The sequence below is a fragment of the Solanum verrucosum genome, unplaced genomic scaffold (genome assembly GCF_900185275.1).
Source record: "Solanum verrucosum unplaced genomic scaffold, falcon-dt-bn FXZP01000281.1, whole genome shotgun sequence".
Lineage (NCBI taxonomy): Eukaryota > Viridiplantae > Streptophyta > Magnoliopsida > Solanales > Solanaceae > Solanum > Solanum verrucosum.
The window spans coordinates 1,044,391-1,098,368 of record NW_026020554.1 but is presented as its reverse complement, the minus strand read 5'-3'; the positions used below and the strand labels follow the sequence as shown (position 1 = coordinate 1,098,368).

Below are 53,978 nucleotides of genomic sequence, written 5' to 3'. Positions count from 1 at the left end.
TACATTTTCAGTCTACCTCTACCTCTTATGAAACTATTCATAGCTAGCCTCTCACACCTCTGCATTATGACATTCGTATATCTCCTTTTCACATTTCTGAACTATTTCAGTCTCCATCGAAACCATTTCCACCTTCTTCCCAATATTCTCATTTCTAATTTTATCTCTTTTAATATGCTCACACATCTATATCAACATCCTCATTTCTACAACTTTTATTTTCTCAATGCAAGAGTTTTTGACTGACCAACACTCCACCTGATGTAAAATAGTCGATCTAACTATCACTTGTAGAACTTGTCTGTAAGTTTTGGTGACACCTTTTTATCATACAAAACTTTGGATGCGAGCCACCATTTCATTCACCCTTTTCCCAATGCGGTAAGTGACATCCTCGTCAATCTCTCTATTTCCTTGGATAATAGACCTAAAATGTTTGAAATTTCTTTTCTTTTTTTCGGATGACTTGCATATCAAGCCTCACTTTCATATATGTCTCGTGTTACGTTACTGAACTTGCACTACAAGCATATGTCTTTGTTCTGTTCACCCTAAACTTTTTCGACTCAAGGGTCTGTCTTCAGATCTCCAACTTAACATTAACTTTATCGAGAGTCTCATCAATCAAAACAACGTCATCTACAAATAACATACTTTGTGACAGCTCACTTTGAACTTATTGCGTCAATGTATTCATCTCTAACACAAATAAAAATGATCTATAAGTTGATCCCTGGCATAACCCCATTAAAATTGAAAAGTGTTTTGGTGTAAGTCCTTATTCCTCTCATTATATTGCTCCACCAGTCTCCTTACCTTGTGAATAATTTATGTAGTTGCGCGTCCCGTTATGAATCTTAACTGATTTACGAAAATTTTCATTCTCTTCCTTGCCCTCATCTCTGCCATCCCTTCTCAAACTTTCACAGTGTGGTTTAACAACTTGATACTCCTATAGCTGTTGCAATTTTGAATGTAAACTCTTGTTCTTATACAACAGAATCATTGTACTCCACCTTTAATTTTCGGACATTGTTATCGTCCTAAAAATGACATTAAACAATCCATTTAGCCATGTGCTCTTCCAAATTCCAAATGAATCTCATCCAACCTAATTTCTCTTCCATTATGTATCTTACGAATAACACCCTCAATCTTCTCTACCCTTATACGCCTATAACATTCAAGATTATGACGCTTTTTGAGTACCTCTAGATCCCAAGCACAATACGTCTGTCTTCTTCTTCATTAAAAGGTTTATGGAAGTATGACTATCATCTTTGTCTAATAAATTCCTCCTCCACCAGAATATTATCGTCCTTTTCCTTGATGCACTTCACTTAATCTAGGACACAAGCTCTTCTTTCTCCACCTTGACTAGTCCGTACAATTTTCATCCCCACCCTTGTCCTCTAATTCAATACAAGTATATTCAAATATTTTTCAAGAAATCAATCTAATGCATACTCAAATTTATTTTTAAAAATTGAATTATTATTTTTGATGTCTAAACAAGCCTAGCCTAGATATAATGATATGAGTGCAACTTGCCATGGATGAAAACATATGTGACACACGCTTGGACCCTATTGCATATAAGAGTCTTGATAAAAGGTCGAACCTATTATTCATATTGAGTTTCTATATATGTATCACAAACCATTATAAAAAATCAAACATCAAAAAATATATATATGATAAATTAAAGATAAAAGCACGTTAATATTAAATATCACAAGATTATGCAAAATATCTCATATCATGATATTATTGTTTTAGTGCATATGGATGAAAATATTTTATAATTCTTTTATATTTGATTGATCAAAATATTCTTTTTCAGGAAAAACAAGTTCATTGAAAAATGAGGAAAATAATTTTCAGTAGAGAACAAATTTCATAAATGTCATTTCAAATTTATTATCTCCTCTTCACCTACCCAACACCCCCACGCTATCCTACCCTCAAAGTGTTTTGCTAGACTACATAGAAATATTTTTTTAATAATATAATTTACTTACTTACTTCCTAAATAAAATAAATAAACTCACTTCTTTTTCAATAGAAATAGTTTTTAATCAAAAACTTTTTCCTTCATTCCAAACACACCTTTAGACAAAGCAACCTTATTTTTTCTTAATCACATAAGGGGGAGGGAATCATAGGAAGAATAATTCAAATGCAAAGATTACACAAATAATTAATTGAGAAAAATAATCCGGCCAGGAATCATTGTGAACAAACCTTAGTCATAACGTAAGAAAGAAATTAAAATACTATATGCTAAAATATTCGCGATAAATAAAATAGGCGCCACGCCACGGATGAGACATTTTTTCTCTCTTTTTCATATGAAGGGGAAGGTGACAAGGTTAAAGATAACAATGCTACTGCTGCTGCTTCTTGTTCTTCTTTTTACCTTTCCTCTTATCTCTCTTATTCTGTGGCTTGGGTCGAGATCTCTTTTTTGCAGATTTCTTGAATGGTTTCTTCTTACTTACCGGAATGTTTTGTTTGCTGTTTTTAGTTTCTATAGCATGTTGAACTATTGATGATGGTGGTGGCACTTGAGCTCGGGATTCTTCTTCTTCACGAGAGATCTCACTTGTTGTCACGATGACTTGCACATCGCCATTGTCATATGTTGTAGTACCTTTTTAACAAGAAACAATAATCAATCCACAGGTTAAGTTACACAACTGCTGCTAAACAAATCCCAACTATCAAGTAAAGGGGCAGATGTAGCTTAGTGTTACCGGCTTCATCTGAACCCAACCTGGTACCTTTGACGTGAAACACAAATTTATGAGTAAAAATTGACTAAAATTGCAACAAATAGTAGATATCAACGCATAATGCTAAAGAACATTAAAGGTTGAACCCATGAAAACTTAAATCTAGGATTCACCTCTGATTAAGTATTAAGTTGACTTTATCTTGTGCCACAAGGGCAAAGCCCACCTAACACCATTTTCATGTTTCTATGTTAAGTCTAGAGAAAAAGTAACTAATACTGTGTGTCAACCACCAGCATTAATATTTATGAAATAAGAAAGGAAGATCCGAGCATATGGAAGCAAAACTAAAAGAAATTATTGAAGCAAAACTAATTCAGGGAAGTTTGAGAAGCTTAATCGTCTCAGATACCATCAGTCACTTGGCTATAGTGCGAATAAAACATCTACATAAGCTTATACGTCAATAATGATAATACAGAATTTGCATTTTTGGCATAGAGGGAACTGAAGCAGCTAAGAAAATTATTCGATCATATGGTGTGATAAAGTGAAAAGAGCCAGTCAAGGGTGCCCTAAGTTTCTAAACCTTCCCTAGCCTCAGTTAAGTGTAATTCTACATTTGAACTCTATGGATATATTCCCTCTCCCTTGCACAACATAATAACGTGTTTACAAGTATGCTGATAACTATCAAAAGATATTACACATAGGAATTCTCAGCTTTTCCAACGAGGACCAGACCATTCTCAGTGAGATCTCTGGATAGACTTCAGCACTAAACAAGTTTCCACTAATGTCATTAGGGAATACCTGAGACTGTTGCATTAGGCTCATTTTCCTCTTCAACGTCAAGGTCCTCATCGGGTTCATCAGTTACAGCAGCTGAATCAGGCGCTGCTCCACCAAAGATGGCAAATTCTCTCTCCTCCTTTCTCTGTAAAAGCAAGTGAAAGAGTAAGATACCCCACCATGACAAGTTTGATTACATCAAGGTTGCAATTAGTAATAAAAGTAACAAATATTTGAATGATCGTACTAACTGCACTGCTAAACTGGAAGCAAATTTGACGCAATTGACGCGCAACCAGGCAGACGAAAATGCGTTAAGGCACTTCAGCCATAATCATAAAAGTAACAGTTATTAGAATGATTACCACTACGAAAGAAGCAAATTCAAGACAATTACTGAGACAGCAAGGAACTTCAAAGCCATGAAGGTATTTAACGATAACCTGGATTGTGCTAATCTCCGTAAGAAAAAGTAGAAAAATAAGTCAAATTTTAAAATGCTTTTGCTCACTGGTCCCCATTGTTTGTTTATAGATAGGCTTCGCATTAAGACCGGTAGAATTTGTATACATGTCTATTTAGTTGAGGGGTAATTGTCATGCACATAAATAAAATATAACAAGGACCTCATTTAACAAGCCATGAGGCATGACGCCACACTTATAACCTTGGCTATAAAATCACTTTGCTAAGGAGGGTAAAGGGAGAAATAAGGACTTGTTCCATCGTGGTTAGTATACATGCATCTGTTATTTGACGGAATCAGAGAACAGTTTGGGAAGGAAATCAACCTTTCTGTTCTGTGAGTTTACCCCCTAACAAATGTTGACTGGAAAAAGATTGTACTTTGTAGGAGGGCTGTTACAATAAATAATTACTCAGTTACCATAGGAAAAAGTGTTTTCAAATAGCAATCCATAAGACTTGGAGTAAACGAATGATTCAAGCTCCTTACAGAAGGAAGTTCAGCTTGATAACTCGATAAGCTGTATTGACAGAGCAAAACCACTCTTTCAAAGGTGGGATCAATCCCAACCTATTCATCTTAGCCTAACAGTCTATTCATGGAAGTAAATTATCCAAAAAGTCTCCTTACTAGACCTAACATCGTGTCATCACTTTCAGCTACAAGGAAGTTGGACTAGTTATTAGAAGCCTGTGACAGAGAAAAATAGCAGTAGACAACATGTAGCTTGAACAGCCACGGTTCCGTTTAGTATAAAAATGATGCAATAGTTGAGCTGGTCAACCTCACTCTTTCTTAATTCAAGACTTGGAAGTCACCAAATGAAGAAAGTGGTTTGAGTTACAATATCAACAATATAAATAACTAAACATGAGTACATTCAATGATTCCAGTAATGCAATAGAGAGAATAGAGTATACGCAGACCTTTACAGGTGTCTCCGAATGACCCTCAACTCAAAACATTGAAGAAAACATAGCAACTAACAACAAAATAACACTATTAAGCTAAAGTTGGAACCTTTTTACGAGCCTCAATACGTTTTCTCCGTAGGGCTTGTTCCAATTGAACTTGGGCATCTTTTCTTCTCTTCTTCTTTCTCTTATGAAACCCAGTAACAAAATCCCTAAAAATCAAATTCAAAACAATCAGTTCAAAAAACCAAAAAAAAAAAAACAAAAATCAAGAATCGTATATATAGCAAAAGAAAGGGAAATACTTGAGGTCTTTTTCATCGAAAGAAACAGTTAGGGCTTTGTTCTTGAGGGCTCTTTTCTTGATATGTCTACCTCGTATCCTCGGATTTTGTACTCCATCTCCCAATACAGCTTCAGCTTCTTCCATGGCAGCTCTGTAAAACCTAAAACCCTGAAATTGGAACTAATGCTTCATGGAGTTGTATCTTTAGCTTCACAAATTTCCTACTATCTTTACTAAACTTTTTAATTTCATATTAACTTACTTATTCACGGCAATAAAATACAGTAAAACCTCACTAAATAAATATTCGGTAAATTAATAATCTCTTTAAGATAATATTTTCTTTCGGTCTCAATTTGGGTCAATGGAAAAAAACACTTATTTCGATAAATAATAAGATAATATATTTCAGAAGATCCCTATATAAATATATGGTCCTATTAATATTATAAATTAATACTCCCTTCGTCCCATTTTATGTGACACTTTTCGGATTTCGAGATTCAAACAAGTTTATTTTTTACCGTAAGTTTTTCATAGATCTTTTAAACATTCTGAATTTTCAATTATTGTGACTGATAGTATTTTTTACGTAGTTTACAAATATATAAATTTCATTTCAAAAAAATTGAAGATTTTATGCGCAAATATCCGGTCAAACTTAAACTGTTTGACTCTCGAAAAATGAAAAGTGCCACATAAATTGGGACAGGGGGAATAATTATTTTAAAGTACAAATATATCTAAGATAATTTAATGAAATGTGATTCTATTCTATTTTATTTTTTGTTAATATTTAAATCTAGTTAAAACTCATATCTAATTTTTCGTATTGCATTCAAAAGTTCTGATGTTACCATGACTGCAAACCTTTTTGAGTAAATGTAGAATGATTTCTTTTGTGTATTTGATCTGTCATTGCTATTTTTTAATGCCTTTTAAATGAGAAGTCATTTTTAGGTATGGTTTCAAGAAATTTCCTATGGAGTAGTTTATTTCTTTCAGCATCATGCATTGAATGTTTTTAGTAAAGATACAATGAATAATATTTGATTATTAAAAAACAATGAACATTATGTATAATGAATTTATTATTACTATGAATCATTGAATTCTTGAATTTATTTTTACAGTGAATCATTTAACAAAAATAAATATTACAATGAGGCATACATGTACATTGTACGGTATATATAATGAATTTATTTTTTTATATGAATTCAATAAATATGAGCCATAATTTAGTAAGATACAATGATTTGATATATTCATTATACTTTATGTATAATAAATTTATTTTTTATGTGAATTCAATAAATATGATACATAAATTAGTATGATTATTTTCAGTAATCAAAATTAACCTTCATTGTATCTCAAAATATTCTTTAAATTAATAAATATTAATTCATCGATTAAATAATACCTCTACAAAATAATAATATTTTATGATCCACCTATATTAATTTAGTGAGGTTTTGCTTTAATAAGGGTTGCTCAAATAATTTTAAAAAAAATATTTATGCCTATACTGCTATACATAAATAATAATTAAAAAAAAAGAAGATAAAAGCTGGGTTTTTTAAAAAATAAAATAAAAAATGTTTATACATTATCTTGGTGTAAAAAATCATAAAAATATATGTTTTTCATATAAAAATAATAGAAGTATGTATAAAATTGCTAAGTTATTAATTTCTCAAATATCATTCGTTTTGATTATTATATAAATTAACATGAATTTTATATATATATATATAATAAATAAAAAAGTTGTAATTGCATAGTTTTGACAAGGGACAAATGATGCAGTTCACAATCTCTTGTAGTAAACTGGTCTTTGGTCATACAAGACATAGCTGAAAATCATAAATATTTAAAATTTCGCCGCTTCAAATTTAATGTCAAACCTTTGAAATTAAAGTTACAATTTGATATGAATTTGAAACGTATAGGTCTAAAATTGGACTTGTTTAGGTATAACTTCAGATATATAAATTTGAAGTTGACATATTGATTTGTACGATTCGAACTTTAAACATGTGATTTTTGAAAATGAGAATCGAAAATGAAGTGTTTCTTTACTAGCCAAGTTGACAAGAAACAAAACATACAAAGTTGTCTTGGTGATGGACTGTTGACAAAGCCAAGTTACGCGCAATGGCATCAAGCTAGGCTTGATTCCGAAGTGGCAAGTGAGGACCAAGGACTTGAGGAAAAGGCAACTTGGTAAGGACTTGACAAGGTACAGGCTATACAATGGCACGTGGGTGTGGCATTGATATTCAAAAACATGACAAGGGCAAACAAACGACAAAGCTAAGACAACAATGCAAAGGGCATTGATGCTAACGTGAGATAAGAGAATGCCACAGATTTGGACATTGGCATGACAACATTGAGCGGGAGCAATGCAAGGCTAAAAAGTCTAAGTTAGGATGTGGCATGCACATGAGCAGCTCAACCAGCAGACAAGCTAAGGCAAATCTGCCCGGCAGTTACACAACACATGTCAAGCACATGACAGTCGGTTATAAAACGTGCAACCTTATCCTATTTCAGCTTTGACTAAGTTTTGGCATCTTGTTTGAATTAATTTGAATATCTCAAACAATTGTGGGTTGTCAACTGCATAGGATAGGATCAAGCTAAGGAAGTCAAGTATTTCTATCCTTGTAAGACACTTGTCGGCAGATTGGCTGTCACATGATTTATAAATGTGCAGGCTGCCTTAGTGTTAATTTCGGGTTGTGTATTCTAAGTATTAGGGAATACTAAAATAGAGTGCAGAATCTAAGTATAAGGTCTAGGGTGATCTTATAGTGTCAGGGTGGTACGATTTGAGTGCTCTTGTATTCACTATAATCAATATAAGTTGAAAATTAAGTATTCTGTTAAGTTATTTGTCTTGTTCTCTTTTCTATAATTCGTTTGGCTTTCATATAGTGTTTCTTACTACGTTGATCCTAAGTCTTAAACATTGTTGCCTAAATTCAAGTCGAGTTAGGCCAAAACAGTCCTAAATTTGAGTAAGTGTTGGAAAGACTGAAGTCATCATAGATGTTGACTGCCGCACAGAGTTAAATCAGTGAACAAATTAGTATTCAAAGTTCACCCCGTTGCACATTGTATCTAACCTCCTTTGTCCCCAAGGGCGTATTTGACGTCATATAACCACATAGATTTTGGCTTAGATTATGTATATGTGTTTTAAATAATAATTCACCAATTAAATATATATAAATTATAGATCTTGAACCCAGTAAATTTAAAGAAAGTGACAAAACAATTAGTTTGAACCCATAAAGTTCAAATATCTAGATCCACCTCAGTTACTTTCATGGACAAAACTTTAAGTTTAATAAAATTTGATATTTGACTTTCAAGGTTTGCCAATAAAATAAGCGGGGATCAAACATATAGATCTGAAGTTAAACTTATCACACCCTAACTTCAAATATGTATATCTGACATTGACATATCAATTAGGTGGAATGATCTAATGCACCCCTATACTTATACGAGTTTGTATTATGAATCCTTCTACTTAATCTTTTACCAATTGAATCATTAAACTCAATTAAAAGAAGATTTTTAAACTCCACCTACCATGTATATATGTAGTTCACTCTCCCTTAAATAAATGACATGTCAAATTCATATTACATAAATTAATAACATGGCATATCTTCATTAACTATTTTTTAAATTATTAACCAAAAATATTAGTAAATAAAAGGTAAAATAATAAAATTTTAATTTATTCTTTAAAGTAAATTTGGGACTTCACATAGCCGCACCTCTATGCCAAATCGTTGCCGCCACCACTTCTCTTGCTGACGAAACCACCTATACTCTCTCCCTCACCCATCTCCATTTCTGTCGCACACCCTCATCATTTTCCTTTCCTCCTTCTCCAACCTTCGATAAACTAGCAACCCTAAGCCACTACACCACCAACTTTCGACAAACATCTTTGTCGTCGTGACCAACTTCTCGCACCCTCACTGGCCTCGTTCTCCTCTCCATTATCATCTTCCTTTCTCCACACCATCAACAACCCCTCTGCGAACCACTAAGGACCGCTTCTCCTCTCCATCCTCACCGGCGTATCAACATACCACCAACAAATCCCTTCGTCACCTCCCATTTTGGTGAAAAAAGGATTAACATCGCCTCTTTCTCACTCCACTACAAATCAAATATGATATTTACTTGCCTCAATGCGCGTGTAGCCACACTCTCTCGCTAATTCAATCATTTTAATGCCACATAGGTCTGGTCAATAGTCAATGATCAGAGGGGTTTGATATATTGTATTTTATTGAGTTTAAGAGTTCAGTTGGTAAAAGATTAAATAGAATGATGCATAATATAAATTCGTACAAGTATTGAGTCCATTAGACCTATCAATTATGCAATTGAAACTTCAAACTTCAAATATCAGACATGCATGTGACTTTTTAAAAAGTGATCTAAATTAAATATGAAGTGCTTCTTTATGAGCCAAGTCGACAAATTGACCCTAGCTATATCTGAACCTATTATTGACATTGTCATATCTTTGCACATTCATGAAAGTATCATAATCAAAATTCAAAAGGTCAAACAAGTAATAAATGTTTTTGAGAAAAAAGTCAGCATCACATTCACAACTAAAAATAGTGAAACAGTTGGAGCCAGATACATAAAAGTAGTGACATTAAATAGGATGGTCCTTAAGTCCATGGTCGGCCCTGCTCTTTTATTAATAATGAATTTCATGCACTGACCAGAGTTGTAGTAGAGTAGTAAATACTTTTTTAGGTTTAATCAGAGGTTTTCTGTTCGAAATCCCCTTAGGTAAGGAATCATCTTTGTTAGGTAGTGTTTTACCTCCTAATATGGGATTTTCCAACGCGAATATAAATTTAATTGAGGTTCAATATAAATATCTGACACCGAATAAAGAGAAACATGATGAATGTCAATATGCTTATATGTACTAGTTGGCTACTTGGTGATTTGGTGTTTCCTTGTGTCAACCTTGAAAAGGAAATTAAAGAAGCAAAGAAATCTAAATTTGATCATGTACTATATAAAATCGTATTTGTTACGTGTTTGGTATATTCATCTCTTGTTTTTAGTAAATTATTTCGAAAGAAAGTCGAATTTTGATCCTTTAACTTTTGAGTATGGTTTAAAAACTATAAACTTATGTTGGACTCACTTCCTGACTAGGGACTGAGCCAGTATTAGGAGCTTGGAAGTTCTAAATTTTCTTCTCCTTCCTTATCATTGAACTGTCAATCTGTTTTGTTATGGGTTCACAAGTTATTATTTAATTTTTTATTACAAATATAGGGTCTACGAAAAAGTTATTGGGTTCGTTCGAACCCACAAACCCCCACCTAGCTCTGCCCCTGTGACCCTAACACTCCAGACTTGTGGTTAAGAATAAAGGAGTACTTATCACTCCACTACGAGCTTTGTTGGTGGTCTATTCATAGCTGATTGTTAGTAAATTATCTTGTAATGCCCTTTTCTCTAATAAAGCTCCGACAATTTTTTTTTGTTTATAATAGTTAATATATTAGGGCGTACCTTTTGAAGGTCCAAATTACACCCCATGAGTAACTTGTATCGGGTTATCAAATTAACAATTTTTTTAAAAAAATAAAATTTTATAAATAACGAGGTATTGGTTTAGAAATGAGTTATCTATTTTTATATCAAATAAATTAATAATCTATTAACCCATTTTATTCGTGTGTCCACCACCACAACTATTAATATTATATTACTTCACTCTAAATCCTTTTGCCACAAAACATTTGTTTGCATTCACCGCTTAGGATACATTGATTAGTCGATAATTTGATTGATAACTTATGGAAATCGTTAACCCTTGGTCCGATGTGTTGGCTAATAATGGATTTTTATAAAATTATACTCTTTTTGTTCACTTTTATTTGTCACATTTAAATTTGAGAAAATTGTATAAAATAACAAACTATTAATTCAAAATAAATGTTATAACCACAGTTTCATTTAATTCTAATCCGTAGCAAACACTTTGCCATTCTCCTCTCTCCCCAAAAATTTCGTTCGCCACTCTCCCTAATCTCGCTTGCCACTATCCCTCGCCTCTTCCACTTTATACAAACACAAATGTATAAATTATATTTGTGTTTGTATAAAGCGAGAGAAAACTGTATATACAAATACAAATATACATATCTCTTCGTCCTATACACTTATAATTATACAATATAAATTTTCCCCTTTGCATTTCTCTCTTTCTCGCTTTATACAAACACGAATTATACAAAATACAATGTATAATTTGTGTTGTATAAAGCGAGAGAGATATTTAATATACGAATGTTTTAATTTGATTCAATTTTATACAAATTCAAATTTTATGTAGATATACAAACACAACCATTGATACATATACATAGTAGTTACATATATACAATTATCTAACCGATATACACATACATCACTGCACTTTTAATACAAATGAGATGCCTGTCTGCGATTTATACAAATGAGATGCGCGCAAGTAGCAAAATTGTACGTAGTTTATAGAGCGCTATTATAATTTTTATATTTGCTAAACCTAAAATTATCTCTTTAAATTTGGCAGTCCCATTAAGAGAACAATGATGTACATGACTATTTTACGATACTGGTTTATTAACATTAAGTATATTAGGTTTTGAAAGTAATTGGGTAATAGTAAAATATTTTTTAAAAAATAGTAATTGTTTTCTCACTATAACAAAAAAAAATTAGCAGCAATAATAATATGTACATTCATAAAAAATGCTAAAGTCTTTATCGGCATTAAATCAATTGCCGCTATAGGCTTTAGCGGCATTTATTTATAAAGTGCTAAAATATAATTGTCACTAATAATTACCTTTAAAAATATATTTAACGACATTTAAGTTATTATCATTAATTAATTATCATTAAAAATATTTTTAATATAGTGTCTTTATATGTTAAAAATGACAAATAAAAATAAATTCGATAGTATTTAGTACTCTAAAACTTTGAGAATCAAATAGTAGCGCAAAGTGGAAAAGGCATGCACATGTATCTTTAATATGCAAACAATTGAAGTGCAGACAAGTATCCATTTACCAAACATTAATGTCCACGTACTGCTTAGTTAATGAATTTTTGTGTTCATAAATATTACTGCTAAGTGTACTGTTGAGTGTCCAAAAGCAAATCTTTATACTGTACATATATATCAAGCAAGATATAATAATCTGAAAAATAAAAATATATTTTCTAGTAACAAATAAAAACTATATTTTATCCTTAATATTAATTACACAAGAGCAACATTCTGCAGGTAGGTGTATTGGGAGGGGAATTTTGGATAATGTTAATATTTTGCCTATGGTAAGGCTCAGGAGGGGCTAGGGTGGCTTGGATCAGGTCATGATCGAACATGACGTTTACTTGATGAATTTTGTTAAGAAATAAAAGTACGCCTTTGCTAACAGCTATAACTTTTAGTAGTATAAAAAAAATTTATACTTATTTTACTATAATTAAAATGAACTATTTTTCACTATTTTATTAAAAATGATAACTATTTGTTGAGAACAAACAAGCTTACAATCAAATATATTTGGGAGGGAGGCGATCCACATCTTGATCATGTGACCTATATGGAAAAAATTCATACATTAATTAGTTACTCTCTTCATTTATTTTTATACTATTTTGAGATGTCTAATAATACTTGTTCAATTTATAAGACCAATGAATAATTTGCCATGTTATGTCTATTTTATCCTTGCTATTAAATACTAATTCATTTTTCAACGTTAAAATGACTTATATTTAATAAGGACGATTTTGGTAAAATTACCCCTATCACTTACTGCTTCTTAATCCATATGTCAAGTCAATAGTGAACAACTATTATTGAACAGAAAGAGTAATATTTGAATATGCTTCTTCAATTATTTTTATTTATCCATTATACAAAAATATATTTTTATTTTTACTTGTCATTTTTAATATATTAATTTTATTTTTTTAAAATAAACATAATCTTTATGTGCAAACAATTAAAGTGCAGTCAAATATTTATTTAGTGAATAATAAGTTACTACTGTCCACTGCTCAGTTATGAATTGTTGTGCTCATAAATACTACTGCTAATTTTATTGAGTGTACTTCCAAAACTAACCTGAAAATATCCCACCAATTAATAATACTCTCTTCGTTTTATATTATTTGATTTTTATTAACTTGATATATTTTTTAAAAAAATTAATTAAAAGTCTATTTTATTAAATTAATTTATTAGTAATACTTCAAAATTTTAAATTTGATTATTAGAATACTATTTTCTATAATTATTAAATACAAAGAGTAGTTTGAGAGAAAATATAATAAAACTCTCTTAATTCGCTATAATCTCAAATCAATTGGAGTCCATTATTTACTCCTCCGTATATGTTTATCGGTTTATGTTTGACTTGACTTGAGTATTTCTTAAGAAACAATTAGTGATAATTTTACATTTTACTCATTATGGTCCAATATAAATGAAATATTGTCACTTTTTAAAGATTTAAAATGAATGATTTTTTTAAGATTGTAATAATTATTCTTCTTTTTAATTGATTTTCAATCATTTTTAAATTTTCAATAATGATTATCTCTACTTTTTAAGAAGAATTGGGAAAAAAGCCACTGATTAATATAACCTATATCCTATAGATAGACATGTTGAATCCTTGACAACTTTGGATGTATAATATCAATATGAGTATTGTGGATGATTGAGTTTTTTTACATATATATTTTTTTTATATTTGTGTGTATAAGTCAACTTTTATACACTTTGATTAATTTTACAGGATACCCATCATCTTTCACCAGCAACATGTACTAGGTAACTCTGTCTACCAAGGTTAGGACAGATGGAAAAAATCACATAGTATTTTTTGTCAACCAATGATTGGGTATAAGAACAATCATCTAGAACATCACAATTTGAAGACTATTAATCACTCTCTGATCTAATGACCACCGTTCATCCACTGATTCATGTAACCTATATCCTATAGATAGACATGTTGAATCCTAGACAACTTAGAAGGTTGAATATCGGTGGGATGATTGAGGTTCTTCTATATATTTTTTAAAATATTTGTGGTGTCTGAGCTATGTTTCATACACCTTGACTAATTCTACAAGATACCTATCACCTCAAATCAACAACATGAACTAGGTAACTCTGTCCATCAAGACAAGGACAAATAGAAAGAATTACCTAGTGTTTTTTGTCAGATTGGAGATAAGAACGATAATCTATGAATATGACACCATGACTCGAAGGTGTTGGGTTTTATTTGCCTTGAATTTCTTACCATAAATAGGTTTTCCTTTTAGGAAAAGGTTTTGGATTGGCCGGTCCTTTTCTTGTAGGAAAAAGTTTAGGACTCTATAAATAGAGGTTTGTTCCTTCTAACTTAATTAGCATTCACAATGTAGTCTTAAGGGCTTTGAGAGTTTTGGTTAGGGGGAGAATTTGTGGGTCACAAGCTTGATACGTTATCACTTGTGTGAACCTCCCATGTATTCCGAGTGAATTGGTTGAGGTTATTTCTCTCTATATTTTGTACTCTCATGTTTATATAGTGGATTGCTCATCTCCTTTGTGGACGTAAGTCGATTGACCGAACCACATTAAATCTTTGTGTCTTTGTATATTTCTCGTTTGTCTTCTTACTTGTGGTCTTTCGAGGTTTGCTTTGCTAGCTTCCGCGCTACACCTGCTTATTTCGGTCCTAACAGAAGGTTGTTAATCACGCTCTGGTCTAATGACCACAATTCATCTACCAATCTTAGTTTTTTGTCTGCTTAGAAGTCAAGGATACAATAGTACGAACCTATAGAACAAATCTTGTTCAAGTAAGGTCGTAAATAATAAAAAAAAAACAGTAGTTGAGATTCTTTTATTCTTAATTAGACGTTTGGCATTTGAGCTATTCAAATGAAAAAAATCTATATCATTCAAAAATGAATCTTGCCGCATACGAATCCAAATTTAGTTAAACCCCAATACGAATACTGAATTAAAAAAAAAAACACTTGATAGTGGGACTATATATATCCATAATCTTACATAGTATAGTGTAATAATTGCACCCAACCTACTTGTCAATGTCTCATACACCCCATCCAACTACCACCCACTTATAAATGCTATCTCCACTTAAGCCTTTAAATATAAGTTATTCCCTCTCAATAAAACTCAAAAAAGCTATTTCCCTCTTGTCAAAGATGAAGAACTCTATAGCTCTCATCTTAACTTTCTTGTTCATCACAATCACTATCACTTTTGCTACTACTCAAAATGATGACAACAATAATATTCCTGGTTTTGGGCCTGGTGGTGGATTCAATATCCCTGGTTTTGGGCCTGTAGTTGGAGGAGGATATGGTGGTGGATTTGGAAGCCCAAAAGGAGGGTATGGTAAAGGTGGAACCATAAGGCCCACTATTGTTTGCAAAGATAAAGGCCCATGTTTTGGTAAAAAATTGAAGTGTCCATCAAAGTGTTTCAAGTCATCTAGTGGGGCTGGAAAAGGGTATGGATATGGTGGTGGGGGTGGTGGATGCATCATGGATTGCAAGAACAAATGTCTTGCTTATTGTTAAAGGGATATGATTATGGCTTAGCCTTTCGTAAACAACTTTTTTGCCTCCACGAGGTAGTGATAAGGTCTGAGTATACTTCACCTTTCTCAGGCTCCACTTTGTGGATTTCACTGAGTATGTTGTTGTTGATTATGGCTTAGCCAAGATAGTACTAATTAATATATAGTAGTATATAGTATTTATTATATGTTGGGAAGTTTCTTTTGGAAGTTGATGCTTTTGGTTTTTGAGTATTTTGGTTTGGATTTAGTTTTGTGGGAACTCTTATGCATGCAGCTATGTTTATGCAGTTATATATAATAATATAAATATATAGTATAGTAGAATTGATTATGAGATATGTATCTATTTGGAAGTGATATTTCGATTATTGGTTTATCTGATATTATGTTTGTTATTTACGCTCCAATTAATAAGTTTGAGCCTATAAGGATATTCCCAAATTGGTTATTAAAGAATGATTTTATTATGTGATTTTGATAATTCTAAACTGAGACTTGATTAAATTTTGAATTTGTTTTAAGACTCATTTTGGGGGCATTGACTTGGCAAGTGGACAGATCATAATATTGTTGATTATTTATGTGGTTATAATTATTTCATTTAAGTTTTAAAAGAGAATTTTAAAGCAAAGTTAGTTTTAATTATTAAAAAAATAACAGTTTAACGATAAATTAAAAAAGAAAATGTGCTACAAAAATTGGGATAGTGAAAATTTAATTTTGAAATTTCAATACTAACATAAATAGTGTATTATATTATATTACTTCTCTAGAATAAGTTTTAATGTAAATCATAATCGATAAAGTTAACCCCTATAACAAAAAAGATTATGGATTCAAGTTATGAAAATAATCTTTTATAAAAATACAAAGTAACACGACATACAATAGATTTTTTATAGTTCGGCCTTCTCTAAATCCCACACATAATAATTGAGGGGGAAAATGACAAATATATCCCTAAACTATCGTAAATGGTATGCAGATATCCCCGTCATATTTTTGGGGCATTGGTGCCCCTACTGTCCAGAAACTAGAGCATATATGCCCTTCACTCTAATGAAAGATTAAACAGGGACATGTGACACAATCTTATCTATCGATTCGATATTTAATAAATGTCGGATATGTGGATAAGATTATGACACATGTATGTCCATTAGTATAAATGGTATATATGCTCTAGTTTTTAGACGGCAGGGGCACCATTGTCCCAAAAATATTACAGAGGGTATCTGCATACCATTTACGATAGTTCACATGTATATTTATCCTTTTTCCCTAATTGAGGGCAAGTAATGGAGAAAAAAAACTACTTTCTTTGTTTGGATTTACTATGTTAAATTTTGACTTGACATACTTATTAAATAAGAAAATAATGATTGATATACTGAATTTACCATTTTATCCTTATTAATTGATAATTCTCAAATATATTTACTCATTACATTTGTTAAAGACATTGACACCGTGTTAATAAATTAAGGATATAATAAAAAAAGAAAATTATTCTTTTTTAATTTGTCAAAAAATGATAAGTAAAAATAAAAATTAAATTAAAAAATATTTGACAAATAAATTCAAACGGAACGAGTATAAAAAAACGCGGTTTCTCGAATTGCACTCGAGTTAATGGATCAAATAGAAAACTAATAACACCGAAAGTTTCGTCACTTTGTAGGCCAGAGTGCCAGACAACTCACGCGATTTGACACTTTCAAAGAACAATTGGCATGTTATCATTTAATATTAATGACATGTGTCGTGTATTGATAATGTTTGTATTAGTATAGCCCGTTTATATCACACTTTTTAGAGTACGTCTCTCTCTTTTTGAGTGCCAGACAACTCACGCTTCTTCTACTAGTTCAACTATGCTAGACGCGCAAAGCGCTCTATCTCAGTTATTTCGCCACATCTACAAAAAAAATAGCACAGAGTTGCTTTGACTCGGACATACCCGACATCATTTAATGTATAAATTACACATCCCTATCAATACATTCTTCTCTCACTCAATTGTATTGTTTAACTAAGTAAAAAAAGTTCAGTGGACACTTTTGGGTAGCAGCTACAAATTTCCAGCAATTGCTTTTTCTGATTTTGATAGTTTTGAACTAAAACCAAACTTCTGAGTGAAATATCCACATTAGCAGATACAAATGTCCAGTCCTGAATAAGAATAACATGCACGAAATCATAGTTTTCATCCGTGTTTGCTACAAAATCATGTAATGAGCCATGCCCCCCATCATCCATTAGTCGTGTTACCAGTCGTATGACATTGAAAACAAAATAACTTGTACCTGATTTGCTGTAAAAATTATGTGACCAAACACTGAAAGGCCAAGGTCAAGAAAGGTGATTTACATGCACAAGGATTGTTTTTGACCAGAAATATGATGATCTCTATAATTTTTCCTAAAAACCATAGTGGTCAGTGTAGTAAAAATGAAGACATATACATATATGAAAAAACATATGGAAACAAAGTATATCTGCCTGACTGACTGAAGTGACCAAATCTTATATCTGTTACCACACCATTATATTGCTGCCCTCAAGGCCCCTCTTGCAGCTTCGCGTTTCATCTCTGCAGCTTGACCACTTCCGCGGAAATACATGTATACTTGCTGCATAATTAGATAATGGGGAAATGAAAATCAGTGAGGATTCGTGTAGCCTACCCAAACTTGCTTGGGACTGCAGCGTAGTACTTGTCATTCACGCTGTCTAAGATGACAAGAATAAAACTGTGGAGCGAGGTCATACCTGAATAACCCATATGCTCAGCACAGACTCTAGACAAAATAGCCCGAAACCGATGAAATAGAAAATCTGAAGAAAAAAGGAAAAGAAAAGAGGTTATTAATGAAGTTGGAGTTGTGACTTAGATAAAATAGATTAGTTGATCATTAGTGCTAACATTAGTTAGTTAACACTAGAAGATTCCTAACAGAGTTAGTTAGTTTGTTAGTTAGTTAATGCTTTACAGCTGTCAATAGAATAGGACTAGATGTGTATATAAAGGAGAACTTTAGTGTATTCTCCAAGTAATTCAATTCACTATGTACTGATTTCTCTTCAATGAAGATGCTTATTTCTGTTCTCTAGTCTCTCTTCATAATACATTGTTATCTGCATTTGCTATTTTGTATCATGGTATCAGAGCATTGCGGCCATTAATATGGTCTAGATCAGGTGTGTAAACAGGAGAAAAGCTGGAGAATCAATGGCAGACGTGATTGATAATGAATTACCTGAGAAATTAGGTCACAATCATTCATTGTATCTGAACAATTCAGATACATCTGGAGTAGTTCTAGTCTCTATTCAATTGACAGGATCAGAAAATTATTCTGTATGGAGTCGATCGATGAGAATCGCCATACTTGGACGAAACAAATTGGGGTTAATCGATGGAAAATGCAGAAAAGAGAATTTTGGTCCAAATCTGAAGGATCTGTGGGAACGTTGCAATGCAATAGTGCTCTCATGGATCATGAATTGTGTTTCAAAGGAATTGTTAAGTGGGATCGTGTATTCATCTGATGCTTGTGCAGTATGGAATGATCTTAAAGAGAGATTCGACAAGGCAGATTGTTCAAGGATCTTTCAACTACATAGAGAAATTGTGACTCTATCTCAAGGGACAAGCAACATTTCTGAGTATTTCACAAAATTACGACTACGTTGGGCAGAGTTCGATTGCTTAGCTCCATTTCCCAATTGTAATTGTGAAGGTGCGCGAGGTTTTGTAGAATTCATGAGCAGACAAAAGTTGCTGCAATTTCTTATGGGACTGAATGAAACGTATGAACAGGCTAGAGGTCAAATTTTGATGCTTATCCCAATTCCTTCTGTAAATCAGGCATACTCGATGATGATTGAAAGAGAGAGCCAAAGGAATATGGCTACTGTTACGGGGTCAACTATGAATATGGATATTGCTGCTTTTACATCTGGAAGGAACACACAACATCCCAAGTTTAAGAAGAATTGGAATGTCCAATGTGATTACTGCAAAAACATGGGTCATGCCAAAGTCGATTGTTATAGACTCATTGGTTACCCACCAGATTTCAAGTTTAAGAAGAAATTTGGAAATCAGAATGAGCATAATGTACGGGGAGGAGATCAGAGGACACAGACTCAGGCTCATTTTGTGAAGAATGATACTGGAAGGATATACAATGATGAAGGAGGACCTAGTCGAGCTGCTTACAATGAATCCCACAGAGATTTACCAAATAATAATCAGAATAGAATGATGTCTGATAGTCACATAGGGGGAGGTCTTTCTGGTACACACTCAGGAGATTGGTACAGAGGACCCGGTCCTTCTAACTATGCTCAAAATCAGTACAATCAGATACAACATCACATGGATAATCCACAGCATCATGCTCAATTTCAGAGGTTAACTGGCAAGGAGAATATGGGAGAATCTTCAGCCAACATGAGCAATTTTGCAGAATCATCCAACATGGGAGGTAATGCCTTTGCTTCACATGCAGGTAATATATCTCATCCTCCTATAGATGCATCTAAAGAGACTTGGATCATAGACACAGGAGCCTCTAATCACATGATCTCTAATAAGAATATGTTGATAAATGAAGTGACGATTCCTGTTAGTGATAGTAATAGACAGGTTCACTTACCCAATGGTGGTTCAGTAGCTGTTTCAAATATTGGTACTTGTGAAGTTATTGATGGACAAACAGTGAGCAATGTTCTCTACATTCCAGATTTTAGATTTAATCTAATGTCTGTTTCCAGCCTAACTAAGGAGTTACAATGTTCAGTCACCTTCTTCCCTAACTTTTGCGTATTCCAGGACCTCTCAAGTGGGAAGGTGTTGGAGATTGGTGAAGAACATGAGGGACTCTATCTGATGCAACATAAAGAACCAGTCCACACTAACAACCAACCACTTAGAGGGATGATAGCAATTAAGAATAAAGTTGACATCTTGTTGTGGCACAGGAGATTGGGTCATGCATCCATTGGAGCTATGAAACAATTGTTTACTCTTGATCACAATGAATGTAAACATGCTCTAGATAGTTGTGAAATATGTCCTCTTGCTAAACAAACTAGAATGCCTTTTCCTATTAGTGATTCTAGAGCAACTTGTGTTTTTGATTTACTGCATTTAGATGTTTGGGGACCATTTCATGTACCTACTTTCGATGGGAATAAATTGTTTCTCACAATTGTGGATGATCATTCTCGAATGACTTGGGTCTACTTATTGAAGTTGAAAAGTGATGTTGTCATCGTCCTGAGATCTTTCATCCAGTTAGTACTAACTCAGTTTGGTAAAACTATAAAGATAGTGAGGTCAGACAATGGAACAGAATTTGTAAATTCAGAATGTTATTCCTTGTTTCAATCCTATGGGATCATACACCAAAAATCTTGTGTTTATACCCCACAACAAAATGGAGTGGTGGAGAGAAAGCACCGATATATTCTGGAGTTAGCTAGAGCAATTCGATTTCAAGGTTCCATTCCATTGAAATTTTGGGGACACTGTGTATTGGGTGCTGTTTATATGATGAACAGATTGCCATCTGTATTCTTATCAGGGAAGACCCCTTTTGAAGTGTTTCATGGTTGCAAAGGGTCTTTAGATCATTTCAAGACTTTAGGTTGCTTGTGCTATGCAAAAATCTTGCCACCAGGGGATAAATTTGCACCAAGAGCAATGCCTGCTGTTCATATGGGATACTCTGAGGTCTCTAAGGGCTATGTTTTGTACAACTTGGACACTCATAGTTTCTTTATTTCCAGAGATGTGAGTTTTAAAGAAGAGATTTTTCCTTTTAAAGCTCATGTCCCCTCTCATCCTGTGTTTATAGACTCTTCAACAACTGATGCAACTGATGATTTTCAGCCAGTCATACCAACCAGACCCTGCAGGTACAGAAGTTGTTATTCAAACAGCTGAGGTCACCAGACAATCTACTCGACCAAAGAAGCAGCCCTCCTGGATGACTGATTTTGTCACTAATGCAGCTGTTGCATCTACTCTTTATCCTCTCTCACAGTCCTTGAGCTATGCTCATTTGTCCTCACAATATCAATCATACATCTATGCATTCTCTTGTATTCTTGAGCCTACATCCTATCAGGAAGCATGTCGTAATCCCCACTGGATCTCAGCAATGCAGGATGAAATACAGGCTCTGGAAGCTAATCATACCTGGGAATTAGTTCCTTTACCCCCTGGTAAAGTTCCCATTGGATGCAAATGGGTTTATAAGGTGAAATTCAAGGCAAATGGTGATTTGGAAAGGTACAAGGCTAGATTGGTTGCCAAGGGGTACAATCAAAGAGCTGGTTTGGATTATCAGGACACTTTCTCACCAGTTGTGAAGATTGTTACAGTGAGAAGTGTCTTGTCTATTGCTGCTGCTTCAGGCTGGCACATTCACCAGTTGGATGTATACAATGCTTTTTTGCAGGGTGATTTACATGATGAGGTTTACATGTCTCTTCCTGAGGGCTTTTCTAGCCAGGGGGAGAACTCAGGATTGGTTTGTAGGCTAGTAAAGTCCTTGTATGGTCTTAAACAAGCTAGCAGACAGTGGAATGTCAAACTCACCGATGCATTAATAGCTTCTGGTTTTGTGCAGAGTGGTTTGGATCACTCATTATTCATCAAAAGACTTCATGGACATATTGTAGTAGTGTTGGTATATGTGGATGACATGTTGGTAGCTGGTAGTGACCTAAGGTTGATTGAGCAAACTAAGGAAGAACTACATGCTAAATTCAAAATCAAAGACCTTGGAACTTTGAGGTATTTTTTGGGGATAGAATTCAGTAGATCATCCAAAGGGATACTAATGAACCAAAGAAAATATGCCCTTGAAATGATAGAAGAATTGGGGTTGACTGGTGCCAAGCCATCATGGACACCTTTAGATATCAACTTGAAATTAACAACAGTTGAGGTAGACAAAGCATCAGGAGTAACAGATGATCCTTTCTTAACAGATATAGGATCCTATCAAAGGCTAATTGGAAGACTGTTATATTTGACATTGACAAGGCCAGACATTGGATTTGCAGTACAGACATTGAGTCAATTTTTACAAGGGCCAAAGAAGTCACATATGGAAGCTGCTATCAAGGTTGTTAGATATGTAAAAAGAGAGCCTGCAAGGGGTATTCTGTTCAGCAGTAAAAGGGAGAACAAATTAGTAGCATATTGTGATGCAGATTGGGCATCATGTCCCAACACAAGGAGATCTGTAACAGGGTTCTTGATCAAGTATGGAAATTCACTAATCTCATGGAGGTCAAAGAAACAGACAACTATTTCAAGGAGCTCAGCAGAATCAGAGTACAGAAGTATGGCATCTACAGTTTCAGAATTAGTATGGATCATTGCATTGTTTAAAGAACTTGGAGAGGAACTGGAAATGCCAGTGGATCTTTTCTGTGACAGCAAAGCAGCTTTGCAAATAGCAGCAAATCCAGTATATCATGAGAGGACAAAACATATAGAGATCGATTGTCATTTTATTCGAGAAAAGATACAAAAGGGGCTAATCAGACCATTATACTTGACAACACATGAACAACAGGCAGATATAATGACAAAAGGATTAATCAGGTCACAACATGAATACTTAGTATCCAAGCTAGGCCTTTTGAATGTATTCACACCAGGCAGCTTGAGGGGGAGTAATGAAGTTGGAGTTGTGACTTAGATAAAATAGATTAGTTGATCATTAGTGCTAACATTAGTTAGTTAACACTAGAAGATTCCTAACAGAGTTAGTTAGTTTGTTAGTTAGTTAATGCTTTACAGCTGTCAATAGAATAGGACTAGATGTGTATATAAAGGAGAATTTGTTAGTTAGTTAATGCTTTACAGCTGTCAATAGAATAGGACTAGATGTGTATATAAAGGAGAACTTTAGTGTATTCTCCAAGTAATTCAATTCACTATGTACTGATTTCTCTTCAATGAAGATGCTTATTTCTGTTCTCTAGTCTCTCTTCATAATACATTGTTATCTGCATTTGCTATTTTGTATCAGTTATCCATGTTAATAGGCTGACTCCAGCAACTTGTATGTGATATTTGTTGTTTATGCGATAAATTTAATATGCTAGGCAGGTTTTATAAGACCAGCTGGCCAGATTGTTTCATGCTCCTAGTTTTGTTTTCGAAATTAACTAACGGATTAGCCTAGGCGCGAGAGTTGCATGTGTGTGTGTGTGTGGGGGGGAGGGGGGGGGGTGATTTGAGATAGTAGAGTACGCATAGTATGTGAAAACATACCCCAACAAGAACTTGTTTGCCGATGAGATCTACTGCAGGTAGAATGCCTCTGTTCCAACAAATTGTAAAAGATCAGATCATCGAAACAGATAATAATAGCAACAATCAAGAGAAATCTAGAAGCAATTAGCTAAAGAAGGCGAAAAGCTTGAGCCGGCTAATCCCTTGAATTAGATTAAGAATTTTCTCCTATATGGAATTAAGTGTTCAGCATCTGGAAGGAACTTTAAAAAATGCATTCATACATACTTCTCCATAAAGTCAAATGCAAAGTAGAACTTACGTAAGCGATTTTCCTCGGAAAACTACTGGAGGAGCAACAGCCGCAAAGATGCAGAATGCAATGTGAAGCTGTACACAGAAAGAAAATGTAAGACATCTTTGAATTCACCAACTTAATGGGAGACAGTTAAAAAAGCAAAAAAGAACTTACCAAGTAAAACAAGAAAAACCACGCGAACTTCATAGCACCCTCATTTCTGTGACAAAATATTTGTGTTAGCTCCATGCAAGAAAGAAAAAAAAAAAGTGAAATAGCATAAGAGGGAGTTAGACATGGGATTAAACTTTTATGCTGTGATCCAGGATATAGATCATCGTCGACCAACCCACAAGGTCTTAATAATGAACGAGATTTTCTGCTACACTATCAAACTTATAAAATATAATACTTCAGCAACATAACCATTATTCAATTGACGACTTGGATTACTGCTTTCAAAAAGTGGGTGATTTAATCTGAAAGTAAATGTTGAGTTCTCCAATAGAAAGGAAAATTTACCTGAAAGCACGATAAAGAGGACGATACCACAGTACATAGGCTCCTGGAACCCCCGATATGAAGTAAATAATTGAAAGGAACCAGATCTTTACATCTAAAGCCAAAACTAAAAGTTAGATCGCTCCATAAATAAGCCATCGATGACATGTAGAATGCTGAATCAGACAAACCTCCTTCTTTAATCCATGCTGTAGTGGTAGCAATGATGTTCCACAAAAGGCAAGCAAAAATTCCTGTCACCATCATCGGATATCTAATCAGGGCGAGAGCACTAAAGATCTCACAGGATGTAGAAAAGTCAGAAAAGTTAAAACTCCTGGCCAAGGGGAAGATAATAAGCACAAGGAATTTCACCAAACCTCAATTTACTTTACAACAGAGACTGATATAGGCAGTTTCTGAACTAATAACTTGAGGGTCATGCAAGAAAATATGGACAAGATGACGGAAAAAAATGCTTGTTCTGCTTATGCTTTTCATGATAGAAAATAGTTGAACTGCTGATCAAAAGGAAAAAGACAGACTGCATCCAATTCTAAGTTTTCTTGCTACAAGTCTGAACAGGCTCTTTCTAAATTTTGTACTTAATTACTTGAAGGTTTTGCAGGACAATTGAGGGGGGAGCAGAGAGAAAAAAATCTAGATTTTGCACATTTTATCCATAAGCTAATTTTCTCACTCGTCTCCTTTCTTCCGTTGGATGATAACAGTGTTGTTTTTTCCCCCCTTCAATGCCACAAATTAAAAGATGACATTTTACTTCTGAAGATTTTTGTTACTAGGTAAATTAAATGTATCAAATGGAAGTCAAATGCAGCTTTAGGTTCCAAGTTTCCTTGTCTTTGAGAAAAGATAAAGATGCCGGACTGTCAAATTTTCTTTTTTCTGTCGAATGCAACAGTTACGAAGTCTTAAATGTAGCATGATAGAAAGAAAATCAGTAAGTAGAAAGTGTCACATAAGGTTCTTCAAACTAGAAGAACCAAACATATAGAGAGGCAGAGTTGACATACCCAAAAAGGTAGTAAGCGCAACATATTGCAGCCTTTGCAAATGAACTGGTATTTCATTTGCAATATCATGATGGATGATTGGGAAGAATGGAGGCCAATTTTTCGCCTCAATAACAATGCCAGCTGCAATCAGAGAGAATAGAGGAATTGTAATGAACTGCATTAAGTTATCTGAACCATGTAACCTTTTCTTTCATAAGTTTCATTTATAGACATTTGAACCATCTAACTTTTTAAAGTAAACTTACAAATGCTCAGAAAAAAACATAAGATCCACATTACTTAAAGCAACACCAAGCCCCAGAAATGACCAACTCGGTCTCGGAACTCTCTTTGGAATTCATTTATTTCTCTCAGGGGTGGCTTGGTGGCTTTTCACCTGTCACATGTAATCCAAAAAGACTGACCTCAATAATGTTCACAATCATACCTTAGTTGAGGATCTCCCTACTCATATGTAGGAGGAAATACTGCCTACTTCTAATCAGTTTGAAGAGAAAAGGGAACTACCTGATTCATGCCTACAATAGCTTGCTGGTGCCTAAGAACAATAGGCTGAATCCCGTGAAACCATTTCCTAGAAGTTCATTGATATCTTCTTTTTATAAAGCAAATCGACTTCGATTCTTGAGTAATCTACATCACTTCTGCTTCTATTGGAACACAGATTCCCCTCTCTTTTTTTAAATCACTCTAGCTTATACTTATAAATATAAAAAAAAAGACTAAAAACAAGAAGAAAGGGGAGTGTTCTTCTTCTTTTTATTATTTTTTCATAAGTAATTTTGGACAGACCAATGTATGTGCTAGGAGAAGGAAAAAGACTGACAAATGACACAATGACAATGATAAGAAGGAATAATCAGGAAAGTTAAAACAAAAGGAACAAAGGTTCATTCAGCTTTATTTCATCTAAGTACTTGGAATTTTTTTTATGTTTATTCCCTTTAAGTTTCTTGTTTAGATGTCTAAAAAATCACCAGACAGAAATAGCCTCATGTTTAAATCTAGAGATTGTAAAAGGTCACGAATGATAATTGGATAAACATAGGAGAAAAAGGAAATACCTCTTGCAGCAGCCTCTTCTTTTCGTCTCAGTTCCTGCGTGGCATCAACAAACCAAATCAGGGAATAATGACATTTGTACCCCAAGCAAACATGAGCTGCTGGGAATATGGAAGGAAAGAGTACTTTTCCACTTGCACTGTACACAGATCAACAATGATTTCAATTGGTAGAAGAAGAAGAAGAAAAGCCAAAAAGATTCAGACACAAGAGACATATTATAATGAAATTTATGACCAGGGGATGACTGTCTCATTTTTTTTTTTGCAGAGCATAGGAGGCTTGAAGACAAGTTCCTAAAAAGAACCAAACCGAAACTGTCAAACCAAGTGAAATATAGGGTCTGAAAGAGTTTCTGATTTGACAAATTGAAAAATCACCCTCAGATAAAGAAAGAATGTTTTATGGAGTTGGTGATCAACAAAAGACCTCTTTTCTAAAGTATTGGATTTCACAAAGAACTGAAATCTATCTTCCATACTGCAGTTAACCTTAGTCTCAAGCATTACTAAACAACAAAAGAGTAAAACCATAACTTCTTAGAACATATGAAGTCCTAAGAAAGCTGTATCATTTTATCTTTCAAACCATTTCGCAGAACAAGCTGATTACAACTAATCAAGCAACAGGAATCCTGAAAAAGACCATGAACTACTAGTACAAATTTAGTTCATAAATCACGTGTACCTGTTCCCTCCTTCGCAATTCATTCTCCTTGGCCTGTAGTTCCTTCTCTTTCTTTTTCAAGTCCTGCAATTCAGAGTGACTTAATTTAAAATAAAAATCACAATAATAGATGTTAAATACGATAAAATGAGTTGATAGCTAATCACATTCAACAAATTCAAAAGTTGAAACTACCGTAGAACTATCAAGAGGAATATCAACAGGCACATCACGATCATAGAAATCAGCAGGTTCATGCGGAAGGGGTGAAAGTCTTGAGTTTGTTGCTGGAGGAACACTACTCTGAAAGTGAAAAGAGGATAGATTATTAGCATGGATCAAGAGAAAGGGGTAAAATATTTTATCCACAGAAGGACTCCGAGATCCCCAATGAATACATGTCACGGCAAAGCAAAATATGTTTTGAATTTGAGGAAACAAAGCTCTTCAAGAAATTATAGATAGAGACATAGAGCATAAAACTAGGGTATCAGCTAAAGCAAAGCTACTACTTTACCCTCTCCACTCTCTCCTTTCCCCTCCCCAAAGAGAGGAGGCATTACGAATATGAAAGGGAACAAACAGAAATCCTCAATTAAGGCAATGCTAATATTTACCTCTCTTTCTCAGTCTCTCCTTTTTACCCCTCCACTAGAGAGCAGAGAGTTGGGTTACTGAATTATAAGAAAACAAAACGAAAATACAACCCTAATGCAAATATACCCATGTCTTTCTAGAGATTTTGGCTTTAACTAAAGGCTGAAATATCTATTTCTATACCTAAATAACAGCTGCGAGAATATGTCAGGACATGTCTGGAGTTGATCAGGCTAAGCGGCACGGGTGGAGCCAGTTTAGGCGAAGGGTGGCCCGACACACATCCTTCGCCGGATAATTATGTGGTGTACAGAGATTAAATGTTAGCATATTATGAGTGTATATTTAATTTAGCACACCCTTTGCCAAATTCCTAGCTCCCACAAAGTGTGACACCGTAGACAAAATTGGTAGCTTGGAAATACAAAAGAGAAGCATGAAAGTAGAGCTTGGAAGAAATTATCTTGCTCTGGTGCGAACCATATGGAATAGAAGATCATGTTCAAGAGAGAAGGAACCCATTGTACAAATTAGTGGAATTTTTACGTTTTTGCACATTTTTTTTAGTACAATTGACATTTATGATGACTGGATGCCTTTGTATGATGCTGCTCTGAATTTCGCATACATCTTGTAAGCAAATTTTAGTCAATCAACTACAGCCCCAAACTAGCTGGGATCAGCGTAAACAAACTTTCATTAAATAAAAGTGCATTATATCCCAGACAGACAAACACAGGTTACTACCCGTCTAACTCACTGTGGTATAAAATGCTCCTCCACTAAATTTTGATTGCCCTTTCGATTTTCCTCCTCCATCCTGCAAAGGAAAATATCAGAAGATAAATTAGCCAACTATCAAGACCTGAAAAAACTCTGCTTTAACACAAGGGATTAAAGTCTTAATGACTTAACAGCATCATTTCATGTAGTTCTGTAATTACAGATAAAATGTTTTACATTCAACAACATATACCAGCGATTAGAAGGTTCTTGATTCACATATGATGGTAGAATTTGTCCAAGATTCTCCAAAACCTTGACTGGTAGAGAGTAACCTAGCACTTTATACAACCTTTAATATTTATGCTGAGTTTCATGTTAAATTGCATTTACTTGTCAAATCTAATGAGAATTATGTGTTGGGATGGGAATTACCCACTAAAATGACATTCTGATACTTACTACTCGTACCAGTGAATACATTCAGAATTAAATTGTATAGTTAGTCACACAAAATATAGAAATCAAATCACAGATAAAGGGCCTTCTGCTCATATTCTTATAATGTAAAACAGACCGATTCTCCAACAGTCATCGGCCAAACAATCGGCCTGCTCTTCTCTCTTTTCTCTATTGAACTCTTTCCTGAAAATGTAAACCCCAATACTACTTTTTTGACAAAGATTTCTAAACTGTAAAACCCCAATAATACTTTTTTGACAAAGATTTCTAAACCCTTTCCAAAGATAAGACAGCTTGAGGCAAAATCATCCACAGAGCCAAGAATTCTATTGTAATGAGCTGAGTCATTACACTCTAAAACAGCAGCGTATGGAGGTTAATTCACAAATGGATTTACAGGGTAATAAGGGTCAGTTTAAGAGTTAGTTAAATAAGAATGAAGGGTTGTGATTAAAATGAGGGGACGGCTCATATCAGAAGGGGAAAACGCATACAAATACAGTTTCATCGGGAGGAGAAGGCAATGAATATGGTATGATCTTTTCTCATGCTTTTCTCACTCTCAACTGAATCCTATCTCTCCCAATTCTCATCTTCTTCCTTATATCTTCTAAACTCCTAATTTTTATCCTTTATCATGAACCATGGAAATTTCCTAATTGCGCAGCTGATAGTGTTACTCTCATCTTCAGATATGATGCACAGTTCTAGTGATTACACTGGAAGACAAGTGTGGATCTGGGCATTTCTAATTTAGCTTTGTTTAATTGCTTTTGCGTGTAATTGTTGAATCGTTATCAGATTGTGCTATTTCATTTCTGTATGAATTGTGGTGATTAGCTGTTTAGTTCGATTCTGCACGACATTAATCGAGTTTGGTTAGTTAAAACATTATATCTATAAACATTAAAATTAGAAGAACCAAGTCAAAGGTTTATGACCCAAAAGTTCACACAACAATCACCTCGTAAACTCGAAAATATTCAACAACAGGCAAGGTTATTCTAACTTATCAACAAAGAACAATACATACACAAATGAGTACCAAACATAGAACCTCAACATAAAGTTACATCATAAAACAAAAGATTAAAACCCCAAATACCCAATTCAGCAAAGTCAATTTCAAGTCTTACACTATCAATAAATCAGTCAATTCACTTACCCATTAGGAAAAAGACTTGAACTTTAGTTCCATATACACAAAACAATCACCCCCATCAATTTATTTTTTTTATATTAAAAAAACAGAAAAAAAAAAAGAGAGCTTACAGCAAAGGGGTTAACTTCTTCTTCTTCAGCAAAAGGGTTGCGATCATAATGGTTAGCCATTTCAGCAAAGTTTTGTTACTGTCTCAAATTTTTGCTCCAAGAAAAGCTGCCACCAGAAATTCAGCTGAGATCTGAATAGTCAAATAGCTGAAAAAGCTTAAGAGCCAAGGAAGAAAGGAGAAGTCTTTATTCAAATTTTGGGGGCTATTTTATACAAAAAATGTGAAATCAAATGGAAGAAAATCAAGGGAATTATACCATTCTAGAGAGAGAAGTAAAAAAAGTCTTCTCTATATAGTTAAAAAATTAAATTTTTGGGAGAGAGAGGGGGGTGGGGGATTATTAATTAATTAAGTTGTTGATAAAAAGCACAAAATTGACAAAAGAGGATTATTAAACTTTGGTCATACTTTTACTTGTCATACACTAATCCAATTAATTGATAATTAATATTAGATCTTAAAAAATAAATAATTGTTCAGAGTAAAACAATATAGCTGTTTTAAACCTATTTTAAAAATAATGGACAAATAAAAACGAAAGTAAGAAATATTAGCTTTTGTCAATACTGCAAGTAGGGGTGTTCACGGTTTGGATAAAAACCGATCCAAACCGAAAAACAAAACCAAACCGATAAAATAAAACCGAATTTATTTGGATTTGATTTGATTTGGTTTTAGATTTTTGAAAACCGATAGTATTTGGTTTGATTATGATTTTATTAAAAAAACGAAGAAATAACCGAACCGAACCAATGAATTATATACATATATTTTATTAATATACATACTTAATATATTGTTTTTATAAACAATTTTAAAGATCTTATATATGTTTTCATTAAAATTTATTTATACTTTACTTGTTGAAAGCAAGAATGCCCATGGTGAAAACATTTATCTTATTGATTTTATGTGTATGAGTATCTATGACAATCTTTGTGGGACCGAAATGTTATTGTCTCTTCCTTCTAAGCCAATATAGTGAATTTTAAAGCTTTATTGATAGTAAATTCAATGATCGAAAGTGTGTATGGTTAATAACCGAACCAAACCAAACCAAAATCGATAACCACCAAATCGAGAAATGTATATTATATTTGGTTTGATTTGATTTTGATAATTTTAAAGCCGATTAAATTGGTTTGGTTTTAATTTGAATCAATAACCGATCTAAATCAACCCGTGCAAGTATAGTTTGGTAAATATAATTACTAATTAAAAAAAATTTCCTAACAGAAGGGTTCTACTTGATAACATCAGCTTTTTCTCTCGAGGGAAAGACTTCTTAGGCGTAGATTATTGTTTTCGTCCCCGAACTATTGACAACCTTAAAAACACCCTTCTACTTAACTAACTAAACTTGGATACACCATTGATACATTCTTAATATGCACATGACATAACAAGTGATTTCAAACTCTTGTAAGAGCATGATATTCTTAATAAAAATCGAGAGAAGTGTTGAAAACACTCTTAAACTTGACGAGAATTTAGGAGTGCATTTCACTAATGTTGCAAGATCGCAAGATCGGGGGTGTATTTAGCTTCAATTAGTCAAATAAATAGGTGTTTTTAAGACTGACAATAATTCAGATAATTTGCGCTAAGTTTAGGACTATATATATATTTTTATTTTTTTTAAAGCTTCAGAACAATAATTTATACTATCATTTTTATTTTGTTTGGGAAAAGAACATATGGCGCGGCAATCAGTAATATAAAAAACATGTGAGCTACTCTCAGCTCGTCAAAATTGAGGGATATATCATACACTTTTCCAACATATACATCAAGTCTAAAATAACGTTTTAAAATCGATAGAGCACTGCAGGCCTTGAACCGGTAACATGGCTACCACGGCTAAAAAAAATATACATTACACATCTCGTTAAACTATCGTTAGTTCAAGATCACAAAATTAGAACTTTAACGATCCACAACCAACTTCATGGAACTTAATTTTCTTAAATTCATAGTACCATATTGTGGAATTTTCAATATTAACCCTCCAATAAAAGCCTCACCATGTACAATTTGACATCCATCCTTAATTTGTTCTCATTGTACAATCTTTCATAACAAAATAAATAGTAGCAAAGGATGAATTTATTTCATAAAATAGATCTCCACAAATTTGTTGTTCATTTTATATATGCTTTGATAAAAAAATCTGCATTTCGTGCAATCCGAAAAGATCATTTTCTTCTGGGGAATTAGCTTATCAATTCCCCGAAAAGTACTACAAGAATCGGTAACGAACATCGCCTGCAATCGTTCAGGCAAAACGGAGTTGCCACAACTACCAAAACAATGAATTAATTATGGAAATTCAATAGGCCTATACAGTAACAATTTACAAGTTCCCTTGCAACTGCGTGTTCGTGGGAGTCGGAAATGACACGGCAAAAAGTATTGACATACACTCGGGTTCAGTGTATAGCCTCGTATTATAGTCTTTGATCAAGATATTGTATGCATCTATGATTATCGGTAAAACGTTATCTTAGCTTACCCTGTAATTTTGGTATTTGTTTGCGTCGTCGTTTGCGTCTTCGGCTGATCGCTTCAACTGGATCCACCCAGTTCTTGTCTTCCTCTACAGCTCGTTCCCACCGATCCTTAAATATTTGTAGCTCATACATCGACTGTCGTCGAATCTGCACCATGTAAATACAATGAATACAAAAAAAACACTCTGCAGTGTTTTCTAAGAGGAACCATAACCAATTCTATTTCTGTCTGAAAATGTGTGGTAACTCAGCAGGATAGAAGCAACGTCTTACCTCAGATCGCACGTCAACAACGTGTCTCTGTAGGCCAAGAGAAAAGAAATCAAACGAAAGTAGTAATCAGCAAAAGTTTAGCGTCGAAAATTTCTCAAACTGCTTAAGCAAAGGAGCAGTAGGATGTTACATACCTTTGTAGACTCTTCAAGATTTGAACGCTGTACAAACATGAACAAATTTTAGTGGTGCAATAGAAATAGCATACAACGTCGTAATACCGATAAAGAGATTTTAAGTAATACGCACTGTCTGCAATGTAAAGATTTTTATACAAGCAGTGTAATTACTGTTTTTATTTAACTACCAATGAAATGCTTATCATAGATATCGACCAGTAATTAATTCATAAGTAATTTGATTGTGTCAATATAGAACATAGAACTTGAACAGATCGAGTAAATATAGCAAATAGGACTTACGGAAGGATTCGAACCTCCAAATAGCAGGACCAAAACCCGTTGCCTTACCACTTGGCAAACTCTATCAATAATAGATAAACAAACATTCAAACTTGGCCTCACTCTACAGCGCAACACACAACTAAACACTCTAACTCATCCTTTTTGTGTCTCGTGGCATCAGATGCTGACATGGCACATCAATTTTGGAGGTAGCTCGATGATACTGATACAATGGAGACGAGTTGAAGTGTCTAGATGTGCATACTCAAAGTTGGGAGTGTTTAGTTGCTAGTTGAGGTAACGTTAAAGTGTCTTATCTATGTATTATGTCTAAATATTATTCTACACTGAAGTTTGAATAAGAACCTGAATGCAATTATATACGACATATTTTGGGATAACAAACAGAGAGAGCAACAAAATTGTGTCTTACGACTCCAATTAAAACGGATATAGTAACGGAAGGTTACCTTCTTCAGAGATGGCCCTCCTAATGTTTGAATGCCCTGGTGGACGATATATTCACTATCAACTACTCCGACTTTTTTGGTTCGGTCCCCCTACAATAATTTCAAGTTCCACATAAGTTAGAATCATGTATGTATCCACTACTTCCAAATAATAATTGACAGCACACAAAACAGAATTCTTCTATCCCGTTAAATAGCTTAAATGAGAACAACTCTCTCCAGAAACTAATACATAGCTTGCCGCCAACACACAAAAAGGTGCCCTCTTCATCAATAAAAGCTAAGCCGTTGATGGACAATTCATAAGGTTTTGACTTAGATGTGAATGACAGTTTAGTATGAAGAGATGAAATTGAAAATGTTAAAACGAGTGAAATTAAACTGAACTAAAACCAAGCAGCCACAAAGAAGTGATCTAACCTGTGCACAATAACCAAGTTTCATGTCCATTCCCCATCCATGAACAAGATCATTCTGATAGGAAGAATCAATAACCAGAATTTCATTACAGTAGGTTTGAATCAGTACATGCGTGGAAAACGAAAGCAGGTAAAAAAATGAACAAGCAGAGAATTCTTCAGCATGAGACGAAGTGTAGGTGAAACATAATTGCGCAAAGGTTGGAGGATGTGTATCCAATAAAAACACATTTAACAGTGTAACAGAACTGAAAGTGGACAGTAACTAGTCATGAAGATTAGCAAGTGCACAATATCACGATGATATAGTTAACAGTTGCATTTTAGTAGCTAACACAAGTAAAAGATAGTTGAGTCACTGCCCGGAGAACAATCCTCCGAATATTAGGTTAGCTTAAACAAAAATCGCTTTATATCTAGACACGAACTGTGGTCACCTCCGACAGAACCGGAAGTTTACCTGTATAAGATGCCAAGCACACACCCAAGCAGATATTGAAAAGACTGGAGCCATTCCTTCCACAAATCTGCAGATCAAGAGTATTGATCATACACATTCTCGTAGATTTTGAAACATTCAAAAAGATTTCATCAAATTACACACACGTGAAGCAAGATTTTATCCAAATTGTTAAAAAGAAAAGCATTTATAGATCATAACTACAGGTAATGTAGAAATGAAAGCATATGACACTGGAAAACAAGATATCCATTATATTAATTAATGTCAAGGAGAATGCAAATGCTTAACCAGATCGACAATGCACACGGCTCATAACAATTGTATTAACTGTATAAAGCTTACCCACTGCATGGAGGACCTTCGCTTTCACCTGAGCATTTTGTACTACCTCTGCTATCATACACTCGTCTGTTTAAATAAGAAGTGCATTAATATTCGCCCAAAATATTCCAAAACATTAAATTTGAGGAGTCAGAGTATCACAGCTCACCTGTGGAACCTTTTTCTCTTGCTTCTTATTGTGATTCTATGATGTATTTCAGTTGAGTTCCGGTCCAAGGCTGGCTGGGAAATTTCAAGTCCTTCTGATTTCACGATTTCGAGGTACCTGGAAAAACAAAAGTGAAGGTCCAAAAGGAAAAAAGAAATTAACATCCAGCAAAAGTTGATTGAACTATAAAAACAAAAGTTCACCAGGATTAAATTAGAAACTTATATCAAATATGTTTATCTGAAGATTATATATATATATCTAACTTAGGACATATTTATGCAAGCATTTCACCTTCCAGGATGGAAATTCTTCACGCCCAAATCTTCATCCCAAAGGAAAATGTAATCGTATATGGAAACAGCAGCAGGATGTAAGAACCGCTTTGCAAACCACCTGCGTAAAAAGGAAATCACAACAGTACCAATGAGTTCTTCTACTTCACAAGTATACAAGCTGATCGTAAATTTTCGCGTGAAGAAAGTTCAGCATAAAAAGGAGGGGTCTTAGACAGCCCTTCCAATCATAGAGAGAACTCGAGAATTGTATTTCAACTAATTTTTCAACATCAAAAGCATTAGAAGTTATTAACAGACACACTTCCAGCAATTGGAAACCCCAACTACTACTCTGCATTGTTTCTATTGAGAGAGCAGAACAATCACTTGTCCGCAAATTAAGATACTAAAGGCCCCCACCCCCTCCAGTCATAGTGAAAATCAGCCTGCTTAATTTATGTCCTCCCCAAAACCCCACGGGATTAGGAACACAGAAGTCACCGATTTCAAACTAAACAAATTTCAACAAATTCCAAATCATTCACCATATTCGTACCATTTAGTTTGGTTGTTTGCAACAATATGAACGGCTTCTTTACTCCATTGGAGGTCCCACCAGCCATCAACATGTCCATCGTAGTGAAACAAGATGATTGTAAAATTCTCTGAAAGAAACTGAATTAAAGTAAATCAGGCATCAGACACGACTGAAAATCAGAAAAGGATTAGTCAATTACAAGAATTCCGAAACAAAGACGAGTAAGATGTTATACCTTTTGGACAAGAGTATCAACATTTTTCTTTTGTTTAATACCAACTGCCATTGCCAACAGGTTACGAGAACTAGAAACACTACCCTGAAAGGGGCAACACGGAGGGCGAAAAACTGAGCAGAAGAGAAAAACTAGTAACAATGATAATAAGAGATCCTAAAGGAAGATGCTATATTGATTCAACACTTAATGAGTAGAGAAACACCTTGGACTTTGAATTACTTGTAGACCAAAGAGGCTTTAACTCTAGATCTGAACTTGCTTGGATAATACCACGAGGCAAACTGTTCAAATGTGTAATATCTACATCAGAATCCTGGATGGAAGAACAAAATGCATTAGAATGACAATTGATACAAACTCTTAAATGCAAAATATTTCAGCTCATCAAGAACCGGAAGCTAATAAGTGTCGGATAATTACAAATTTATATATAGAGAAGAACAAAAATGCAACTACCTTTGAAGAATAAAATGGATCCGATTTCGACTCCATCTGAAAAGGTGCACAGGAAAGTATGATTATCAGGAGAGTGGCTGGTTGTATTGTTCTAGGGCACAACATAAGGTATCTCTACTTTCTCAATATAAATAAACGGAAAAGTATGTAACGAACAAATGGTAGCACCATCGTACCTCTGTTTGTTGATACTGATAGTTAGTGGTCCTATACACAATTAAAAACATAATTGTACATATAATCCCCATAAAAGCAATCTGTTTCACCTTTACTCCACATGTTACCTGCAATTCCGCTCTCAATAGTTCAATATACAGTAAACTTGGATGTTCCAAAAGAGGGAATAGATTATTTGTGATTTTTAACCCCACTATGCATTCACATACCCTGTCAACAAAGACGCTCTTTTTCTTCGTTGACGCCACCGCCATGATAGATGCCCTCATAGGCAACTATGCTATGATATAACGAAGGTTGCTCATTACAAGCTGCAATGATAACAATTTGGTAAACACATTAGAGAGGAACAGTGTTTACGAGAAATAGCCTATTTATGTAAAAAGGGGATTCAATATCTACAACATGCTCCTTGTTTGACCGTACGGCAATAATTTAAATTGTGCTCTGATGTCCAAACATACTTCGGAACTGGGACTAGTTAATTGGCTCTATGCTATAAATCTATAATGCGGGGAGAAAGAGACTAAACGGCTTTATAATCCGAGCTCTACAAAACATGAAGCGAGTTACTCACGCGCACACCAAGTCAGGGCACTCCACCGACCATCATACGACAAGTCACATTTTGTATCATCGTGGCACTACTTGCTCGTCATTTCTGCTCCTACAGAATAGCTGGTAATACCTCCGAAGGGCAGAGAGACCGTCCACACAATAGTTTTAGAGTAGGAGGAGCTCAGAGTTGGAATTCAATAGTCTAAGAAATGGTTATATTTGTGCTGACAGCTACTGGTATCATCACGATAGCAAAGAGGTGCAGCTACCAACTTCTACTAAGGCTGGCCATAATGTAATATGAATAAGAAACTTGGAAACAACAAGTAGAATGAAGTATTCCCAAGTGTGGAAATGCAATGTCAGGCACAACTATGAGAATCGAAACTTAAATATCGTTTGGAAGACCTATTCAAGAAGCTTCCAAGGCCTGAGCGGATCCAACACTTTTTGACACTGAAATAATTGTAGTTCTAAATGAATAATGTCCTCTGGAAGACCTATTCAAGAAGCTTATTAGGCTTGAGCCGATCCAAGATTTAAACTTTACTGATTTTAACAGTGGTAACACCGAAATAATTGTAACTATGGGTGCAGATCTAGTATCTATTAGAATTTTTGTGAGTTTTCACATAAATATCTATATTCCCTAGGATGGACACACACTCAGCGGAGACAAAAAAAAACACTAGGTGATTTTTCCCACTTGTCCTAGCCTTGGTGGACAGAGTTATCTTGCTACCAGTTGGAGGTGCAGGTATCCCGTGAAATTTAATCAAGGTGCGCAAAAGTTGATCCAGACACCACGATCATAAAAAGGCTCGAGAAAAATGGAACTAGATATAAAGAAGACATCATAAAAAGTTAAAAATAAAAAAAGGAGGAATACAATTCCAGAATTAAGGTTCTTGCATCAACATTGAATAACCTTTAATTTTATTAGTTGTTAATTTTGCATGCAGGCATTAAACAGTATATATTTATTTATTCAATTCCACTGGGAAATATAAGCAGACAAGAACAAAAACTTCGAAATTTTCAATCCATTGAGTGATTATTCAATATCCCTAAATTCCAAAAATCATCAAGAACCCAGAAAAAAAAAATTAGTAAATAAAAAATATCCTCACCGAATTATCAGTATTTTATGCAAAAAAAAAAATAGATTTCACAGAAATAACAAAGTTAGAACTCAACCTTTTTCTATCCAAATTTTTATAAAAAAAAAAATCACATTTGATGCCCATATCTAAAAAGAAACGTATTAAATCCATTTGAAGTGTTAAAATTAATTAATTAAATGAACTAATGTTTTAACAGAAACTTTATAAATTCAAAATTCTGGAACAATTAAATGAAGACAGAACGTTACTCGTGACTTTCAATTAAATAGTACACAATAATAAATATTTCAGCTCATGCAACCAATTAATCTGAATTTTTTTTTAAAAAAAAATGAAAGAATAGAAGATAAGAAACAGAGAAAATACCTCATAATTCAGATGAAACTCCCCATAAAGAATAAAAAATTTGAAAAAAGGATATAGTATATCACCGATTAATATGGGAGAAAATGTGTATAGAGTTTGAATTGTATACAATCACTGTATATTATGTATACAGAGCTATGGAGAAAGGGTCTTTGAGTTTGAGAGAGACAAAACTGTTGAAAGTGCCACGTTTAAGTGGAGCTTATACACATGTTACCACCAGGAAAACACACCGCCATGAAGCTTGCTATTTCTTTTTTATATTTAAAAAAAAAAAAAAAAAACTTTACAAGGAAAATCAATTTTGTCTTCTTTTATATTACTTTTTTTGTCCTAATTTATGTGACACTTTTCGTTATTTATGTGGCAGTTTAAATTTGATTGAAAATTTACGTATAGAATTTTTAATTTTTTTGAAATGAAATTTATATATTTGTAAACTATATAAAAAGTACTATAAGTCATAATAATTGATAATTTAAAATATTTATGAAAAAATTACTATCAAAGATCGATAGATTTGAATCTCAAATTAAAAAAGTGTCACGTAAATTGGAACGGAGGAAGTGTTTGGTTTTTATTGATGTGACCACCCTTAAAAGTTTTAACAAATAAAGTTTTATATTAATATAATAATATTTAATAATTTATAAAGGCAATGACATGATGTCATTTTAAGTCACTAGAGAGGAAAATGTTAAATTTTGACAGATAAGACAACATGTTTAATATATGTTTAATTCTAATTCATATGATAAATAGTTTTATTTTTCAATTATGAATGGTTGTTAGTAGGTCAGTCTCAACAATTTTAATTTCAATTATGATTTGTTTTGTTCATGCATAATTAATTAATAATAAACATAACATCTTCACTGTTTTGTTAGGTTATCTATAAATTTTTTTATTTTTTTTTTTACAATTCAAATTTATACATTTTGATTTAAATTTTGTTGCAAATTCGTCTTCACTTGTTATATGATTGTAATTTATATGAGCAAGATGGTCTTGCAATCGAAGGCGGAATGAGTTTAAAAGAGTTGTGACATTTTCAAATTTTATTTTAAACTTGAATTTAAATGACATGTCTGTTCATAAAATAAGATAACGCTAAAACAACTATTGTCTTTAACTCTATAAATTAGATCTCTCTCATGAATGAGAAAAGGAAAAATCTATAGATATAAACACAAGTTTACATTTGATTTGGTTAGTCAAGAAAAAGAATCCCTTTTCTTCCCTCGAATCTACCTAAAGCAAAATTAACTATGGTACACAACAATGTCTTTGGACCAATCAAGTAGGGATAAGGGTTTGAAAACTTTGGCCGAAATTATTGTTACGATATCAAACTTTATAGAGGACCTATTACCCCCCTGAACTATTTAATAGTGTATTTTAAATGTATATATGTGCCTAAGTGGGCACATTACTATTTATAATTTTGCATTATTTTTTATGTCCACGTGGGCAAATATATATGTTTAAAATAGGTATTAAATAGTCTGGGGGTAATAGGTCCTCATTAAAGTTTGATATCATAACAATAATTTCGATCAAAATTGAAATATTTTTCAGACCCTCATCCCAATCAAGTATGTTGAATTGACAACTAATTTCCAAATTATTAAAGCAAGTATAATCCTATCACAAAAAGTAGTAATTAAAGTAAAAGCTACTATTGGCAGTAGGTGGGGTTTTTTGTTTCTTTCCTTTTTTTCAAGATGTAGGTGGTGCTTCATCAAATACAGAAATTAAAAAATGTGTATTGAGCATGTAACTTAATTAATCATTCTTTCTCATTTTGTTTGTAATTATAATAATTACAAGAAGTTATACCAACAAAATTATGTCATCTTTTACACTACCCATTTTAAAAATTATTTTTACTACTTTTTCGTCCATTTTTACTTATTTATTATTGAACATTTCTTAAGAATCAATAAATAGAATGACAATTATTATACTATTCTTTGAATATAATACACTCAATATATTGGGAAATGACTTTAGTTACATACTACATGATACTGATTGACAAGACTAAGTCAATGCTAGATTGAAGGTTTAGAGATGAATTCTAGAATCCAAAGCGTTCAGGTTAAGTCAGATCAAGATTAATTATTTGGAGTGTAAGTTTTAGTGATTCTACACACGAGGTCGAGCGCCACCTTTGTGTTTTGTACTTCGAATATCATATTATTTTGTTGTCATACTATTTATTCCTATGTATGTTGTATGGTACTCTTCATTTCACATTATTTTGTTATTGTTAACACTTTTATTTGTATTTCTCTTTTTCAAACTACTTGAATATGCTTATTTTAAGCTGAGGACCTATCAAAAATAATTATTCACATTTTTTTAAATAACAACTATTTTAAATTAGCTATTTTTGACGAACACTCCTATTAAATGATCTAGATTCCACATGAAGTAATCTTTTTTTCCTTTAAACTTGTTTTTATGGGAAGATCACATCCAACATAAATCATGTGAGTTGATGAAAAACCAAGAGTGTGTCTTGCCTTTTGTGCAATAAAAAAGGATCAAGACTTGTGACTTTTGATAGGGGTTTTATTTTTTGTGATTTTGTATTTTTTGGACGCGCATAATATAAAAAATTATTTTAGTATAATCATTTAAGTTACATTAAAAAAAAGTAAATTATACTAAACAAATCTCGTGTAATAAGTTCGATTGAAAAAATATGCAGGAGCTTCAACTTGAGACTAGGAAATTTATTAGTATTTTTTATTACGGTTGTGATCGTACTTTGATTATGATTTTATCTTGTTATTATTGTTGTTTAGGATTGGATTTGTCAGGTTATCTAAAGTATTTTGGCATGATTCTTCATTTTCATTATTTCTTTTTCTATACTACTTTGGACTGTTTTTTCCTTGACTTGAGGATCGAAAATTGTCTCTCTATCTATGTACACCTACTGATTAGAAGAGCAACAACAATAATTACATCTCGGTCAGGAACAAATTGAGATTTGAATTTTGGAGGAACAATTTGACTAATTTACTTCTATTTATACAATTTTTAAAAAATTGTTTACCAAATTATTCACTCTCCTCAATAAACATTCACTCCGTATTTATGTGTCTTTTCCATCAAATTTAGATTTTTTTAATTGAAAAATATTAAATAACTTTATTTTTTATTTTTCAAAATGATTCTTTTGGGTTCAATTATGTTTAGTAATAATAATAATAATAACTAAAAAGGACAAGAAGGAATATTATTTTCCTCTTTTAACTCCATATTGCAAAAGTCAATTCTAGTACTATTATAATTAAGAATTTTCGTGGATATTATTGGTTGTCATAGTCACATACACATTGCACTTTAATATTCTTTTTCTTAATTTAAAGAATACTTCCACGATCCTAGTTGGCTAGTCACCCTCAATACAATTGACATAGCCATATGTACTTTTTCTTTATTTTCCACAGAAACACACCTAAATTATCGCAAAATCATCAATTACACATGTAAATTATGTGGAGGTCATATAACCCCGCTGAAATTACACAGCTAAATTATGCCAACAATTTTAGCAAGTCCACAATAATACACAAGAAAAATGAATGTTTTCTCTTCCAAAGAACCGCCGAATTAGTGAATTAGACAGGATTCCTTTGTCTAGAATACGAAGTGGTGGGTCAATTTTCCCAACACCAAGTTTGTGAAAAAGTTATTGTTTGATAATGAGCAAGAAATATCCATTGTTCTTGTTAGAGTGGGTAAAAGTCCCACATTGGTTGAGAAATGAACTGGTGGTTTCCTTATATGGACTTGGGTAATCATCCACTCATGAGCTAGCTTTTGGAGTTGAGTTAGGCATAGATGTCATATCTTTACATGATATCAGAGCTAGATCCATCCTTGTTTGGACTCTCGGTCCACGCTCCAGTTGGGCCTGGGCATGAAGGGGGGTGTTAGAGTGGGTTAAAGTCCCACATTGGTTGGGAAATGGATTGGTGGTCTCTTTGTATGGACTTAAGCAATCCTCCCATCGTGAGCTAACTTTTGGAGTTGAGTTAGACTCAGGTGTCATATCTTTACAGTTCCGTTAAACAAGATGGATTGAACTCATAATTCATTAGATGTTTTTTATGAATGTCAACAAAGTATCATAAGTAAATTGCTCCCGTCCCGGTTGTTCAATCATTTGATTTTGGAACTCCATCATACTTTTGGCTAATTTTTTTTTATTACTAGTACTTCCCTGAATATGAATTCAGAATTTAGAAATGCCACATACTCAGAGCTGTAACAATGAAGAAGCCGCCATTTAATAAATGTCAAACTGATTTGGAACTAAGTATTCACAACTAGAAATGATTTTCACATTTGGAGTCCAGTTGCAAAATGACCATGAAAGATATAGGGTTGGGGGTGAGGGGTAAGAAAATTTGTACATGAAAAAGAGGACTATGCAACCTACAAATCACCTCTGCGAGCTCTTTTACTATCCTTCGTTACCACCTCAGATCGATGTTCCTCCTTAAACGGAGTTTTAGGTCGTGTATATGTCCCTTGTACCCTTTCTTAGCAGCTAACAATGACTGCAATCGAACCTCGGAATCAGCATCACTTGGTTTATGATCATCTCATCCAATGATTCCTGCAATGCTATTTACATTGTTTCAAGAATTGGATTGAAGTTTAGATTTGGAGGGGCGAGGGCGAGCACTTCTTGGCTTCACGGGCAGATTACCTGTTGTTGAGAATGTGAGCAGAGAAGTAGTTGTGTGGTAAGAGCTTTTATAATGGTCATGATATACTTTAGTGACAATGTCTCTGAGAGCCACAGCTGACTTGTGTTCTCTCGTCCTCTTCGAGTAAAATACAATGGCGTTGGTTGCTAGCAAAAGTAAATCTCTAAAGAGTTCACCTGGTGATTTGATGGAACAGCTGACTAATCTTGATCTTACTGTTTCAATATCCATATGCTGCTTGATCATTTCCTTATATTTAGCTCTCTTCTGACTATCGCAACGATGCCTAAAGACCATAGCCGCTTCATTCTGTATAATGGAATTGAAAATTGCCATCAAATCGTCATTCATCAACCTAGATAATCCTTCTTTATTATCCTCTGTGGCAGTAGGCTTAATACTTTGGTCGCAACTGGTTGATGTTTCCTTACCGTGGGAAAGGGAGATGCCACTGATTGAGCACACATTGTCGCTCTCCCCAATACTCCTTTTGACATCCAAAGCAACGTCTTTCCTTTTTCTCTTCCTCAAAGCCCTTCTTCCATTTCCATTGGTAGTCTCTGCTTGATTGCTTATATTTGGAACTTCAGCCGCCTCACAAGACTCCGAGTATTCTAGTTTTGAGTCTATCTCATTAGCCGAAGCTACTGCAGGACTCTCAAACTCAGGCGAAAAGTTGGTCCTAGTACTGTCTAGCATGAAGTTGCCAGCGCATATGCCATCTTTGCCAATAGATTCCATGCGTTCTGACTTCACATGAGCAGCGAGTGATTCAGTGTAAGTACCGGACCCATAATTAATCTGAGAAGACCGTTCTTTCTCAGCCTTCAGGCTTTCAATCTTTGTGACGAGAGACCTGAGATTAAACACATAAAATTTGAGCTAGAAAACTGAAGTGAAGGGACAAAGTTCTCAAATCAGAAACCACCTGTTAAGCTGCGGAAATGTAGATACACTCAGTATGGTCAAGAAACATAAAACACGGTATATTTGAGAAGCACAAACCTAAGACAGAGAAGCATTATACTAACCCAATTGAGCTTTCCGATTTCTCCAATTCTCGCTTCAGTTCTTCAACTCGTCTCTTTCTTAGCTCTTCAAACCAAGCACTAAGAAAGCGAAAGGTAAAGAAATGAGACATCGATTACAGTAAAGGATAAAATACTAATGTGTAAATTTTTCTCCAATTTATATTAAGTGAAAAGAAACCATATAATCAATCCCAAACCTTAGCATACAACAACAACAACATACCCAGTGAAATTCCACAAATGAGGTTTGGGGAGGGTAGAGTTGTAAACATACCTTACCCCTACCTTGTGGAGGTAGAGAGGCTGTTTCCGGAGGACCCTCGGCTTGAGTACCGCATACCAAAGCTTAGTATCGATCCTAGGCATAATAAATTCAAACGCCAATTCTTAACGCCAATTCTTTTGGCATGTGCTACCAATATACTAGTAGCGCAGTCATAAGCTGAACTAAGCATTTTTAGAAGCCATAGCTGTGACATGGACTCGATGCACAAAAGTAAATTAGCTCATGAGTTTGAAGAAACTGACTCACTTGCAGCCAGCGTAACGCTTTTGTAAATCCTCATACTTGGCTTTGCAGGCCTGAAATTAAGTATTTTTTTTGGTCAAATCAGCATTTGATAGAGTAATTGTATGCTTAAAGATAAGGATGGTGAATAAGAGGAGATCAAGAAAGACAACATGCCAGTGAAATAGATTACTTGCATCATTTCCCAACGGTTTAACTATATATGTAAAACTAGGTACTCTCCTTATACGGGCAATTTCGTGTATCGTCAATGCGCTATTCCCCTATCGTTTATCGGGAAGCATGAAAAAATCAGTTTCCAACAAATCCAATGTAATCTCACAAATAGGGTCTGGCACCAGAGATATTGTTGACTGGCACAAGAATAGAAGTCCTTGCTTACACTTTTCTTTCTACTGGTTGGCTTACCCTGTATTTCAAGAGTAAATACCGTAGTGAGGAATAGCGGTACCTCTATTTGTTTGGTCTAATTAAAAGATTATTCATCACCGCAAGCACTCTTGCTTAGCTACCACTTGTCTTTGCTTGCTTACTTCTGAACAAACCAGGCCCCTAGTGGTCCTTATCTTATCAAGCCACACATGGAGACATCTCAAATAGGTAAATTGGTTTGGGAAGACGGAAAAAGCATCCATTGTTTAGGTTTTTGAGTAGCTAAAGTTAAAATAGAATAGGTCATCACATCCTGGGTTGAAAAATGAGCAACTTTAAAAAGGAAATGACAAGCAGGAAGGAGAGTAGTAACGTCGTATTATCCATCCGAAGCAGTAGCAAGCCAAGCACTGGTCTTTCTATCTTCTGACACATACTTATGAAGTTAGAGAGGTTGTTTATGAAAGAGTCTCTCCTCGACTCAATCAGCCTAAAATCTTTGAAATGAGAAACGGAAATGTTAATAGGGAACCAAATACAATACAACTTGAGATATTAGTTACTACAGTATTATTTATACGACATAAAACGTAAAGTCTATTTTAAAACAATTTATAATTGACTTATCCCAATTAGTTACTACAAGGGCCCCACAAAATCTATTTCTACATAAAAATAAAATAATTTTAAAAGTTAGGTACTACGTTAATCGTTATATCAAATAGTAACTGATACTATTAGACCAAACATTAGTATTTACTTTTACTAATTAATTTGGTTTTTATTATTAATAATAGTCATTTTCTAAAGCAAATTTATTAATTACATTCAATCATTCTGTCTATTATTTTTTGAACGTGTCAAGTCAATAATGAACGTAAATTAATGTGAACCTGAGGGGTGAAGTAAATGTTACGAGAACGAAGCTCCAAAGCGACGACGTTCCAGTCTTGTATCCCATGCCGGAGAATAGCGCCACCTAGGATTAATTCCTCCCAAGTACCCCACTTCTTCTTTCTGGGCCCTACTTCTTCCCTCATACGTGTACGATTCTCAACAGTCTCCATCCACGTGGACGGCTCAGATGATTTTAGAGGAACAAAGTTTCGAATTTTATACCATGCGCACGTTAGCTTCAAACACCGCCGGCACCGGCACCGGCACCGGCGAAACTTGACCAGGTTTAGAGTATTTCGTACCGCGCGCAAGTTAGTATCAATCGCCGATACGACCACATCGGCGGTACCTCCGATGAACTTGATCGGGAAAAAAAACAGGATTTTCCGGTGTGCAAAAAAGTGATTTATTAGAAAACTTTTGTGAGGTGATGAAGAAAGAAAAGGTGGAAATCTGATTATACAAAAATGGTTTTTTATGGCAAAGGAAAAAAAAAAGATGGAAAAGAATATAATTATTTTTTAAAGTTGAAAATTGGGCTTTGGAAATGAAATCTGATTTGGGCTCAATTTTGGAGGAAAACGATAAGTTGGACAATTGGCCCAATACTTTTAGACATCCTACTGCTTTTCTTGACCCAATAGTTATTGGAAAAATTACTTGGGTGAATACTTATTAATAAACTAGATGAGTGTTGCCCATGCTAAGCATGGGCCCAATATTTAAAATTTTATCATAATTTTATTTCTGTTTGATTTACTATGAAATATACTTGAGATTCAACGCAGTAAAAAATATTTTTAAATAACATAATTTCAAAAATCCCAATGTTCATCATTTAATAAACGAATCATATTTTTTAGTCTGCACAATAAAATAATCCACATGGAATAAGATACAAGCGAGAGACACTATTATTTTTCTTTCAAGTTTCAACAATTAGTTCAATATTAAATTGGGCAAACGTTCATAATTTAGTATCCTTGTTTTATCAATATTTATATTATAAGAAGGCGATCGATTATTATTACATAGGTATTAAATGAACGACATAAAATCTACTTGTAAAGCACAGTTCATTATTATTCTTTAAAAATTAAATGAATAAAAAAAATACTACTTAAAACAATTTGCTATAATTAACTTTGATTGTCATGCCAAAGGTATATTAGTTTGGTGTAACAGTATATATAGCTTGCTAATGAACATGTACTTTAGCTTTCTAATGTTGTGAGTTCTATTTCATCTATAATTAAAATCTATCTTAAACAACATGTTTTAATGATAAGAAAAAAACAGTTCATTTCCAAAAAATGTGAACTCAAATCAGTCAGCCTGAAAATTGAGACACAAAATTCAAGTAAAGGGTTGATGTAGTTAAATGACATAATAAGAGTATAGAGTGTAAATGTTAACAGATCATTGCATTAGTTATCTTGCTTTATAGCCACATTTATCTTTTACAAATGTCAGATCTAATAGACTTAAAACACATGAACTTTAAAGTGCAATAATACAACTAATTTCTCCCATTCCACAAACAACTTTAATGCAGACAGGTATCTTCTAAATACTCTTCAATTGTTAGTACCAATCATACATACGAATACATGTTAGCCAAAAGACATTGTGGCTACTTTCCCTGCACATTTGATTTAAAACTATAGGATATCAAATCTAGAAAAGTAGTGGCAGTAATGGATGGAGTAACTACACGGCTGCAACGTATAATTTATATTGGACTTAAATTATAATTCAATGAGAAAATTACTAATTTAATCACATTATAGCTGCCAAATTTGTTCATTATATATTCATGTGAATGTTGAAGTGAGATACTTGCATAGTTTAACATTTCCATAAGTAGGAGTGGTAATTACATACATTTACATACTATTTTCAATTAGACAAAAACAGATGCATCTTTCATGCGTGGATTTTCTGGACCATCTTTAATCAAAATCACCTGTTACATTAAAATTGATGGATTAAATATCAGCACAGAATCACATAACTTATACAACACATGATATATCTATTAGCAAGTCTAGGATCTATAAATAATACAATCTAACTTTACAATATAGGCACTAAAAACAACAGCAAACAATGTAACGCTAATAATAGAAGCACTATAAATCACATGGCCAAGACACTTAACACTCAATAAACTTACATATTCTTTCCTTCCCAACAACAACATACCCAGTGCAATTCTACAGGTGGGGCCTGGGGAGGGTAGGATGTACGTAGACCTTACCCAACCTTCAATATTATTTCCTTCCCACTGAACAAAAGTGAATTTTATAACAAAAGGTTATAGAAAGATTTTCTGACCCTGAAGATGGGGACATGTGGTACCTCTGTCGCTTAAAATTTTCATGATCTTTGACTTGCAACATTTTATTTCTGATTAAGCAGGCTTCTAGCAGACTCATTGACAGGTTTATAGTCCAAGGGTCCAAGCTAACAAAAAAGATTCTATAGGAATGTGAGGAAGCAACTACCAAGCACTGATGGGGTTGCGAAGTGTATTTAGATTTTTTTTTTTATATTCTCTAACGTAGATCTGAAAACCATTATAATCAGATCAATGCAAAACTTTTGAAGTAAAGGAAGTTCATAGATATGATGGTATTTCTCCTCAATGATTAGGAGCAGGGTTATCTACAGGATATATTGTTGTGAGGGTGGAGATAGAACAGACACTGATTGCATGAGGCTGAGAAAGGCGCAGTTCTGAGCTAGCCACTTTGTGAAAAGAAATAAATTAAAGAGAAAGCGGACAGATACACCAATTTCTATTTTGAAAATAACATAATAGATGCACAATGCAACAAAATTACCCATAGATGTGCAGAGTAAAAAAAGACTTCAAAGTATTCTATTATCATGAATTGTTGTTTAATTGTGTTCAATAAACTCTTCATTCCATGTTGTGTTTTTCGGCTTCGGGCGGAGAGAGTTTATTCTCACCAAGCATTTCCACTATTAAGCTTCACTTGGATTTTGACAAACTGTATTTTTATTCAAAGCTAACAATGTCTTGTAAGATTCATTTGACAATTTTAACGTTGGGACTTAGGACAGGGTTACACCTCCAATCACTGTAGGCATGTTGGGTATATGTTGGAAATTTATATACCTGAGCAGTGATGGAAAAGTGGCTGTGCAATAGGCATGTGAAGAAACAATTAAACAGGCTCTATCTGCCAGAAGCTAACAATGATAAAAAGCCCTAACTGGGTTGTACCTTTCATGCTGAAAGATGATTTCCCAAATTTATCTGTTGTTACTAATTACTATAAGAATGTTACTCTAGCTTAACTGATTAATAAGGTGGAACAAGGGTGATCTTGCATTTCGACTCTTTAAAGGAAGAATCGAAAAGCTTTCCCTTATGATCAATGTAAGCTATCAGAAAAAATTCAAACAAATAAACAAGGAGAAATTACTGAAGAGATTGGTCTAATAGTCAAATTTAAATCAAAATAGGCAAATAGTTCTACCAGATAGATTTGATTTCACAAGTTTTTAATTACTAACTGTTATTTCGTATGGTAATTTTTGATTCTATTAGTTTAAGGTGGTTATTCCAACAAGATTAATCGAGGAAAGTTACATCATCTATTAGGAACTAAAAATGAACACAATAGTCTTCAGCGATAACAATATTATAATACCTGAAAGAATATATTTTCATTTAAGTTGATAAAAGAAGTACCTGTAAAAAGATAACTTTTAACTAACTTGGTATTACAGGAGAAAATATTTTCAATTTCCACAAAAGAACAGGAACACAAGGCATCCACATAGCAGCATCAGAAGCTTGCAAAACACGACATTCAGTGGCAGCAGCAAAAAAGTGCAAAAAATGATCGTTTCGAGAACCACAACAAAAGTGTTCCAACTGCAATTCAAAACAATAAAAAGATAACGTGTCTAGAGACCGTATAGAATTCAAAGAAGATAAATGCAAAGATAAGTAAATCTTATTTATATTAGTCAATTGCAAAGATGAAGTTTTAAACAATGTACAAAATAATTTAAATACCTTTTAATTCTTTTTCATGGGAGAATTTTTCATTTTCATGCTATGTTTGTGGGTGGAAGGATTATATTTGTTTGCCATGCTTGGATATTCTTTTTCCCCCTGAACTAAGATGTTCAATTGTGCGCTTTTTCGCATCTGTAACATTGACAGTCGTAGATGTCATTGGTTTATGAATCACATCTTGTTTCTCCAGGTAAGACAAAATGAATAATTTTTGCGTTGCATCCAATTTTTTTGTGAATAGCCTTTCATTTGAATGTTGAATATCTTGCCGTTCAATTGATCTTCCACATTTTGGAGGCAACAATGTTCTTTCTGAAAAAAAAAGAATAAAAATTGATTAATAATAACAAAATCAATAAAGCGAACATACAAATAGAAAGAGATTGGATATTTTTACCATAAACAAAGATGATCAACAACAATAGCATATGCAAGGATCATGAATTTTCGAATGAAAAGAAAAGTGAATGAGGTAAGAAAAGTAAATGACAATAAAAATATTAAATTTGTTTTTAAAGGAAAATTAATATCTCTATGTTTATGTATTTACATCTGAATTGAAATTCAATATTAAAGGTCTTTCAACTAATCGAAGTGTAGGTGCGCATGACAGTTTATGCACAAAGCGCTCAGCCAATGGGTAACCATGTGAGATGGATAAAAGCCAAAAAAATATATACAATGATAATATTTTTATAAAGAAAGTTGACTGTAAACAAACAACAAAAAGTATAAATTGGGTGCTGGAGAAAGAAACACGAACATAAGATATGAAATTTTGATTGAAAAAAGTACACTGAACACTTTACAGAAGGAGACGTTGACGACATAATGTAAGAGATAGACCCAAAGTATGTAAAGTTAAAACCTCTTTTAGAGTTAAGGCATGACCTAGAATCACATGTTCCTCCTATAAGAGTTTTTACAACTTACATGATACATTAAAATAGATCTTTATTACAAATTCTTTCATGCTAGAAAGCTTATAGAGTTATAGTATCCTTTTTAAGTTAAGGAAGTCATATGTTCACTTGATCATATGTTCATTCAGTTGAAACTCTTAAAAGTTAGATAGTGTATTTTTCACGTAATTACAGAAAGTAATTGGTCATAGTTTAAGTACATATATACATATATGATTAGTAATCTTAAAATAAGTAATTGATAATTACATATCTTCGCACGCAAGATAATATTATAGCCTACTCTATAATGTAGGGTAGATATTTCTAGGATTACTACTTGTGATGTTATTATGTGCATATAATTTAGAGAGTAGTGAGTTAGAACATCTTATCGTAGATTCGCTTAACTGTTAAAAGCCAGTGGACAGACTTTATAGGAGACCTTGAGGGAGAGTTGAATTATGTGTTAAGAGTAGAAATAAGAAACAATGAAAATACAAAATCACAACAAGTTCTTTGTGATTATTTGGTGAGAAAATAGTGAAATTTCATAAATTTCTTCTGAAGTGAGGTGCAACATTTTTCTGCAATTTCATCGAAACAATAGCTGTTGCAAAACCGGCTGTCCTTAATAGTAACTTCAAATTGACATCTGTTTTGATATATTAATGAAAATTAAAAAATAATGGTTAGTTAAGACATTTATTTCTTTGAAAAAACAAAATAAATATTTTTAATTAGTTATTATTAATTTTGAAGAAGAGCAAATATACCTAGGAATAAGATGTGTGGATTGGTGACAACTTGTGCAGTAGATTTCCCTTCGCACGTTATATCTCGTGAACAATTGCTTACAATTTGAGCATGCCAACACACTAAAGCGTTGATCCTTACTTGCAAGGGACAATTCAGCCTCAACATTAAATACTTGTCCCTTCAAATTCAATATACCAAATTTATTTTTTACTGGAAAAATAAAAAAAATTATAAAAAATAGAATAATATACTTGTTGTTCTTACCGGAGGTTGTGCTTGATGTTAGCCATAGATATAACCTCATCCTCAATGGAATCAACATAATAGAGCCTATTGGAGTTGTACTTTTCATCTTATAAGTAACAAGCTTTGTTTCAATTGTTTTGATCCTATAAACAAGTAAATTATGAAAATGTCTTGTAAAAAGATAAGGAAAAAAAAATAAAAGTGAAATTTTAAAACTTTGTGATTGTAAGATTAGAGATGTGTTTTATATCTCAAAATATTCTGGAATTTCGATCATTAAATAAAAATGTATATTACCACGTCCTTAATTCGGCAACCTGTGGATATGGAGGATTGATTTCAATTGTTGTATTGAATTTGCTCGTCAAACCAACGAATCTATTCGGCATTCCTACGTGCATTTGAATATGTGATTTTAGTTTCATCATGTCATATATTTTTCAAAAAGAAAAAAAAAACTATTTGCACTTTTACCTGAGGATGATTTCCCAATTCTCCTAGCAAGAATGATTGGGTAATCATGAAGTTGGTTGAAAAGTTGAACCAAGAACATGAAAAAGATAAGGAGGAACAACTGCCAGGGTATCATTGTGCCCATTTTTAATGCTGCATTTATAGTAAATTATAAGGTGATGCTGGCTGTGAATGTAGCTGCAATGAGCTTGTCATTGTTATCATGTGGAGGAATTGGTACTTTCTTGAGCACAAGTCCTATGGTGAAATCTTTTCCAAGAGTTTTATTGGAGGCAGGATGGCTATGGTCATTACCTTTTGCCTTACTAAGCTGATTGGCTCTACTACAAGTATTTCTTTCTCTTTTGGATCAAGTCAGTCTAGCAGATTGGGCATTACACTACCAATAGGAAAAATACTACCAATGAACTTATGGATCCACATATTACAGGGGAGATTATAAAATAATGT

The 53,978-nt window shown here is 33.6% G+C and overlaps 4 protein-coding genes and 1 pseudogene across 6 annotated transcripts; 1 reads left to right on the top strand and 4 right to left on the bottom strand.

Moving 5' to 3' along the window:
• Positions 1-2,378: 2,378 nt before the first annotated feature.
• On the bottom strand, positions 2,379-5,446 carry LOC125810100 (ribosomal RNA-processing protein 17). Its single transcript, XM_049489621.1, has 4 exons — positions 5,213-5,446; positions 5,014-5,119; positions 3,549-3,672; positions 2,379-2,653 (listed from the first exon to the last, which is right to left on the bottom strand). Exons 1-4 carry the CDS (start codon positions 5,335-5,337, stop codon positions 2,388-2,390), a joined length of 621 nt encoding a protein of 206 aa, XP_049345578.1. The 5' UTR covers positions 5,338-5,446; the 3' UTR covers positions 2,379-2,387.
• A 9,564-nt stretch (positions 5,447-15,010) lies between these two features.
• Positions 15,011-15,136, bottom strand: LOC125810197 (small nucleolar RNA U3; annotated as a pseudogene).
• A 331-nt stretch (positions 15,137-15,467) lies between these two features.
• Positions 15,468-16,259, top strand: LOC125810101 (glycine-rich cell wall structural protein 2-like). The gene has a single exon (XM_049489622.1). The coding sequence runs from the start codon at positions 15,499-15,501 to the stop codon at positions 15,874-15,876; it is 378 nt and encodes a 125-aa protein (XP_049345579.1). The 5' UTR covers positions 15,468-15,498; the 3' UTR covers positions 15,877-16,259.
• A 1,929-nt stretch (positions 16,260-18,188) lies between these two features.
• On the bottom strand, positions 18,189-37,779 carry LOC125810091 (secretory carrier-associated membrane protein 2-like). 3 transcript variants are annotated; one of them, XM_049489611.1, is made up of 26 exons: positions 37,690-37,779; positions 37,480-37,587; positions 37,304-37,339; positions 37,050-37,160; positions 36,845-36,928; positions 36,628-36,746; positions 36,088-36,189; positions 35,794-35,910; positions 35,646-35,711; positions 35,301-35,367; positions 34,842-34,895; positions 34,422-34,511; positions 33,682-33,708; positions 33,548-33,574; positions 33,378-33,421; positions 27,904-28,006; positions 27,730-27,792; positions 27,045-27,078; positions 25,978-26,100; positions 25,135-25,197; positions 24,965-25,058; positions 24,617-24,662; positions 24,467-24,534; positions 24,184-24,232; positions 18,651-18,716; positions 18,189-18,511 (listed from the first exon to the last, which is right to left on the bottom strand). In XM_049489611.1, the coding sequence occupies exons 1-26, from the start codon at positions 37,747-37,749 to the stop codon at positions 18,425-18,427; spliced, it is 1,908 nt and encodes a 635-aa protein (XP_049345568.1). In that variant the 5' UTR covers positions 37,750-37,779; the 3' UTR covers positions 18,189-18,424. The 3 variants fall into 3 exon arrangements, with proteins under 3 accessions (XP_049345568.1, XP_049345566.1, XP_049345567.1); XM_049489609.1 differs by lacking the exons at positions 33,378-33,421; positions 33,548-33,574; positions 33,682-33,708; ... (10 more) ...; positions 37,480-37,587; positions 37,690-37,779 and adding exons at positions 29,066-29,125; positions 30,763-31,046 and having other exon boundaries at positions 27,904-28,011; XM_049489610.1 differs by lacking the exons at positions 27,730-27,792; positions 33,378-33,421; positions 33,548-33,574; ... (11 more) ...; positions 37,480-37,587; positions 37,690-37,779 and adding exons at positions 29,066-29,125; positions 30,763-31,046 and having other exon boundaries at positions 27,904-28,011.
• A 6,274-nt stretch (positions 37,780-44,053) lies between these two features.
• Positions 44,054-47,286, bottom strand: LOC125810090 (uncharacterized). The gene is made up of 4 exons (XM_049489608.1): positions 47,087-47,286; positions 45,825-45,874; positions 45,293-45,370; positions 44,054-45,117 (listed from the first exon to the last, which is right to left on the bottom strand). The coding sequence occupies exons 1-4, from the start codon at positions 47,258-47,260 to the stop codon at positions 44,190-44,192; spliced, it is 1,230 nt and encodes a 409-aa protein (XP_049345565.1). The 5' UTR covers positions 47,261-47,286; the 3' UTR covers positions 44,054-44,189.
• Positions 47,287-53,978: the final 6,692 nt, after the last annotated feature.

What these genes read in the sequence shown, in the direction of transcription:
- LOC125810091 (XM_049489611.1), bottom strand. Translation starts at nt 37,749, where the DNA reads ATGAGGGCATCTATCATGGCGGTGGCGTCAACGAAGAAAAAGAGCGTC. An exon ending in ATCTTGAAGAGTCTACAAAG is followed by an intron (nt 33,575 to 33,681) that starts GTATGTAACATC and finishes CTTGGCCTACAG; the next exon opens with AGACACGTTGTTGACGTGCG. An exon ending in CCTCTTTATCGTGCTTTCAG is followed by an intron (nt 24,663 to 24,964) that starts GTAAATTTTCCT and finishes ATTTTGTCACAG; the next exon opens with AAATGAGGGTGCTATGAAGT.
- LOC125810100 (XM_049489621.1), bottom strand. Translation starts at nt 5,337, where the DNA reads ATGGAAGAAGCTGAAGCTGTATTGGGAGATGGAGTACAAAATCCGAGG. An exon ending in TTCGATGAAAAAGACCTCAA is followed by an intron (nt 5,120 to 5,212) that starts GTATTTCCCTTT and finishes TTTGATTTTTAG; the next exon opens with GGATTTTGTTACTGGGTTTC. An exon ending in GTATTGAGGCTCGTAAAAAG is followed by an intron (nt 3,673 to 5,013) that starts GTTCCAACTTTA and finishes TTGCTTTTACAG; the next exon opens with AGAAAGGAGGAGAGAGAATT.
- LOC125810090 (XM_049489608.1), bottom strand. Translation starts at nt 47,260, where the DNA reads ATGGAGACTGTTGAGAATCGTACACGTATGAGGGAAGAAGTAGGGCCC. An exon ending in AAGCGTTACGCTGGCTGCAA is followed by an intron (nt 45,371 to 45,824) that starts GTGAGTCAGTTT and finishes TCGCTTTCTTAG; the next exon opens with TGCTTGGTTTGAAGAGCTAA. An exon ending in AAATCGGAAAGCTCAATTGG is followed by an intron (nt 45,118 to 45,292) that starts GTTAGTATAATG and finishes GTTTAATCTCAG; the next exon opens with GTCTCTCGTCACAAAGATTG.
- LOC125810101 (XM_049489622.1), top strand. Translation starts at nt 15,499, where the DNA reads ATGAAGAACTCTATAGCTCTCATCTTAACTTTCTTGTTCATCACAATC.